This window comes from Parasteatoda tepidariorum, chromosome 2 (assembly GCF_043381705.1).
Source record: "Parasteatoda tepidariorum isolate YZ-2023 chromosome 2, CAS_Ptep_4.0, whole genome shotgun sequence".
NCBI lineage: Eukaryota > Metazoa > Arthropoda > Arachnida > Araneae > Theridiidae > Parasteatoda > Parasteatoda tepidariorum.
Genome location: NC_092205.1, coordinates 32,894,046 through 32,966,134, shown reverse-complemented (window position 1 = coordinate 32,966,134; position 72,089 = coordinate 32,894,046). Strand labels below are relative to the sequence as shown.

Genomic DNA, 72,089 nt, shown 5'->3' with positions numbered 1-72,089 from the left:
ATAATATGTCTGAGGATTTTACATGAAAATAAGAATCAGCATTCATAAGGACTTAGTATTTCCTACTCGTATTCAGTTCAAGTTCTCAAAAGTATTGTGATTTTCTAAAAATATTTTCTGAATGAAATAGTAATATCTGAGTTAAAGACAATAAAATGCGATAAGTAACCAAGAAAAAAATCAGATTAATTTATTTACAGCTAGATTTAATCCCAAACCTAATTTTCTTTCTTCATATTTTTAGCGCGATTCTATTTTATGTCAGACTTTAATAATTAGATTTCAATAGGAATTATAAATTTCAGAGTTGAATTAGTTTAATTTCTAAAATCTTAAAATACAAAACTAAAAAGCTAAAAATTGTGAATAATTTATATTTGATTTTGATGATTTTTACAACTGTTTAGTTTAAACAAAATATTTCATACTATATATTTATTGCAGAAATTTAAAAAACAAAACCTCCAATATGAGACAAAGTCTTTTAGTTCTTTTTTCTGTGGTGATGGTGGTGTGCGTACTTTCTAGTAGCATATGTTTAGCGATGCCAGGCCATGGTAATGGTGGAGGATTTGGTGGTGGTGGTGGCAAACATGGCGGAGGGAATGATATTATGGAAATGTTGGCTGCTGGTCTGATCGCCAAGCTTCTGTCTGAAATGAATAACAGATGAAAACTTTGGATTAACATTCAAAGAAGGGTACATACATTTATTTACTATTATATCATTTCATGTAAAGTGACTGAAAGTAATATAAAATGGTTGAATATTTTTAAAATTTTCTAAGGTTAAAGTGGTAAAGTTTAAGAAATTTATCAGAAAAAATGGTTAAATGACACTTTATTTAATTGATGTTGTATCACATTCAATCAAAACAGTAAACTATTCGTTAAAATGATAATATTTAAACTGATAACTGTGTGACAAATCGCTTATTGGCTGTTTTCACCTATTACGGTTAAACAAACAAAATTTTATCTGTGGTAACTGGACCCATCTTATGCAGCTACTTGCAGCTGGGTGCATAGCCGAAAAGGCTTCTTTATAGCCGTCATGTAACATTGATAAATAGTAACAATGATAAACATGAATTTAATATATTTTTCAGCTCGTGTCATTTTATCACATATGTTTTTTAAATTTAAAAATACACGAATTTACCCATTATTTTAAAAAATAATTGTGAAAAATTAACTCAATGTTTTTGAAATTTTTCTATTATTATTATTATTATTATTCGTTTCTAGATGTTTTTATCACTTAGTAAACACTAACTATTTTGTTCCTTTCTAGATATCTTCAAAATGAAAAATTTTCATAGTTTTGTCATTAAATCTTTACTTAACCTTTTAACGCAGAGTTTTTAACATATTTTTTCTCCTTTTTTTTAAAATCATTTTTCACTAATTTAGGAAAAAATAAGTGAAAAATATTTTATTTAGCAATTTAATGATTTATAGTTATGAAATACAGCATGAAATACCGGTGTCTTTTTCTGCATTAAAGGTAAAATCTTCCAAACATGACTCACTTTTAAGCAATAATTGTTCTAACTTTCATTTGTTTGCAGTTATTTAGTTGCTTAGCATCGAAATTTCTTTGATTTACAAATTCAATTGTGTTTGGAATTTTATATTTTAGTGCAAATATAATTACGATAATCTAACAGATTTTTTTATTAATTATTACTTTAATAATTAAAAAAATACCAAAATATATTTTTGCTTGCAATTCAACATCAGGGAAAAGGTATATAAAAAGACACCAATGATCCAGCTACGTCAAAGGGTTAAAGTAAAAAGCTTATGACAATGCAGTTTAATATATTTAGTAACACTGATATCAAAAGCTTATTGTTGAAATAAGTTTAATGACTCAGAGGAATAAGATCATAAAAACTTTTAATTTATTTTCGATAACGCTCTGTGAAAATAATATATTTTGTTACGTAAATCATCATTTCGAACTAAACTTTAATATATATTGATACTCTTTTATAATCTTCATGTTTTTCTTTACAATATCTTTCATGTTTTTTTCATTTTTAATCATTAAGAAAGTAGCAACTTTGACACGACTATAAATGATCAAGGTGAACGAAATTAGAATAAAAACACTAAAGTAATTTATTCAAAACTAATGTATGTTATTAAGAAGGTTTTGAAGGTTTTGAAAACGAATGACATAGACGAAAACAGAACAAACATATGAACGTGATTTTAAGAAGAACAGTCGTACGCAGGTTTTATAAGAAAATGGCAAAATATAAGCCTGTTTTCTATATAAATTAACCTGGAGAACGAAATTAGAATGCAAATACAAATGTAGTTTTATTAAAAACGAATGTATGCTATTAAAATGTTTTTAAAGTCCAACTTTTATCAGGATTAAAAACGAATCACGTAGACGAAAACAGAACAAACATATAAACGTAATTTTAAGAAAAACAGTCGCACGTAGTTTTCAAAAGAGAATGGCAAAAGATAAGTATGTTTTCTATATAAATTAACCAGGAGAATGAAATTAGAATGCAAATACAAATGTAGTTTTATTAAAAACTAATGTATGCTATTAAAATGTTTTTGAAGTTCAACTTTTATCAGGATTAAAAACGAATCACATAGACGAAAAAAGAACAAACATATAAACGTAATTTTGAGAAAATACAGTCATACGCTTTTTTCATAAGAGCATGGCAAAAGATGAAGATGTTTTCTACATAAATTAGATAGGAGAGCGAAATTAGAATAAAAATGCAAATGTAGCTTCATTAAGAACTAATGTGTGTTAGTAAGCACTTTTTAAAGTTCAACTTTAATCAGGATTCAAAACGAATCACATAGACGAAAATGGAATAAACATATAAACGTAATTTTACAGTAGTACGAATTTTTCATAAAGGACAAAAGATAAACACTAATGATGCACAAATTCAAAAACTTATATTTAAAATAAGATTGTTCATGTACCTTGATCGATTTGATACAAGACAAATCTTTTATACTCTCAATACTTCCCTTTATTATAAGAATAATGACAGATCTTAAATTAGATCATGTAAACCTATCTCAAATCCATTTTTATGGCATTTATTGTTCCGCTTATTTTAAACCTAATTTAATTCACTTTTTCTTTTTACTTGTATCTCTGAAATCTTTTGTGCAGCCACTGCCCCTAAGTGTATCTTTTTTAAAAGCACTCATGCGTAGTGAGATGGGTTCGTTAGTTTCCTTACTTTTCCTTCCCTTTTTTGAACGAAAATTTATTCGTCTTATATGGAATGCCATGTTCGTTGATTATAGTTCATTTAATATTTAGGTCATTTCTCAAAGCGTTTGTCTGCTTAACGTAATTTTAATATTATTTTTTAAAAAATTGAGTATTATGTTTAATTCGAATGAAATGTTAGTATATATCATTAAATAAGTATTCGAAATTAAAATTTGCAGCTATTACTAAAACAAAGTAAACTTTGTTATCAATCATAATACTTTCAATATGCATAATACTTGCTTAAAAAAAATCTTCGATCGCTTATAAAGGTAAAAAAAGCTTTTCGTAATGTAATTATGATTCAACATCTTCTTACAGACTCACTAAGTGTATTAAAAATGCTTTGATTAATATAGTACAAAAAAAAAAACGATTTTTCTACAGTAAAGCTTATTTAAAAGATTGCATCGATAATTTTAAAATTCACTTTGATAAACGTAAGAAAAAGTATAAAAGACAACATTTGGGAAAAATTTCAGAACATTACCACACCGGAGATTGGGAAAATTATGGTTTCATCATTTTCCGTTTTTAACTACCCCAAAAAGTGAAGTTCAATAAAAGGGTAAAATAAATAGAAAAAATGAAATTAAAAAAAAACAAACTAAGAAGACTTCAAATAGTTTTTTCAATTGGCAATTTTAATGACTTAATTTCTTTAATTTTAAATTTTTCAAATTTTTAAATTTTTTCTTGAAATGACAAGTATAAAAATATAAAATGAAAATTATAGGTAATTGAATTGAGTAAAAAATGAGTAAAAAACACTATGAGTAAAAAACACAATTCTGGTTAATAAAACCAAAATATAGGGTATTTAAACCATACATTTGGTAATTTTTCCTTTCAAAAGGCAACAGTTCATCGGTAATTTTGGTTTTCAAAATTATAATTCTTATTACCACACATTTAGGAAAAAACACAAAACTGAAAGGAAAATTCAACGCATTAAAGGCTGAGTTTTTTTATATGTTTTGAAGCAAAAAACACTCCTATTAAAAAAGTGGTCATTCGTTTTCGCTAAATGAATATTTTCTTCTATCACCTACGATTTGATTTTTGAAAAGAATAAAGAATATTTGCAAGCTGTGAAAACAGTCGTGTATCAGATACGAAAAATTCCCGTTAAGTATATGTTATGCTAGGTCAAAATGGGTAAACCAAATGAATGTTTTTAAACCAGGCTCTAAGGTATCATGATAAAAATCACTAAACTTTATCACTTATTATAAAACCATATTCTATTGTTAATTTCACTTTACTCAAGTCCTTCGTTACAGAGCTTTTTGGTGTCTCCATAGAGCCAGAACACAGTAAATATTACCATATTCTATCAGCTTTGACCATACTTTTTTCTTTTATCAATGAGGTTATGATGACACTTATATTTTAACACAAATTAATAGTTTTCTTGACTTAGTTTAAGGGCGTGGAAAGCCAGTGAATTTTACGATTTACTACTACGCTGCTTTTTATAACAATAACTTTCTAAAGCTGAGGATGCTTTTTATTAGCTATAGCAGATTGCAATAATTTGAACTATATCAGCCAGAAAATGGACAAATTCTTATGTTTCAAACTTATTGTCTTGTTATTCGAGCATGAGGTGGACAAAATTAAGGTTCAACATTTTTGCTGTAACAATGTAGCTGAAATTTAAAATTATTATTTTTCTTACTACTTTTCTAGGTCAAATACAGTAATTGGAGATGGTGAGCTGCCGAACTTTAATGTCTGTTTTAGTAATTTCTATAATTCTGTGCACTTTTACTCAAGCTTTACCTCAAGGAGGAGGGGGAGGAGGAGGAGGCTTTGGCGGTGGAAAGAAGCACCACTCTAGACTTGTAGAAATACTAGCAGCAGGATTGGTCGCCAAGATGCTGACCGAAAAGCATGGAGGTTGTCACCATCACGGATGAATATCTTTAGTTACTGTCACACTCTTCATCAAATTGCTTCATTTTCATTCTTTTGTATATAGCAACCCTTTTTTTTATCAAAATGTTAGAGATATCATCTTGTACTTGTTTGTTCTAGCCAAAATAAAGTAGTTTGTCTGTGTTAAATACATTGTTTGTCACTTTTTAGTAATTAATTTATTATAGAAGCAAGTGTTTTTTACAAAATGGCTCATTGAGTCAAGTTTCGTGTGTTGAAAATCTCATTGTTGATAACTTTAGAATATTTCCGCTCCCAAAGGACGAATATACGATATTTTTAAGTACAAAAATTGATTTTGTATAGACGCAAATGTTGGATACTTACAATTGAACATTTTGAAGTGTTCAGGGAAAATTCATTCTAACATTCATTGCTAAGCAAGAATAGGTATCAATGGAAAAAAGATAAAAAATTAATCAAACTTTTCTACATTGCTTAGAATTGGAGAAAATTTTTAAAAAAATCTCTAAACGCTGCAAAGTTTGCACTGTAAAAAATGGTTGCTCAAGACTAAGCAAAAATGTGTCACAATTGTTCAGAAAAAAATTACAGCAGACTTTTGAAAACCCCATGTTTTCAAAATTGAAGCAGATTAGATATATTTTTGAGCAAAACTCATAGTCTCAACAGTGGCGTGGAGGGAGGATTATTTGCGTTCGTTGACTGCCAGAAAGATTCGGACCTAGGACCTCTCTGTTCGTAGTAGGGTGCTCTAACCACCACAGTTGAACACCCCTGTTCAGGGAGAGTTAAGAAGCTTTATATAATGGCTGCTGCAATGACACATAGTGATATTTATTATTTTCTCTTATTTTTTTTTAAGATATAGCGAAATAAGAAAAAAAAGTTAAATTAAAATTAGCGATCTCTTGAATTGGGACCATATTTTCCATATGGTGTACCATTGAAATTGGAAATTATCATTTCATGATTGTCATTGCGGCGGCCACTATATATAGCTTCCTTACTCTTGATGAATGGAAATGTACAACTATGGTGGCTAAAGTATTCTACTCGATCTAGAATGTCCTCGTTTCAAATCCTGCTGGCAGCCAACTCCTCCCGCCACATCATTTTTTAGACTATGCATTTTGCTCAAAAATGAGTTTCAATTTTGAATATATGGGGCTAATATTTTCGACCATTATTTTTTCGGAGGTATAGTGAAGTATTTTCGCTCAATTTTAAGAAGCCCTTTTGCTATCTTGTTAATAACAATTAAAATGTTAGTTTAATGATTTTCAACACCTTCAAATTGAATAACCTCCTCCGCTGTTGCTAAATGAGAAGTGTTTCATATAGAGTAGAACAATACATTGTTAAGTAGTTTTGGTGGGCAGGATTTTTTTAAGCACTACAGAGTATTTGGTTGTTAATATTTCTAAAAATATTGATTTCGTAGCCGTCAATTTGCTTTTCCAGCAAAGGTTTTTCATTTTGTTTAGGTCGAAGTTTCTTAGAAATTGTAGGGCGTAAAGTTTGAGATAATATTTCTTGTTAGGGAAGATGTGCTTCTACTCATTATACTGAAAAACTAAATAATTTATATTCATAATTCATTAGTTTCATAAATTATATTTAATTAGATATCCTTTTTTTCTTAATTGTAAAAGGGATAACATATTTTGAAAAAAAAACTGATTAATTCAGAATTTTAAGTGTAATGGAGAAAATAATACTAATTAACCCTATATTTTAAGTGAAATTTAAATAATGCATTTCATAAATCAGATTTTCAAAAAGTTTGTAGAAGTTTGCACATTACAATAAAGGAAATATTTTTTGAATCCAAACATTTTAAAAAGACACGATTTATACTCTTAAGGATTAACTCTTTGAAAAAAAATCTAAAAATATTTGAGATTTATGTAGCTACAGACCTGTAGTTGTTTCGAAAGTCCTCTTTAAACCTTACAACGAATAATAAATAGAAAATACAATTTATTTAACACCAAACCCATATTAAATTAAAATTACACCAGCATAATTTTATAATACATGATATAATTTAAAATACATGATATAATTTAAAATGCCGGAGCAAAATAATTACTAAAAAGAGTACAAAAAATAATTAAAAAAAACTTTTAAATCACAAATAAAACGTTTTTTAAATTTCTTGAGAATTGAAATAAAAATTATCTAGAGCTACAAAATCAAGAACAAAGAAGAAGTTGCCGAAAAAAGTATCTAAAAAAAGTAACATTTATTTACTACAGTTAAAAAAAAACATTTCCTTAATTATATACATTATCAAGAGAAGGTTTGAATCACAATGGTAAAAGAAACCCCAGAAAATCAGGTTAACTTTACTAATGTGTAATAAATTGCTTTAAAAATGAGCTTCACAGACTGCGAAAAAAATATTAACAATAAATATAAATTTTGCATTGAGTTTTTATTTAAAAAGAATGTTAAGACTTTCATTTTTATATTTTTACAATAAAACATTTGAAGGGCCGGGATGGCTTGGTTGGTAGGGCATTGGGCCCATGTCCAAGAGGTCATGGGTTCGATCTCCACCGGCCGAAGATTGTGTAGTAAATGGTGACTGATGCACGTTAAATTTGTCGAGTCACAAAGTTCTACATGTTCCCATAACAAATCATACCTCTGGAGGTACTGACATAGGAGTTTCCTGGTTTGGTTCAAAATTTCAAGGCATTAGCAAACATAAACCCAAAATTGAGTTGGTTGTTCAACGACGGTTATAAAATAAAATAAAAAATTGGAGCCGTGGTGGTTCAAGGGGGTCAGGCGTGGTGGAGTCATCCAAGGTGGTGAACTGGGTTCGACTCCCGGCGAGGATTGGTCAATATGGATTCCGCATCCGGTTCGCACCGTCCACAGTGCAGACATAAAAATATCCTCAGTGGTAGGCGGATTATGGATTAGAGTCCCCTTGCCCTCAGACTAACCGTGGTTGGTTTTCGTGGTTTTTCCCTCCATGTAACGCAAATGGGGGTTAGTTCCATCAAAGCGAAGCAAATTTCTTCCAATACTTGATCCAGGAGTTTCCTTGTTTTGTGGGTCGGGTTCAGGATTGCAAGTCTGCGGAGTTGAACATTAATAGTCGTAAACCGAAAATTGGACTGGCTGTTCAACAATGGTTTTAAAATAAAATAAAATATTAAATTAATATAAATAATTAAGTCTATATTATATTATTTATAAATAGATTAGTTTCATTGTGAGAGACTAACTATACTTATTGCTGAAAATGAACAAATATCTTTATATAGTCAAACATCAATCCATCGTTCCCATATCGTTCGATTCTTCACATGTATCACTCTGTTTTAATGGTTCCCTTACAAAAACTAAACTATTCTTATAAAGTTAAGAGTAAAGTTAATAATACCCATTTATTGCTTGGAAATATTTTAACTGGCAATAATAAGATAAAAAAATCTCGATATTTTGAAACAAACATTTAGAGTTAAATAAAATTATTTAATTTTTTCATTAATAAGTAAATTGCATTTGATTTAACCAGTAGATTTTAAAGTCAAATTTGAGACATAAGAGCTTTTTTTAAGTAATTTTAATTACTTTAATAAAATAATTTATATAAAATAAAATAATAATAAAATAATAATAATAATAAAATAATAATAATAATAAAATAATAATAATAATAATAAAATAATAATAATAATAATAATAAAATAATAATTATAAAATAATAATAATAGTAAAATAATAATATTAAAGTAATAATAAAATAATGGTGAAATAAAATGCAATTTACTTATTAAATAATGAAAATAGTTAATAATTTTACTCTCTCTTTAAGCAAATAAGAAAATAATCTCTCTTTACGAATGGTTCTAATAAAAAAATACGAAATAAAAGTATAATCGAAGTTGACAACCTGTGAAAGACCATCTCCGTGAGCACCATTTTATTTCGGTTATTGTTCTAACTCATATTATTGAGTTTAATATGTTTAATATGTTCAAGCCTAATACGTATTTTGAACGAGTCAGATAATAATTGAGTAAGTCAGTTACGTTCGAGAAGAGTTACATAAAACGCAAAAAATGAAGGCCGTTTGCTTGATGCTGGATGAAGGCCGTTTGCTGTTATATTTTGTATTATAGAGATGTCCATCTCACCTTAAAAAAATGGATTAAATTTCTCCTTTAAGAGAACAAAAAAAAAAATGACATATATTGAAGATATGCATATTTTTAAAAAAAATTAAAGTCCCGCAGTGGACTGATCGTTAAGACACGGTTCCCAGCAGATCACCGAAGTCAAGCATCACTGGCTACGGTCAGTGTGCGGGTGGGTGACCACTTGGATCAGTCTGCGTAGGGACCGAGGGTGTGCGGTATTGGTCCTCGTTAAACTGTGCTACCGTAAAGTGCTCGACTTCGCGCGCAGGTCGTCGGGCTACCGAAGCGGGGGTGCCATCCCCTCCGCAGAGGATCAAAATTGTGATGGCATGTCTTCGGATCATCCTCCGGGATGTTTCCCAGACCGTCGCCAATAGCCCATTGTGTAGCTCTAGTGTGACGTAAATTAACAACAACAACAGCAACAAAAAATTAAAATTCCAGTTATTTACAAACACAATGCAAATCTCCCAATTACACTGTTAGAAATTTATCAGAAAAAATGGCTAAATGAAAATTTATTTGTTATTTTACAGTATTCAAACAAAACAGTCAAATAACCATAAATAAGCTGGTATTCAAGCTGCTAACTGTGACAAAAACCGTTTATTAACTGGTTTCACTAAATACGGTTAAACAACCAGAATTTTATCGCACAAACTAGACCCATCTAAAGAAGCCCTTTAGTTCCTTGCATATGGGTACATATTACAGCCGAGAGAGTTAATTTGTCAATATCATGAGAGAAAGAACGGTTCCCAGCGTTGACACTAGACTGTTTCATCCATTTCCTTCAACGCATGAAAAGTTTCCATTATATATTTTTTGCTACACTCCCCAATTTGTGACCCTGAGTTGTTGGAATACGATACTCTCATTTACCCAAAGATGGCAGCACTATAAAATTGCTAAATTACCTGCAAAGTCCGATTAAACTTCTTTTTTACGTTTCTGAAACCACGCTAGTTTTAAATGGTTAAAAAACCCACATAGTTTTGTATTCATGGTTTTTTTTTACCATACTACTTGTAAACGGTTTCAAAAGCGTAAAGGTAAAAAAATGTTCTTTACCGTAAACTTTACTGTTGATTGAAAGTACAGACTGCTGCCGGTTATTTCATCATGATTTTAGAATGAAAATTCTTACAGTGTTGTAATATTTTGTAAAACATTATTTTCAAAAATAATAACTAACATTGCAGAATACCTATCGTCTTGGGTGGCATAATTCTTTTTTCATGTACTGCAGTGATTACAAATGATGTTGTTTTAGAAGCGTTGGTAATAGTTGATTTAAATTTAATATAAAGTAGGGTTCATATGAAAAGAAATTAACAGTGCCCACATTACTGTTTTACAAACCCTAAAGAAACTTAACTAATCTAACGTTATTGTGAGCAGTCGTTCTACTATTGATTATTAAAGTGCTTTACCTATTTTTTATTTCAAGATTAAGTTTGAAGGCATTGAAAATAAAATAAAATATCTCACAAAAAATGAATGAAATAAGTAAATAAATAAAAAAAAATTGCAGCTCTCAATTAAGAATTTAACAACCGAAAACATTCTGAAATTTTTTTTCAAAGCACACAAGGGATTAAGTCTGCCAAGTTTCTGCAAACCCTATCGTTGGATGCTTAAATGGCTATTTTCTAATGAATATTAAAAATATAAGGAAAGAGTTATTAACTGTTATTAAAGGAGTAATATTTTTGGATAAAAATAAGCTGCAACGAAACTTTAAAGCCTTTTTGTAGATAGTATCTGTAATATTTAGATACATTAATGATGTAAAGGTGTTTTTCAAAGCTCTGTCGAAAAGGCAAATAAAAAGGTCATAGTTTAAGTGCCTTACACTGGAAGTAATGCGATGATTTTAAACAATAATTATCCGTGCTTTAGAAGAGATATTTAACTTAAATATTTTAATAGTTATTAAACTTTCTTAAAAATTGCCTATTTGGCGACATTTTCCCACCTAGATGAAAATTATCCGAACCACTGCTTTATTCTCAGTTTTTGTAAATGTTTATGAGACCAGGTTATGCAGCATTGGAGTAAGTTCTTAAAGATTAAAAAATTAGACCACAAATGCTTTTCATTTTCACAAAACTGTGGCTTTTCCCCATTTTGATGTTTTGCGCCATTTTCAAAATAAGCGTAGTCAGTGCTGACTTTAGATAGGCTAAACTTGACACATCTGTCATGAGTAATAGTTGCAAATTCACAGCAGTTATACAAATAGTATATTATTCTCAAAAAAGCATCTTTTCATATTACGACGGAGACTTTGAAAAGCAGCATTAAAAGCCATTTTCAGAATTTAATAATAATAGAAAAATTTTTAAGATTGTTAGCTGTATTGAATTATAGTTTGGTAGTTAGCATTTTGCTTAATAAACATGGTAAAAAAAATAATAAAAAAGCGTATGAGGTCCCAAAATCTAAATGTGTAGCAAAAATTGTTCTGAATCATAGATCACTAAAGCTTGAAAACTGTTTATAAATTTAAAAATGATTATGCATGTAACTTGATAAACATAATATTATTGTAGTCATACTCTAAATATCAGGATAGAGAATCCTTTACTGAACTTGAATTCACCAAAATGTTGGAAAATACGGAAACTAAATAAAAAATATATATAAAAAAGAAAGTAGTATCTTTCTAACTGAAAATACGCTTCTTAAGCTTCGAATTCCGTATATTTGAATAACAAATACAAATGCAAAATTTTTTTTCTTTGCGAAGGGATTAATGTTGCAAATTACAATTTGATTTGAAGTACTTAACATCATAATTAAAATAAGCACAATAAACGTATATTTTTAAATGTAATTGAACTTTTTAGGAATTGATTATTACAGATAAAAAAGTTATGATGCGAATTAAATATAGAATTTTAGTAATATTAAATAAAAAAACCCCGATTTTTATTCTAGATAATTGATTGTGTAAATTATTTGGGAAGAGTTTCCTCTGTTTACGTAAAACAAATGATTTTTTTGGTCAGGAATGTTGATTTCGTGTTGATATCAAGTTGATGAGTTTTAATTGGATACCTGCAAATGACGTCATCGTAGGTGAATTATGGCATAAATTCAGAATAAACACGCCTGTGACCAGGTATTCAATTAAATCTGATTAAATCACTTGGTTAGGCATAACTTATTTAACTTCTTCTCAAGTAGCAAATACCCAACTGTTAGTAAATGAAAAAAATAATGTTTGAAATATTGTAAAGTTTTTCCTTTTTTTAAAATTTAAAAGCTAAATTATTCCTTTAAAATTTTAATAAATAGGAGAATTTATTACTCTTTGTCAAAAAGGTTTTGAATTCAACAAATCTTTTTCGAAAACTATACTTTAAAATATGAAAATAATACAGTTTATAAAGCAAATGATTCTATGAATGGTTAAGATTTTTTAACTTATATTTTTAAACTTTTATTTTAAAGTAACATAAGACGTAGCAATTGTTCGGACAGAAAATGATTAGAAAAAGAGAAATATCATGAAGAAAAGTCAATAAATAATTTTCATTTTAATGCAAGAATATGTAAAAAAAAAAAGAAAAAAAACTCGACGAGATTTTATTTCGAATCGCGGAGAAATAGCAATAACACTTTCCATGCTAACTGGTTAGAGCCCTGGTCACGTAGGCAGAAATGAGCTTAACTAATAATGGGACGACAAGATTATCGTTTTATTTTATTATTTTCATTTGAGTTTATGTTTATGAAGCTCTCTTCAATAGTTTCATTATTTGTTTTATTACAATTCCATAAAATGCTTGAACTTCTTTTTAATTAATGTAGGTTGTAAATAAACACGAAGTATGTACAATGCTTCAAAATAAATAAATAAATAAAATAAAAAAAGCAAATAAATAAATTAATTAAAATGGACTACCTGAATAACTTTTATTTTTATAATCGGATCTTCACGTTCTAGGACTCCTTCTCAATGGTTCGAGGGAGTGACCTCGAATTAGTACAGACGATATTTTAAAATACAAAATCAGATACAAAAATTTACTTTCTCTGAATAAACATACTGTTTTCCCCAGCGGATTAAAATTTCTGACCTCCAAAATATAGGGGGTAGTCAAAATTTGGAACATAGGATCCTAATAGTGTGATCAGGAGAACGATCCAAGGTTTGGATCCCCTAATGTTAATTTTACTTTTTGCGTTTTGCACCATATTTGAGAACATTTTAAGCAAGTTTAAAAATTTTTGCACACAATTATAAAATTGGTTTATCAAAGATAATTCCATGCAAAAAATAAATTTTAGTAAATATTTATTGTTTTTTATTATTTTATTAAGCATTAATTGAAGCATTTTTATATTGTAAGGTATAAAATTTTTTACATGATTTTAAAGTAGAGAAATCGAGTTTTAAATATACGAATTTTTAAAAATTCAATTTCTCAGTTGGGAGGAAGGCTGCTGCTCCAAGATTTGAAATGAGGACCTCCGTATTCACAGAAGAATGCTCTAACCACCATAGTTTTACACCTCCGTTCAGGTAGAATTAGAAAGCTTTATAAGTGGTAGCCAACAATGACGCATCATGAAACACATATCATTCTTCTGAAGTGTTTTAAGATATAGTCAAATAAGCAAAAAGTGGAAAGAAGCGAAAAGTTATTGAGACCATATTTTGCAAATTCATACTCTTTTTACCATTGAAATTGGAAATTAGTATGTCATGATTGCGGAGGCTACTTTATAAAGTTTCCTGACTCTCCCTGGACTGGGGTTAGAGTTCTGGGATGGTTGTTAGAGTTCTTACTGCGAACACGAAGGTTAATGGTTCGAATCTTGCCGCAGTCAAAGAACATCTCTCTTATACATTACCTACTTTTGAGGCTAAGCATTTTTCTCAAAAACGAGTATATGCTACATTAATTTATGCACACGCAGTTTCAAATTCGACTATTTTTTGTTTCGAAGCTATTTGAGCATGTTTTGAGAATTCCTTTTTTATAGTGAGTAAAATAATCTTAAAGCGTAGCATAAGAATAATACAATGGTAAATTTTTTTTTTACTGCCACAAAGGGAGAAAACTATCAGTAGATGGTAAAATTTACTGTGTTTCTGGCTCTATGGGAACGCCAAAACGCTCGGTAATTTTTACCGAAGAGCTTTGGTAATGAGTTTGGTAAAATTGACAATAAAATATCGTTTTATAAGATGCGATGCAAATTTGGAAATTGTGGCAAAATTCATCAATTTTATCATGGTAACTTAAAACATGGTATAAAAAACATTTATTCGATTAAACTTACTTTCCTATTTCGTATTTTTTACCAAACATGCATTATCAAGAACAATAATTTTGAAAACCAGAATTTACGGTAAATCGTTAACATATAAGCGAAAAAATTAACAAATGAATGTTTCAAATATTTTGGTTTGATTAACCCGAATTATGTTATTTTTTAACCAGAAATATCATTACCATACAAGTACGGTAATTTTACCAGACTTTTTTTTACAGTGTTCCCAAAATTATTTTTATATTTCTTCATAAGAATGAATTTGTGATAGGAATTTTCACCCTTTATAAGGAATTGTAACAGCTATATCATGTGATATTTGTCTGATGGAAATGTTTCTTTGAATTTTTAAATTGTCTAATCTACTTACTAAATAAATTCATCTTATGTGGCCTAATGGTGGAATTTATTAAATCTTATCGAAAAGAAAATTTTTGATAACTTTTAAATCAAATGCATACAAAATATGCCTGCATTTTAAACAAGTATTACTCGAAACAAAAGCTTAAGGATATTAAATTGTTGAACCCAGCAGGAAACAAACATTACCTTCCTATTTCTATTTTAAAATTTTCTTATCAAAAAAAGGGAATTTAAACGTTCCTTTAATCAGATATCAGTTTTCACGGTAATTAATGTCATCACAAAGTGTAAAGAATAAGAATAGACATAAATAAACAATGTTTTAAACAAAGTCTTACAGAATTGTTCAAGCATGCCTAGGAGCAAACAAAGAGGGGAGGGGCATTTTTTTTGTTTGGTTACTGAAGCATGTATAATTCTTCCGTGGTTCGTCCAGTCACGTGTTATAGGAAGAGGTTAATTTTTTCATTAAAAAGGGTATTCATTTCATTTGATTACAGCATTCATTCTTTGTTCTCTGTGAACTGAGCAGTTTATATTCTTGAAGAATTTTGAAAGTAAGTAAATTATGCAAGCTGTAAAGTTACGTAATTTAAAAAATGCATGATTTTGTTTGGTAATTTTTTTGTAATTTAAGAACATAATAAATTAAGATATTAATTACTTACAGGGCAAATAACCATTGTATCTGTCACTAATTTAGCTGAAATTTTTTTGCGTAAATTGATGGAAAGATTGAAAATTAGAATGTGGGATACTTTGTATATTTCTCTTCGGTTACTGAAATATAATTTTGTTTTTGAATATTTTTAGTTTTGACATAGAAAACTGTTTTAAAATGTTTTAAATTAATCAACGCATTTCGATAACATATTGATTTTTAAAATAAATTTTTTTCTGGATATTTTTTAATTTTGACAAAGAAAACTATTTTTAAATGTTTTAAATTATATAATCAACGCAATGGAATTATTTATTTCATTTTAACGGAATAGGGGATGTTCCATACATTGAACTGGCATTATTTCAAATAAATATTTCACTGAATAATATTTTCAAGAAAACGTTCGTTTTTTTCCCATTGGTTTGAAGAAAAAAAACTAAGATTTTTTTGCTAAAAGAAGTGTAGAAAACTATAGCAAAAATGTGTTTTATCAACTAACCAACGCCTTATGCAAAAATGCATTTAATGCCTTTGTTGTTAAGAGAAAATTGTAAATTTAAATAAAACGAAGTTAACTCAGAAATGTATTCAAATTTGAACGATAAAGTAAAATGTTGGATTCAAAATTAGGTCATTTGTTTTATCTTTTGCTCATAATTCTTAGCTGGCTGAGGATGCTTGATGGCGTTATCAGCATTATCAATGACTTTCTCAACTTTATGCGCCAAAAGTTCCATCATTTCAATTTCACTCAGCTTCAGTTTTTCAGTGTTCCCATTTTCTTTGATGTGTTGTTTACTTTTTCTAACAGCGTTATCAATCCCACTTGCAGTGTAATAAGATTTGTCCCATTCTTCACCACTAAGCAAAAGATCAATTGGCTTGCAGTCTCCAGGTATCCCGATTTTTGATTTTAAACTCTCATTGCTTGCTGGAGAAGTTGACGCAATATCGAAGGACGCTTTACGAACAACTGCCTTTAGATCTGTTATATCTGGATGGGCGAATTTTTTACGTTTTGGTTTCTCAACTTTTGTTTTAGCAGAGTGAAATGTTGTTTTCATTGCTTTTATCATTCTTTCACCAGTACTCTCAGAGCTATCATCAGAGTGTCTTTCTGGCGTGAGCAACTGCTTCATTTTGGCACGAATTCCGAGTTTAGGCCTTAGCGGTGCTTTGGAAGGTGTTTTTTCTGACTCAGCTTCCGAATCAGTTTCTGATTCATCTGATTCTGGAAGAACGGAAAATTTGTTTTTGTGAAGTTTATCTTGCCTCGTTTGCTTTTTATCAAATTCGGCCGTGGAAACAAGGTCTGTGTCAGGACGCTTTCCATCTTTTGAAGGTTCTTTTGCTGTTGGTCTCTTAGAGAACATTCTTTTGAAGAATCGTATAAAGCCACACTGGTTTTGATGAGCAGGAGTTCTACGGTTCTCTGTTTCTTCGATATCAGATTCAGGCTTTGATCTTTTTATTTTGCTTCGTTGGATACTTCTAGAAGATTTTTTGGGGAATTTGTTTTTCCTCGAAGCTTTTGTTTCACTGCTATTGCTTCCTTCGTCTGAACTCGACAGTTGACTTCGTTGAAATGATGCCATTTGACTTCGACTATCTTTTAGAATAACTGGTTGAGAAACTTTCTCCCCTCTTTTGCCTTTTTTTTCATCTTTACCACTAGCACCTTTTCTAAAGAGAGGAATACGAAAATCGAATTTTTTCCTAGATTTTTTTCCCTCGCCAATTGATTCGATAGTACTATTTCCTTTATTGTAATCTTTGGAATCATCAAGTTTGCTATACTTGATGTATTGAGATCGTTGCCCAGCTTTATATATAACGTAAATGAAAAGTACAAAAATAAAAAGAATTATAATTATAATAACAACTGCCGCCACGGTATGCTTTCTGAAAATGTTAAGTATCAACGTCTTGCAGTTATAAGGATAAACTTTAAGCTTAGGAAGTCCAGAACTGTCTGTTCCATAGATAATATCGCTCTCTAATTCAGAGTCATCATTTAAATTTTTATTGCTAATCTCTACATATTTAGATTTTTCTGAATTTTGACGTAAATCCCATTTTACTCTCCCTTTTGAGTCTTTACTCAATTGCCACAAAGGAAAGGCCATATTGGAAACATCATTTGAATCCGACAACATGGAAGCATTTAGATTTAAGCTATTATTGATGTTATCTAGTTTGTAAATATCTCTTTCGAATTGTACATTTTTATTTGCTATTGTTTTTTCTGAGACATCTTTCTTCTCTACGTTTTTAAGTTCACTTCCGGTATCGCTGTTGATTTCTCCGTTATGTCTTTCGATTCTAAAGGTGAGATTTGTATTCGAATTCGGACGAATCCCCATTTGGAGTTTGTGTGGAGACGTATCATTGCTGATCTTGATGCGGATAGGTCCAGCTTTTACATAGCCGTCGTAGGGATTCTCTGTGCTGATTTCAACTTCGGTTGAATTAGAGAACGGTATCTCTTCTGTTAAATATTCCGATGATTCATTGCCGTTCGTTAATGGTACCAAAATGTATTTTGTTGAATATATATCCGGCGTGAAAGGGTATTGGCTAGTTTGATACTGATCCGATGAATGGGCATATAACTGCGTTAATAACTCCATTGGAGTTTGTTCAGTATCTGCTTCATTTGCGGATTCATTTTCTTCCGTAACTAGATTATTTTCTGACACTTTTTCAAAGATTTGTGGAGTGCTTAAAGGTTTTTCTTTTGAAACAACCATATTGTTTTGAAAATCTGTGTTTGAGGGATTCATGTCAATCATCGATTGCTTAGAGTTATATTCACTTTTTTGGATACCATGAAGTTGTTTTGGAGGACCATATAGTTTCCTGTGGTATTTCTTAAATGCTTGTCTTCTGTGCTTAAAAACTTCCCTCGGTTTTGAAGAGTGAAAACTAGAATCAAATTCGGTTCTTAAGCTTAAAGGATCAGTTTTTTCAATTGCTACAATTGAATTGCTTTCATCCTCATTTCCGAATGATCGCCCTCTGTTTTGATTTGTTTGCACAGATCTTCGTTTATTATTTAACACATTTAACATTGTGTATGGGGAATCAGCTTTGGTTGCAGTTTCAGTAATGTTTTTAATCTGTTTGAGGCTATCTATTTTTTTCTCATCAAATTCTAATACGTCATAATTAGGATATTTGACATTCAAATCTTTACTTTCTACATTCGGTCCGATGTGCTGAGCCATTATATGGTACATTTTGGTATTTTCTTTTTCAATATCCCTTTTATTTTCAGTTTGTCCATTTGCCTCTTTAAGCTAAAACATCAAAATTTTTAGTTTTAGTTTACCGACATTTAGGAAAACAGATTAGATTCACGTCGACAGGTTTATTTATTTAAACTTTTATGTTATGCAGTTGAGATAAGAAGTACGATGCCTTACTTATTGGGGAAAAAATCGAAATTCTTTTTAATGGTCACCGTATTATCGCAATCCTCTCAGATACATTTATCTTTACTGAAACCGTGTCTAATTATCGGAATAATCGTATTCATAGGGGGAAGTCATATATATAAGTGGTAAATAGTCATTTTATAGGTAGTAGTCATATATATAGGTGGAATAATCATATATATAGGTGGCAGAATTGAAGGAGTAGCTATCCATAGTAATGGAATTGTTTTCCGAAATGCTCACCATCAATTGGTGAAAGAGTGGGATTGGGAGTTCTACTTCCAATTGTAAAAACCACTCCTACTTTTGTTTAAATCGTTTTTGCTAAATTATTTGTGAAAATCAATCTTAGAAACTGAGACTGTTTGAATGAATTGAAGTCAAGTATGTATCAGAAACTTTTATGGGTACATTTTGCAAGTTCAGTACCCCTTCTTAAGACCAAAATTCAGTAAGAATACCCCGCAGAAAAAACGGAGCCACTTTTTTCAGTTAATTCTCAATGAAACTTATTTGCCATGTAAAAATATATGGACAAAAAATTTACAAGCGATTAATTTAAGTGATAGGTCTTATAAACCAGTGATTTCATTAGTAACTGTCAGCGTGTTATTCTAAAATACAAAAATTATAAGTTTCTAAGAACATTTAACATTTCTTCAGGGCTGAAAAAAATATGTGTCAAAACCTATTTCGATCGATTTTAAAACAATATTTTTGGCTCTGTATCACTTAAAATGGTAAAATAAAAGGAATTTCATTTAGATTTTGAATTTTCTGTTCTTTCTGGGACGTAGTGTAAATTAGCACTTTTTTCCGGTTGGCGAGAGACACTTCGGGTGACTTTCCTTGGAAGTAGATAAACTCAAAGATTGAATAATGTCAGCTAGAAATTGGGAGATATTTCCACATCATGATCTGGTACACCAACTACAATCGCCAAGACGCCAAATTGATTTTTAATGCGAAAAATTTAAAAAAAAGTGATAGTAATGTAGTAATGTAGATTTTTACCCGGCGGTGGCTGCGAGATATACCCTTCTAGATGGTAAGGCGTGTTTTTTAGTTTCTCGCTGGTCGGTGCAGCCTCCGAAGTTGCCAAGACTTGGCAATTATTCTGCAACAGATCACGATATGGAAATCAGACTCCCCAGAAATTGTAAATCATAGCATACAAATATTAATTTCACACAAAAAATTTGCTTTTGCTGGGAAAAATATATACTTCTGATTGAAATAACGTGACTGAATTTACTAAAAAAATTATCAAAAAGAAACATGTTATTGAAAAAGATATGAATTTTTCCCTTCAATTTTCCAGATAAATGATAAATTTTAAATATTGTTAAAGATAAAGTTACGCTCTTACTGTTTGTGATTTTAGTATTCCGGCTTCCACAAAATACAAACTATATTTGCCATCAAATAAAGATATCATTAGACGTAAAACTAAAAAGATTTTTAAAAATATAATCATGGCTTATTTTTTGTTATTGATTCAATCTTATATTTTATATTAGTCATCTTAAAAAATATTACAAGCAATTGAACTAAATTGAGACTTAATTATGTTGTTTATTTATTTAATAATATCAGCAAGTATGTAACTTGGGTTTGCTTGAAACTCAGCTTTAATTTTTTCAGTTTTTTGAGAAATTTAATGAGAAATGTGAAATTTGTCAATAATTCTAAATATTTATAGAAAAAAGTCATATTTTAATTGTTTTCGTTAGATATTTATGATATTTATAATTGCGTTCTTACAATTGGGTATACTATAGCCTACGTCACAGATCGTGTTATTCCTGCTAAATTTAACTAGTAAACAGCATTTTCTGCGAACCTGATTTCTAGCAACAAGTAAAAGCATCAAACGAAGTGTCTTGTTATAAGTCGCTACTCGCCAGGTTGGAATTGTATTAAGTCTAGTTCCTTTGGAAATAATTTATATTGTTGTTTTACCGAAGTTTATGAATTTAGTAAGCATATTTAAAACTCAGTTTATTAATTGAACTAAAAGGTCAATGTTATTCCTAGCAAGTGGAAGTAGTTGTGCTTTTTTCACATTATACCCAATCGAAGACGAAGTGAAGTGATTATGCCTAACCATGTGATTTAAATTAGATTCAAAATGGACACCCTTAAGCGATGTTACGCGTGTGTGTCGAAACTGATTGGCTTCGACAGATGCCACGATTTTCCTACGATGACGACGATTGCAGAAATCCAAATTAGCATTAGAATTTTATGATGAACTTTTTACTTTCATAACAACATTACTCGATATTTTTTTAAACGGAAATGGTTAATTTGAACCTGCTTCGTGCCGTTTGTGTTTGCATACATCAGGGTTTTATCTAGATTTCATTTCCAGAATTGTTTGATTTATTATTCAAATAAAATATATAAAAACTAATTTATTTAATAGCTATGGGATGTCGCCTGTTGCACTACACTTTATATATAGCGTTATTAAGGTCTTGTAAAGTAAACAAATGCTTAAAAATCAAAGGATAAACATCAAAAGCATTTTGATTACCTTAAGGAACTTAGAGGTTGATCATAATAATTGCCTTTCGATTCCATTCTGTTTCTTCCGTCAATGAAACAAGTTTGATTTTTTTCCGTCTCACCTTCTTCACTAGCGATTCGTTTGACCTACACAAAGCTATTTTTCTTCTTCACTTAAATATTGATTTCTGACACTCAGTGTGTATACATTTTTTCCAATTAAAACCTTTTCGACAAGGTTTCTAAAAATGTGTGTTTAGGGTAGTGATTAAGGAACAGCATGTATATAATAGTTAATATGAACATCCAAAAAAAAAAAGAACAGCAATAAGTAATTTCATATCAAAAATTATCAAGAAATAGAGAAGCGTAAGATATCCTGTACTATAAGCGTTCAATTTATTAAGAATGATTTTTTTTTTTGGAATTTTCATATTAATTACATGTAAAGAATTATATTCTTGTGTAAGTGCAGTAAAACTTTGAATTTCATTTTATAGGTCCTTATTACTTAGTTAAAGATGAATTCTAGTAAATTGTTCGTTATTATGACTTTGGTGGTTTTGCTTCTCGGAGTTGTCATCCTTCCAGAAATCGAAGCCAAACATCATCAACGTGGACAGCAAGGCCTATCAGCTCTATTGGCTGCTGGACTCCTTGCAAAAGTGTTGGAACATCATCACCATGGATGTCATCATCATGGATAACCATATCTCAAAGCACATAGCAATGTTTTTTTTTTTGTAATAATGTAAATATTTGATATTATTTTTGAGTATAATTTTTCACTGTGAATAAACATGCATTTGTCATAAGTTTTAGGCCTGATTTCTAAATTTTTATTTCTTTCAGTGAAATATCGTTTGTATATAATATGCTTTTACTGAAATCTCCATAAAAGTTAATTAAGCACTGAAAAACCAATATTAAAATAAATTTTATTTAGATTTAAAAAATATTTGAGTAATTTTAAATTGTGTACATTTTAATAACAATAAGATAGTAAAATAGCAATTAAATTTAACGAAAATATCACAAATTAGTTTTCGTTTAATTTGCCTTAACAAATTCAAAAATATAAAGCAATTAAATTATTGAATCTTGAACTATTGAGCAGTTAATCTATTGAACTTAAAATAACTTAACTAAAAATGTCGTATTCTCATTGTTTTTTCTTTTCAAAATGGTTCATATTGAGCTTTTTAAGGGCAATTCTAAAATTTTTCATTCACATTAAATCATTATGAGCTCAGAAATAACAGTAAAAGACACTTTTCGACCAGATCAAACTTCATCGCTTAGATCAAGTTCAACTTTTATAATCACAAAAAATGTTGTAAGAGCAGTAAAAAAGCAGGCTAACATAAGTATTAAAAAAAAAAACAGCGCAACAAGATGAAATAAGGAGAAAAAAACAAACCAGACGATAATTTCAGAATTTTAGTTGATTGTTTTTCCTTTTTTTTCTTTCAATTTTCATCTGACATTTAAATGTTCTGGCTTCTATCTAGAACAAAAATATCCTTAAAAATTGAAATTATTCACTATCTTTTTTTTTTAGTTTGTGACACTTTGTTATTGAGCAAACAACTAAATATGCGAAAATATGTAAATAAGTGGCTGCTCTAACAGTCTTCAGAATAAAATTTAATATTATATACAATAAGATATAAAAGTTAAATAAAGTTTTCTCCATTGAATAGCTTAATTATAAGTACTGTTACATATAAGTACTCTTAATTATAAGTGCTGTTATTCGTCCATACACATGTGATAAATTCTTACATTAGGTAAGTTGAAAAATACGATACTATAATGCAAAACATTTTAATACTTGTTATAAATTTTACTAGTAAACTTAACTATTTGAGAATAAAAATTACAAATGTTCTCATGATTTGGTTCAATCATATTTACTTTCTAAGTTTTCTTGTAATTCCGAATAAAATTGCTATAATGATGCATAACACATATACACATATATGAAAGAAGAAAAAATGGAAGAGTAATTTAAATTATTTAATACTTTTTTCCCAAATACTTATTGTTTAAAATTGCGGATACTCTTTCTTTCTACAGATATTCTTTATCTTTAGTAAAATAACTCCAGGGAGATAACAGCAGAATAATTCCACAGTATAATATAGTGGATTAACCTTTAGAAAAATGTTTCTAACTGTTTCTAAATGTTCTAGACTAGAAAGTTTCGAATCGTGTTTTCGTAATTCGAGACATGATTGAAGCGATGCTTAATTGCATCGATGATTTAGAGGAGCTAGAATTTCCAAAAAAGTAAAATATTTTTGCTTAAACTATTCTTGGAATTTTCAAAATAATAAAATATTTTATGTAATTAGAAGAAAATTTCAATACGACGTGCGGTATTTGCCTCTTTTGAACTAGAAATTTTTATTGAAAATTTAAGTGAGTTTTTCTGTAAAACTTGTTTTTTAAACAAGGCGAAATGTAACTTCACTAAAAGTTAATTTCGTCACTGAATAACAGAACTTCCAATGTGAGAGTTTTGTGTGCTTAAGAACAATTGACAAAGAATTTCATTTTCTTAATTAATTGGTTAATATTATCAAATTTAAAGTAATATAAAATCATGCAAAGTTATGAACAAAAAAATTTAATATTTCGAAGACTCATCGAATTTTCTAAATTCTTTCCAGAACTGTATAATAATCAATAAACTTTTCAAGTTCTTTAAAATTAAAAATAAATAATCTGAAAATTACGTATTGCTTGTAACTATAACTGATGAGTTTGAATTAGTTAACAGCCAGATAATAATAAATAATTCAGCTTGAATAACTATTTACCAATGATAAATTAAAAATAAATAACTTTTCACTTAACTAATCAAAAGGTGTAGAAGAATATGTTCAATACCTATTTAAATTAATTAGTGCTCTCCAAAACATAAACGCAAAAGTTATAAACTTTGCTATCTTATCTTTTAACCGGGTTGGTTTATGGAATTCATAACAAAACTTCAATAGTTTTAATTAATGTTTCTTGCAAATAACAAAACAAGATAAAGAAGGATTTTAGAATTAGCCTTACAATTTATTAGAAATAAATTTGGAAGGAAATCTTCCTTCCTCGCTACTTTTACGGAAGCTGAACTATCATCTTAAGGAAATATCCAGTAGCGTCACAAAGAATGAGTTCACCAGATAAATAAGGAAGTTACAAAAGCAGATAATGAGAAAACGGAAAAAAAAAGTTTTAAATCCCTTGATACGAGGGACTCAATCTTTCCAAGTTTCTTACTTACACTGCAAAAGGGCTTAGATGTTAATAACTAACTTCAAATAAAAGTGATAATGCTCCGCTGTTTTTTCTCACATAAAGTAGCATTTTCATTGCATCGATTTTTTTCTGTACACAATAGAGCTTTTCTTTCTTTTTCTTGAGGCTATTTATTAACCAACTTTTGCGCCTGCGAAGTTGGAATCTTAAATCGGAATTTCGAACACCTTAGACTAGCTCTAGGAGGGCTGAAATCTTTTCTGGAGTTCCGTGGCAGATGAGAATGCAAATTCCAATCGTTATTTGACGTGACATGGCCAAGATAACCTGGTTGGTAGGGCTTTGGACACGTGACAAAAGAGGCCGTGAGTTCGATCCCCGACGATAGATTTAACGTGACGCGTGCACATTAAATCTGTCGGATCACAAAGTCCTCCATGTTCCTATAACGAATTATACAACTGAGGGTACTGAATTGGAGATTGATCGTACTCTGGTTCAGGTCAAAATTACGATCTGTTGATGAATGGATGCATGAATGGGTCGGCCCTTTAAGTGGGCTGTGACGAGAGTGAGGCTCAAGTCCTATTTTTAGCCAGAGATGGCGCCACCGAAGCACAAGAATCTCCCCCTCTGCCCTAAATTCGCTTGGTTTCCACAAGTAAGCTTGCTGATATTGGCACGAAGCATTAGAGACAACCACAACAGGTAGAAGTTATCGCCACATTACCCCCACAGAGAATTTGGTGTTAATTAAAATTTCGACTAGAATTCTGAAATTACCGCTTGGACAACTATGTCTGATGACAATGCAAGTTTCAGTCATTTCCTGACACTTACAAGTAGAATTTATCACCATGTTAACGCGAAAAGAAATCGTCAGTTAAAATTTCAATTACTTTTCGACTATCTACAGTGCTTAAATTTTAACTGGACTACGTACATGATGGCAAAATAAGTTACTATCGTTACCCAAAAGGTGAAAGCAAAGTTTATTACAGTTTCATAAGAATCAAAATATTTAGCAACGTTCTGACTTAAACAGACGCAAAACTAAAAGAAAGAATATAATAAAAGAAAGTAAATATATTATCCAAACTTTTTTTCATCAAGAAGAAGTAGATTAAAAAAAGAGAAAATTCTATTTCTGTTTGACCTAAGAAAAAAAAATAGGGCTCATCAATTTTGTATTACTCTTTTAACACCATCGAAAATACTATCTTACGCCTTTTGAATGTGATGAGAAATTGTTCTTCTGTTTTAGGTAAGAAAAAATTAAAACTATTTTCTCCTTTGTATCTTAATAAAAAGCCATAGTTCTTAAAATTCTAATATTATTTTATTATTGCTACAGGCAGGAAAAATGATTGTCTCCTTTTTTGTATATACAGGGTATTCCATAAAACTAATTGATGTGCAGTTTTTGAATCCTTACCGAAAAGGAAAAATAAAAAGTACACGCATCGAGGATCGTAAATTAATATTTACGAAAAAAGAAAAACTCTATCTCATATGGCAAATCACGATATAGCAAGATACCTGCATAGTGAACAATAAGTCAGGTTTGATTGCGGGCGTTAACAAAGAGTTGGAAAACTATTATTATAAACATCTTCAGGTTTTAACTTTTAATTAAACTGCTTTGATGTTTATCCATGCGCCTTCCTCAACTGTAATTTGTTAGATTTCAATAGTGTTTTCGTATTTTCCTCGCTTAAATACTTTATTGCGACCCTCAATGTTTGTGCTTTTTGTTCTCATTTTTGATGAAGATTCTGAAAATAAATATTAAGGGTGGTTTCTACAGAACACCTTATATGCACATGGGATGAACTGAATAGTGTAAAGAATGGCAAGTCAATTTCATAATATTTTCTCTTCGGGCAGCAATCATATGAAATTTTATACGTCAAAAATTGTAGCGTGTGTTGAAAGACCATAACAAAGCGTTCAACCTCAAAAACCAACTGAAGATTATCGGAATGCAGATTGAGTCAATTTTTGAGTTGTACTTTATACATAAACGACGGAGTTTTAATAATGACTTCTTTCGTTTTGACATTTTTATTTTTTAGTGTCAATAATCATCTTTATTGATCTATAGTCATACTGTGTTTGCTTTATTTGCATATTTATTCGCAATTCTTAGGAATTAACTTTTATAATTAACTTTTATAGAAATCCAATATATATGTAATTTCTGCCTGAAAAATAACTTTGATTACTGTAGTTTATGTAATTGTTTTTTAGATACATCTGACACTTATTAAAAGTTCTGATCATTCTAAATTGAGCAACTGAATTGAAAGAAAATACTGTTTTTTTATTATTATCATTTTTTAAAAAAAAATAATATAATAGTGTTCACACCTTATTTTTGTAGTAGCATCCAGTTAGATATAGATCATGGGCAAAAGTTTAAAGTTATGATAATTTTAAAAAAAAATTATTTTTTCTTATTTATTTTCATAAATATTTAACGGAATTTTCCCTTTTCGATATTTTTACGTTTATGAAAACCATAGCAAATAACTAATGATTAGTCACATAAATTTCCAGAAAAGATTCGTTTGAAAAAAAAATTTGCAAGGAAACGCAAAAAAAATTCATGTGGGAAGCAATTTTGTGAAAAAAATTCAGGCATCAAAACTATCATAAATATTAATCATTTTTAGAAGCTTATTTCTATGTTGTTTAAACAATGCAACCGCAGCTTCAATGGTGCGTATTATTATTTTTTTTTCATTTTAAAAATTTCCCAATGTCAGCTGATTCAAATTAATGCGGAAGTTTTGATATAATTTCAATGTTGAATTGCAATTTTTTTTAGATATATCAACAAAAAAAAACTCAATGTAAAATATTAGAGAATGAGATTATAATAAATTTTAAAAATAAAATTTCAATAATCATTTAAGTAGTTATTAAGGAACACAGGCACTTATATTTCGATAATGTTTTCAGCAATTCCATTTAATTTTTTTTAAAACTTCGAATTTTAAAAAATCGTTTCTGAAAGGAGGGAAAATATTGCAAAAATTCGATTTAAGTTAAAAAATAATATTTGATTTATGAATTTACAAATAAAAGTTTTTTGAGAAGTTCTAGATAGAAATGGCATTTGTTCTGAAAAGAAGGAACGGTTTTACAATTGTAGTGTTGATCTTATTCGAAGCACAATTTAACTGATAGGCATTGGGCACACCCCATGAAACATAAAATCATCTATAGAATTTGATACGGATTAAATTATTTCCAGCTCACTCTATTTTTTTTCCTTATAGAGTTCATAAATAAAAACAAACCGGGAGGATAATTCGATGAAATTACCATCTACCCAATCATTATTCCAAAGTTGTGTAAATACAAATAGCCTTGGTATAACGAATATCTTTTTACGCGATCCATATGCTATTTATCAAAACCAATGCTTCTTTTTCCGAACTCGGTATCATTTGATTGAAAAAAAATTTGTTTGCACCTTATTGTGTTACGGTTTCTAATTTATTTTTGTTCCTAAAATTTAAATTCCTCACATCAAATATATATGAGTTAAAATTTTAATTTCATTAAATTACAATAGAATTTTGAAAACAAGTTTTGAAATCGCAAAAATGAGATAAATTCTCAATAATTGTTAAAAAATACAAATCTTTCAATTAGTAAATTAAATTAAGAATCTATTATTTAGCTCTGTAAAAAAGTATTAAAATAATACAACAAATAAAATTGATAAAATTACTCAAATTTAAGTTGTTGTATATGCCGTGATTCTTTAAAATCTTTACAAACTTTATCTTTTAGAATTGTCTTTGAAATTCCGGACCTTTTATGTCTATTAAATTAAAGTGACCACACGTCCCGATTTTGGCGGGACAGTCCCGCTTTTTGGTGGACTGTCCCGCGTCCCGCCGATTTTTAAAAATGTCCCGCTTTTTAGAAAATATCTGCATTTCTTATTTTAAATGTACCGTAAAAATATATTCCTATTATTTATTAAGTATTATGGTGAATATAAAGAAATAAAAAATACATAAAAAACACATAAAATGCGTGCAGAGTAAACTAAATTAGGCAATGTACCAAGTTAGATTTACTCGGTGGTGTGCTATCATTGTCTTTACGTCTCGACTTAATTCAGATAAGTGCGGACTGCCGTTAGACAGTGCGGTTTGTTGTTTTCAATTTGACGTTCGGTTTGACTCATTATTTGATTGACAAAGGTTGAGCAATAGTCGCCACAAAGTAACGGTCAATAAGGTAAAATTTAATACTCTTTTTTAGCCTTTGTAATAATTTTTTTATTTATTTCTAGTATTTACCCACAAAATAAAAGATGAGTAAAAAAAGAGGATGCAAATTTAATGAAGAGCTAAGCAGAGAATTTCCATTTATTAAAAGTACCAAAATAGACTATATGGTACGGTGTGATAAACGCAATGCTGAATTTTCGGTCTCACATGGTGGAAAAAACGATATTACTAAACATCTAGCGACAAAGAGGCACAAAAGATTTTTTAATAATGCCGCTTCCTCATCTAAAATGGAACAGTTTTTTCGCAGTGCTAGCTTTAGCAACACGGAAAAACAGCTAGCATTAGCGGAAGGGCTATTTGCTTTCCGCACCATAAACCACAATCAAAGTTTCAGATCAATGGATTGTACGTCGCAAGTGATCAAAACATTATACGACAAAAAATATGCATGTGCAAGGACAAAAACCGAAGCAATTATTTGTAATGTTTTTTCACCATATTCGTTTTCACAATTGCAGAAAGAATTAGAAAAATGCGCATTTATATCCATATATTCTGATGCTTCCAACCACAAAGATTTAAAATTATTTCCCACAGGTGTTAGATTTTTTGATCCAGAAACAGGAATTAAAATTAGAATATTAGATTTTGTTTCATTGCCTGATGAAACTTCACAAATAATTTTTGATTTATTAAGTACTATTTTAAAAAAGAATAATTTAAACAATAAAATTATTGCCCATTGTGCTGATAACACTAACGTAAATTTTGGTGGAAAAGCTAGAAGAGGCATCAATAACGTTTTTACGAAACTTAACGAACATTTGAAGCAAAAAAATATTGGAGTAGGTTGTGCAACGCACATTCTATACCTATACTATTCAAACAGCATCTGACTTACTTCCAGTTGATGTTGAAAATATTTTTGCAAACATTTATTCGTATTTTTATATATATATTGTGCGTGTTGAAAGTTTGACTAAATTGTAATTCTCATTTCATCCTATTTGTCCCGCTTTGTCTCAATAAAAATGTGGTCACTTTATATTAAATAGATAATTTTTGTCTTCACGTATTTGATCTTAAAATATTCTGAGGGAATCATAAAGTTTAATTTTTTTCTTTTCTTTCTATCTTTTTTTAAATTCTTTTAGCAGTTTTAGACTGAGAAAGAAGCAGTGAGGATCAAAAAATAGTTAAAATGTAGAATCTCAAAAATGCATTTAAAGCATTAAACATTGCAGTCCGGGGATAAGACCTTTTATGTTGTTGTTTGATTTATTCATATTTAACAGTAGTTAAAGTGATTTTCCTTAATAAAAAATAAAATAAATCTTGATTTACAAAAATTTGAAACAAGTTTCTTCAATATGGGTAAAGGACCTGGTGGCGACTTGAAGCCTTCCCAGCTTCAGATCAATGGACACATTCCTGTCTGGAAATAAAAGGCGGTCGGTGCGCAATGTTGACCTCATTGCAACCGGCATTTTATTGATCCCAAAAATTGGGGAGACTGAGTCAGTATGATTCTGTAGACTACAACAAGCTGTTGTGAGCATGCTCTACTCTAATAACAGAAGGCACATGCCTCATTTCGAGTATTCAGTTCCATCAAAAAGTTCTAAAAGAAGGCAAATTTCTTCCAAAACTCTATCAAGAAGTTCTCTTTTTTTCTGGATTGGGTTCAAAATTACAAGGCTAAGGAGTTGAACATTTGTAGTCTGAACTCGGAAAATTGGATCGGCTGTTCAAAGATGATTGTGAAATAAAATAAAATAATAAAACAATGTCAATTGACGTAATAAAGAAACCTAGAATTTTCAAATTTTACTCTGAAGCTCCATTTTTATAGTTTTAACAGAAGTACAAAAATGCATCTAGCAGGCAAACATGAAAATCATCATAACATTTATAGCAAAAATCACTTCCGTATCAAATCAATGAAGAAGAAAAAAATGACGTTTTGTGTAATTATTGTACTTCCCAAGTTCCTTAAATCTTGTTTTAAGTATTATTTATTTGTCGTGCGATATTTAAATTTTTTTTCATTTTGTATGAAAGTGAAAAAGCCTTGAACTAAATAATCACAAAAAAAAAAAAAAAAAAGGGANTTAAAAAAAAAAAAAAAAAAAAAAAAAGTGAGAAAAAGTATAAGTGATAATTTTATTTAAAAAAAGGCACTGATGTAAAAATGATGGTGAACTTTATTATCCTTTTAACATATTTTCTGCTTCAATCTTTTATAGTTTCCTGATTATACTACTTAATTTTGCCCAAGGAGAAAAAATTCTTTTGGATGGACTAACTGGAAAATTTGAATAATTCTCATGCTTTTATGAATCTGGATCTGGAATGCAAAATAAACCCAAAGTTAATGACCTGTTAAATTTCAAAAATAGTTTTTAATCACCAAAAAATATTTTAGCATGCATAATTAGATTATGCTTTTCTGCTTTTGGCAATAAACGTTCCTCTTTATAACGTAATAAAAATTCTTTTATTTGGGCAGTCGAATCACTATCAAATCTTCCATTATATTTACGATTGAACCTCGAAATTTCACGCAATATCTTAAATGTTTGAGTAGCTATGAGCGATATAAATTAACGACTAAAATAAAAATAGTGATGTAATAAATATGCTATCTTCATTTTAACTGGAGTTTTCCTATTAAGTAAAGATAGAATGCTCTATAATTTTTTTTTATTTGTGGACTCCAGTTTAAAAATCATATCGATCAATTTTCTTAAATTTTTCGCAAGAGATCAAAAGTACATAAATAAACAAAAAGTACTCAATCAATTACTTTTAATTTTATGTAGATTCTATATTTATTTAGATGATAATTTAAACTTAATATTTAAATGTTTGAGTTTTTGTTTCAATCTCAAATTCATTTTCGATATTTTTTTTCTTTGCATTAGTCAAAAAATAGGCTTAAGAATTTCAAAAAGTTGAAAAAAGTTAATTTTGAAAAAAAAATATTGTGTTGGTTTTAACACATAAATTTCTGTTCAACAGCAATATTGGGTATTACCTGATTAAAAACTTCATTCACTTCAGAAATAAACGAATAAGAAAAAACAGCCAAGATGTTTCAAGAGCATTCAAAATAGGCGCCCAATTTCAAGACTTGAATGTAAAGAAATAAAAAGGATTTGAAATGAAAACGTAAAGTAGAAAATGAAAAATGGGAAAATAAAGGTGAGAAACAAATCACGAAAAATCACAGAAACCGAGATAGGAAAAAAAAAGAAAAAAAAAACAGAACAAGAATAATCACAGTGGCTGAGAGGCAAATCACGGTAAAATGCATCGTTATGGAGAGTGGGGAGGAATTAATGTCGTAAACAAGGGAACCAGCATTCAAATGAGTGAAAATAGATTCCAGGGCATCAAAATAAGCTGATGTAACCGGCGCGGAAATAATTTTAACATTGTCAGAATTGAATTTACGCCCAAGATTCCAACAATGTGAAGCAATTGAATATATGTAACATTCAAGTCTCATATCTGGCAACATTCACGTCATTCATTTATTTGCATTCACTTCAGGCAAGTCTTGAAACAGGGTGCCTATTTTTGATGCGCTTGAAATAAGTTGACTGTTATTTCTTATTTGTTTATTTCTGAAGTTGAAGTTTTCAATCGGGTAATATCATACCGCTTCAGTTTCTAGGAATTATTTATTTCACAATATCGGGTGTTTCGTAGATAATACCCTTGATATATAGTTTCAGAACCTTTAAAACATGCTAAGATAAAATGCTGGGCTTATTAGTGGACACAAATTTTCATATTTTTATTATCAGAGCAGAAAGCTAATTCAGGAGGCATTTTTATCCTAATCTTTTATTCCTACGTGATGATACTTTACATCATAGTCTTAGTAAAACAATAGAACTATATGCATTACTTTAAAATTTATAATAATAATAAAACAATAATTTTTAAATCTAGTGATTTGAGCAGTACAGTCATTTCTGGCTCTAGTGCCAATAAACTTCGATCAACCAGCAAGCTCTATTTCTTTACTCACGTAGCTCTGTCCAACCATCTTGTTGTATGGTCAACTTTTTACTCTTGTTTCATTTATATTTGAAAATGATAACTATCTTCACATCGGAAGTCATAGTCCACACCATACTTACTTAAAAAAATATACTTGTACATAGATACTTGGTTGTATGTACAGTTCGAGAATTTTTTTTTTTTACCCTGAATGACTTTTGATCTAATTATCGGATCTTCACGTACTACGATTTTAATGGTTCGAGGGCGAGACTCTGATGACTTCAAACATGCTAATTAATTAGAGCAGGCTATATTTTAAGTTACGATATCAACTACAAAAACATACTTTCTTTGAATGAACATACCTTTTTTTCGACGGATTCGAATTTCTGACTCCCAAAATATAGGAGACGCAGGTCCTCATAGTTTGATCAGGAGAACGGATCAAAGCTAAGATGCTTTGATGTCAAATTTACTTTTTGCTTACTTCATTATACCTCAAAAGCTCTAAGCGAATTAAAAAATTTTTGCACACAATAATAAAGTTCATTTAGATAATTTCGTGTAAAAATTAACTTTTAGTGAATATTTATTATTATTTTTTTAAAAATATTATTTGAGCAATTTTTGAATAATAAGGTACATAATTTTTATTCAATTTTTTTCAGATCATTTTTTGGTAATTTTACATAGGAGAATGCAAAATTTGAGCGAAGTCGGCTGAATAGTTCTTGAGAAATTAAATTTTAAAAATACAATTTTTTGTTTTAAAATTTGATTTCTTTGGAAAATATTTGTTAATAAAAGTTATAAAAAAAGTTTTAATGATATTTAGGACAAAATAATTTATGTCATATTTAACGGAGTTTTTGTTTTGCTCTATTATAATTACGGATATATAAATATAATACACACTTATTACATACTATAATTATTTTAATTTGTTTTTAACTATTATACTGTTAATATTTTATTTATTTTCTCATTTTAACTAATTTTGTCTGATTTTTATTACAATAGAAAGTAACAATTGATGACAATGTCATCAAAAGTAACAACGTTATTCAAAATTTAAAGACTTAAAACTGAAAGTGAAACTTCTTATGTACTATGTGTTAATAAAATGAAGCATTTCAGCATCTTTCAATTAAAATAATTTCTATATTGATTTATAGTCAAAAAATTAATGCAATGGGGAGAATGAAATTAATGAAATATTGTGAATGATTCAAAGCAATGGTGTGAAAATCTCAACCGACAGCGAGCAAGGGACGAACACTCTATAATGTTTTAGAGCCATAAGAAACCTGACGATTTCTCTTTTCGCTCAAAACTATTTTCTAGTACATATTTTAGACAAAAGAAAGACTTCCTCTTTCTTTCACGAAAATTATCTTACCAGCACTTAAGTATCATTATCTTTCTGTTGTCACGAAATTAACTCTAATAGTCAAATTTACTTAATTGAAACTACTGAGTTCACCAAAATAGTATACTCTATAACAAATCTTTTTATAACAAATAAACCAGAGATTTTGTTTTGATAAAAGTATACTTTTTGTTATCTAACCTGATAATACCATAGATATGAATCATAATGAATTATATTACTGAGAAAACTCATAAAATTCTTTAAGGAAAATCGATCTTAAATTTAGGAATTAAGCATACTTTTGGTTTGCCTAATCTTATTCGTTTCATTAATATCTTGTTAAAGCTTATTATTTACTTTTATTTACCCTTCCCTTTATCAAAAATAGATATTTTACCGATACAATCCGTACTTACTTCAGTAGATAGGATTTAGACTTAATAAGTAACCATCAACAGGCTTTACATTGATTCTTGTTTTTGTTCACAGACTCTGAATTCTCCCGAAGGGTTTTTGTTTACTTTTTCCTTTAAATTACATTTAAGAAGCATAACCGATGAAGTCAAAGAATAATAAGACAATAGGCATAAAAGCAATAAGTAAGGATTATTTTTTTCTTCAAAACTAATTGTTTTAATAAAATTTTTCATGTTCGGTTCTTAACTGTTCAGTTGTTTTGATAGTATCTTTTTGTTGGGATCGGATATACGACTACGCATTGTAGAAACAAGAGGTATTGGTAGGTAATGTACATTAGTTTACAAGCTTTATCTTTATTTATTTGCTTGTTTCTTTTATATAAATATTTTCAAAATTTATTATTTAGTTTTAATAGTCTTAGTTTTAATAATTATTTAGTTTTAATATATTATGATCATGTAATGGTATAAGAAAAATTATTTACTCGGTTTTAATATTAAATTAATTAGTGTTTTCTTTTAGTTAATTCAAGGTACGAAATTTTCAGTTCTGCTTTGAAAGTTTATTTAACAGAAATAATATAAAATACTCCCACATTTTAAATTATGTTAAATAGCTATTCTCTCTTTTAATTATTTTTATTCTTATTTTTAAATTTCTTTAAAATGTATTTTCTAATTTTGTAGATGTGCAAAAACTTCGTATTATTTTAAAAATGAAAATGCTTTCAATTATTGAAATTTTTCAAGGGATAAATCATAGGTTTATTTTGAAACAATAACAAGCCATTTTAAATTAAGAAATTATTTTATCAGCAATAATGAGAGAAGTAACTTTTTTAATAACGTTAAATGACGAATTCAAGAAAGAAGTTAAGATATTTTTGTAATATTTGTGTTAAATTGGCCTGCGACAAGAATAAAAATAAAAGAAAAAAACATAATAAAATAATAAGATACTAGAACTAAAACTGCATATTTAAATTTGCAGACTCTTTCTTAAATCTGTATATCAAAATACATATCTGTTCCTTTCTTTCTTCTTCCTTTTAGATTTAAAAAAAAAAAGAATTTTTTACACGTAAAAATTTTTCTTGTTTTCATAATAAAGGGTTTATTGCAAAACAAGCTACAAATTTTCAAATTAGTTTGGAAATTGATTCAATAGAAATAATGCATAACGAAACTTATTATTATATATTTATATATTGCTTTAAAATGAAAGTATATTAAATTTTTGAGCATTATTTTCAATTCTAGTTTAATATTCTCTAATAATCAACATAAAAGCGATTCTTTAGATGTTGTGTTATTCACGAGCTGTAAAATATGATTAAGAAACATTCATTTTTAAATACCATTTTTCTATAAAATTTATACCCTAAACACAGGGTTGATAATTAGGAAATAGATTTCAGTGCGAACTTTAAATGATGAAGCCATTTATTATGAGTTAATTAAAATAGCACTATTGAATTTTTTAAACTCTTTGTTGGATAAATTCCTCCAAAATAAATTTATGCATAGTAAAAACATTCAGCAGAAAGGAACAGTAGACAGAAATAAATTAAGGGACAGATTTTTTCTAATAAAACGTTAAAATATAAATAGTTTAATGAAAAATGAGATATACATTCTTAGTAGTTTTCACATTAGGCAACACATATATTTAATTTAAATATCATATAGTAGTTAAAAATTTATTTAAAATGTCTGAGAAATGTTAGAGATGTAATGTTGAGATTGTTGATTTTAGAGATAGGGTTAGAGACAGGGGCTGAAAGGGAAATTTTGCGAATTCAACTTGAGGTATGTCAGTCATAATAATTATTAGTCAGATATAATAATTAATTTATCAATTTTAAAATATATAATTGTAATGCTTGAAAAGTTTCAAACGAAAAATTCACTGTGAGGGAAAAAAAAAGGCAAAAGATACTAATACCACACTTTCTGAAGAATGACCCATACACTATAATCCTACTAAGTACATTTATGATTCGAATACTGAATACGAGTTATTATAAAATATAGTAGAAGGGTTCAATGTTAGACTGATACATAAAATTTCATAATTTTTCGTAATTCGTCTAAATTTTTCAATGTGAACTGTAAAATTTGGATAAAAGTCATAATTTTTTCAGTTCACTCTGAAAAAAAAAGTATGGTCAAGGCTGACAGAATATTATTATATTTATCTTGCCACTGGCTCTATGGAAACACCCAAAAATTCGGTATTTTTTTGCCGAAGTGAAAAAAACGCAAGGCTAATGATTTTAGTGAAATTAACAATAAAACATGGTGGTAAAATTTGGTAATTTTATCATACCTAAGAGCATGGGATAAAAATACGTCACTCGATTAAATTTACTATTTAGCTCTGTATTTTTTTAAGCTAAATTTGTGTTTATAAGAACTATAATATTAAAAACCAGAATTTCTGATAAACAGTTACCATATGAACGGAAAAATTACCAAATGAATGGTTTAAATACCGTATATTTTGGTTTCATTAACCAAGAATATGTTTTTTTTTTATTATTTTTTTTATTATTATAAATATCAATGTTATATCACTGTAATTTTACCGGGATTTTTTTCTCCATGCTTTTTGGAAAAATATTAGTGCATACATTAACTTAATGAGCATGGTTTTGCATTAGAAGTTTTAGTGTTTAACCATGACAAGCTGCAAATTTTCTGTTCATATAGGAAAAACTCTGAGGATACGTGGAAAAATGTTGAGATTTTTTAAAAACAGAAATGTATTAATTTCTTTTTTTAATTCATTTTATCTAATTTCTTTTGTTGAAAATTTTCGTATTAGCTCTTTTTAATTTCAGATTACCATTTTTAAACATTTTGAAAAATGTCTAAAAAAATTCTTCGAAATTTAATTTATTAATTTCTTTTTAATTAATATCCTAAAAATTTAAGTATTATTGAAAATTTGTTATTATAATATTCGGTCAAGTCCTTGCGCATTCTCAGAAAAATCGGCACATTATTAATATTAGCTTATTGATCCATAATTCTGAAACCTTATTAAGAAATTAAATTGAATCATATGTTTTCTTTCAAGTTGAACCGTAGTATCGTGTAGTCAAGTTCAAGAAGTGCAATAATATTATTCAATTTTGCACCTTATTACACTGTTAGAATTTTCATTCTAAAATCACTGTATAATAACCTGCAACAGTCTGTCCATTTAATTAACCGTAAAGGTTAAAATTTTCTACCTTTACCATTTTGAAATCGTTTTTTAGAGATATGATTTAAAACTGGTATCGTCAAAAAACTATGTTTTTATAGCCATAAATAAATAAAAATTATAAAAATTTTTATAACAATTTAAAGCTAGCACGATCACGATATCTAAACTTTAAAATGAGATTTAACTGGACATTGCTGCACTTTTTAAACTTATTTATTCTTCTTAACCGTATGTTAGACTATTTTATAGGCAACGGACTTTGGAGTTAGATTAGGCTTTTCGTTTGGTAATAAGCATTGGAATTAGGTTTTGGTTGAGTTGTGCTTTGTCACATAAACCGTGGAATGTGGCTTAATCAATTTATTTGGTGGCGCCATCAATCGTGAGACGTGGAAAACGATAGATTTTTTTCTGTATTAAGCAGCTGTCTGATGTTGCCATTTATGCGTGAAAGAGAATTCTGTATTCCAATGGCCAGGGTCAACGATTGGAAAATGCAGAATAACAAAAACTCTTCATATGTTGAAAGAACAGAAAAAATGTTGTGTCAACGCGGGAATTCGATCTCCCGTTCAGCTAGCCAAGAAATTGACAGGTTAGCTCTCTCGGCTGTGGCATGCACCGAGCTGCAAGGAGCTAAATAGTTTAATAAGGTGAGTCAAAATGGTACGGATAAAATTCCGGTTATTTAACCATATTAGAAAAAATAAGTCCAGTCAAGATAGCCTGGTTGGTATGGCGTTAGACTCCCGTTCGTGAGAACGGGAGTTCGAATCCAGCCGGCCGAAGACTTCTCGTGTAGTAAATGGTGACTGATGCACTGTAAGTCTATTGGGTCACAAAGTCCTCCATGTACCCATAACAAATCAATACATCTGGGGGTACTGAATTGGAGATCGTTCTCTGGTTCAGGTCAAAATTACGATCTGTGGATGAATGAATAGATGCATGAATGGGTCAGCGTTATGAACAGGTGTGACGTATAGGTGTGGCAGAAGTTGAATTTCGGGCCATAGATGGAGCCACTTGAAAACAAGAACAATCGCACACCTTGCCTTAATGACCTACGACAGCAACAACAACTGATAAAAACAGTCAATAACCGATTTTTCTCACAGTTAACAGTTTAAAAACCATTTTTTTAAACGATTATTTTTCTTCATTATTGTAAAATAAAAATGAAATAAATAGTCATTTAGCCATTTTTACCGAAATTTTTCTAACAGTGTATGGTTGCATTAAATTCGAACGATATTATGGTTCCAAGCGTTGCAACAGTGTGTAAACACCATCTGTAAATGCAGTTTTCAGTTGCCGACATTATCAAATTCACTTGAACAGATTTTTCAACAGATGAGTTAGACGAGCAGACAGGCTCTTAATGTAGGAATTCTGATATTCAGTAACACTGAGAATATTTTAATAATCCTCAATTCATCTTAAAATAAAAAGGGACTTTTCAATATCTTTAATTACTTGCTTGTATGTTTCGCATTTTTAAATCTCTGACAAATATATTCTCCGTCTCTCAATTTTTGTTAAACGTTTTAGATGCCTTTTCTATGACAAATTGGTCAGGTGCTAACAAACTAAACTTCAATGTTACAGCTAATGTTAAATTAAGGGAATAAGGGGAGCTTACAAATCTTGAGAATTTGCAAGTGTCTGTTTGCTTGAAGGCTCTTATCACGGATTTTTCTGCTCACTTGATAAGAGGATTTACTGTAGTTTTGGATTTAGAAGACGTTTCGACTAGGAAAATCAAAAATTTCAAGCAAAGCTTTTAATTTTAAACAATGCAAAGAACTTAAATATTACTGTCACGAACTACAAAACCCAAGTGAGATTTCTTTGAGGGGATGGTAAATATAAGGCACAAGTCACTATGAGGTGACCTACCCTTGAGATGAATTTGGGGGTGAATTCGTATGATGCATGCTATGCTGCTATATATTTTTTTTTTTTATCTCTTGCATACCCTTTTGAAAATTGTAGAGCATGTTCAACTATATTAGAAAGATTTTGCGAAGCGTTTCTTATGTTAACTGTAACGCCAATTGTAATTTGCCGGGAAATTTTCGCGTATACGCTGTAAAATTTAAATAGCGTTAGAGTTAAGAGAACTCGTACTGCTTAGCAAAATCTCCCTAATGTGGTTTGTGTTTTTGTAAAATTAATATGGTGCTATGTTAGACAATAATACCATTCTTAAACTGTGAAACACAACATTATGGTTCAATTTGAACCTACAGGTGGCTCAATTTGACACCTTATTATGGTTGCAGCAGTTTAATTATGATTCAAAGTAATGATATTATGGTTCCTCATTGAGCCAATTTTTCGGATGCATATGCATTGTGTATATCAAAAATTGTATTTCGTTTTGACCTATTTTAGGCGAAATGACAATCTAAATGTCAACTATTCGCATGACGAAGGTGATTGTGAAAGCGTTGAAGAATTGGTTGGTTATGAGTGCAATTGTCTTTCAGTTTATCTGTTTCATCATAAAAAGATAAATGATTTGGCGTTGCATTTATTTTAAAGTAGTCATTTCAGATATGAATTACCTTTCATCATAAAATTAAAAATATCATAAGCTTTAATTACGAACTTTGTTATTATTATTGTATGACACATACATGTTCATGAAAGTACCTTTCTCATTTCAGCTACAATGTGGCACAACAAAATTCGCCGTTTAATCTCTGCAACTTGTGTGGCAGTTCTTTTAATATCTAACAATGCTGATGCATCGCCATTTGGAGGCCTACGTGCTGGAAATATAGGTGACTTACTCACACCTATTGTAATTGGTGCGATCTTAGGTGGAGCTCGTCACAGATTAAAGGCGCAGAAAGAACAAGATGGAGCAAATCAACAGCCATTGCCAAGCGCCCAACATCATCACCCATATTACACGCCCTTGCCTTGGTATCCAAATCCATTTCAACAGCACCCTTTATTGCAAGCGCAAGCATCATTCATGTTGCCAGCCATCCACCATGAGGAAATGATTCATCCTCAAGCTCCCTTTTACCCTGACATGTCATCCTTACTTCTGCAATTAAATCGGGAGCAAGCTTACCCCCCTATGGCTTCCCATATGGCACCAACAAGTAAGATTTAATGAAATAAAACGGTGTTTAAAATAAATATTAGATAGGATGTAAATATTAAAAAAAAGAAATTGTTTTGTATTAAAAAAGGTTCCTTTTCAAAGCGTGATAGCCTGAAATATTCAGTAGCGATAGCAGCGCCGCCTTTTCTAATCTTCAAATTAATCTGAGAAGAGTGCACCACATATTACGCATAACTAACAAGTTCATTGAAAGCTTTATGAATGAATGTTAAGTAATGTCTAGATGAAAGTGCCCAGAACAGAACAATGCGAGCAGATTGATTTATAGCAACAAAAGGTGCACGCAACGCTAACATTTATCACTAAATGCTTACTGTTATATGGAGAACAGTTTCTAGAATAATTTATGTAGGGTGTGAACAACTGGGCTAAAAGTTTTCGTGAAGAGGATATTAGATAAGCAAACGTCACGATCTCCCATGAATCCATTGCAGATCTATACTTTGTTTGGCGAGAATTGAGAGCGAAGATAAACAAAAAAAAACCATCAAATGTGTCATTACTTTCAGCTGATTGGTGCAAAGGTAATGGCAAACAGTGCTAATCTAACTAGTGGCCAATACGAATATAATCGCTAACTCAGCGAGGAATCAGATACTGTTGACAACAAACAGCAAACCATTATGTTTACTTCTGCAGCACTTAGTTTGGAACGAGTAAAGGAATTGGGGAATTTTCTGCCACCAAAAAATTTTATGACTTCGCTTTGTTTTGTTCCGAGCGTATTCCTCTTAGCTCAACTTTACATTCTCTTTAAATGATTTCCTGCGATCTGGTTAATTAGTACAGTAGTACTTAGTCATTGGTTTAGTTATCCTCCTTAACCCTGATTGGCAGCCTGCTATTGTTATTGAATTTCTAGTGTTATCACACTTGTTCATCAGAAGTGAATTTAATATTTTTTCGGACGATTTCGTTTATGTATAACCTTACTTGATTACAGTTTCAAAACACACGATAGAGTTACAAAGAATTCCGTAATGATTGCTCTCTCGTAATATTCTAGTATCTTAATCGAAAAGGAAGCAAAAGGCTAAAGCACCTTAGTCGCATATTAATTTTCAAGTGAGGAATAAACATAAACTCTATTGAAATCCACTGGATTACTAGAGAGTAGGATGGGGTGAAAAAACACCTGAATCAGATTGATTTCCAGATGGAAATTGTGATTGTAATGGTAGATTTTCAACTTCTCTCTGCTTACTCCGTCAATGAAATAGGATTTAATATTCCGTAGCTCACCTTCCTCAATAGTGATTTAACAGTCTTTTAATATCACACATAAATATCAATTTGAAGTGTTTAAAAAGCATCAATTTTGTTTTTTACCACTTATGTAATTAATGAGAATAAGTAAATTGAGAGTCATCGCGGACGTTATTTGAGAAGCAGACATAGAATAGAAGTTACGTAACGATAAAAAAATTTCCTGTTGCTTTGAAACAATTTTTAAGTAGAGTTCAATAGCATTGTAAAGGAACTAAGTTCATAGTTCATGTGATTTAGTTTCGAAGTTTCTCTAAAGATAGAAATTCATTATCTGTTCTAAAAATACAGAAAGCAATCCCTACAGGATGTCTTGCTGTCCTCTTCTGACGTCATAGCAGAACCTGACTATTTCTTTCCCCCCCCCAGTCTTATACTTATACTTATGTAATACATTATACTTACATAATACATTATACTTATGTTCCCCCCCCCAGTCTTATACTTATACTTATGTAATACATTACTCTATGGAATTCGGCGTGATAGGTCTTAAAGAAATTTAAGCATCTTAAATTCAGATAAGAAATTAGTGCTTCATATTTTCTCTTCTTATTGTTGTAGTTGTGTAAAAATCCCGATTCCTTTTGTATTTTTTTTTCAAATTTTTTCGTTTATCTTCATAGTTTTTGATCGCAACGCATTGCAAGGACTTAATGGAATGGATTTTCCAGCTCTAGAGAGTTTACAGTCTTGGCAAAGGGGGCCGAACGTGAACTTGCCAAATAACCCTATGGATTTGGCTGATTTGTTAGATAGTATAGATAATATTGGAAATCAACAATGAAATGGAATGCTCAACAGAGGAATATCAAGCCATGTAAATATTTTTAGTACAAATGTAAACAAAATGTGATATTATGATTATATTAATAAATATTCAAAAGTAAATTTTCCAGTATTTAATTTGGTTTAGAATGGATAATTATAAAAATAAACACTTTGAGTTTATACATTTTGCTTTTACTGCAGAAAAAATTATTTCGGTAAGAAAAATGGATACATAAGAATATATTTTAAGAGGCTCTTGTAACATTAAAAAGAACTAAATACATAAATGTAAAGTGTCTGTAAAAATGCAAGAAATATATATATTCACAGGTAAATCAGTGGTTTTTCAGAAATAAAGTAAGTTTCACAAAATATAGGTTCTTGGACATTAAGTCTCTTCCAGCTCTTTAATCTGCTAGAAATATTCCATTAGAGTGGATCCGAACTATTGAAACATGATAGGAGAAAGTGCAATCCGATCAGGCTTCCAATTTTCAGGGCGAGGAATCGTTGACTACCATACTGACTGGGTGGCTGTTTACTTATTAAATATATTACAATGCATTGAAATATCAGACAGAAAGTTCTTCCAGGGTAATGAACAGAAAAGAAAAGGCATTTTCGGTTGCTCTGTTGATGAGAAACTCGTATTCAGTACTGCAGTCACGAAGTTAGAGTGGAGGTAGAACACATCACAAGGCTTCAGAACTGCGCAACGTGCCGTGTCCCAAAATTTCATTATAAGTCATTAGGGCGCCTCCCTCTTATGAAATAGTTGCTCATGAGCATTTGAAACAGTACTTTTATTTTTATGAATCATCTAGATTTTTTATTGATTTGACGTTTTCTAGAAACTATTATTAACATTCCATTTAAATGGTCCCAGATATAGCAATTTTACGTTAAGCAATGACTTGGCAGGTGCCATCTCAATTTCGCCAAGTTGATTATTAAGGAGACGCACCTGCCAGGATACGATGGAATTTTCAGGTATGATGTAACATGCAATTCTCCTCGCTCCTCATGATGTGCCAACCTTCTCATTAAGTTTGTAACTGTTGTACTAAACTACTATTAATATGTATTGGAACAAGAACTGACGTAATTTAAGAGAGATTCTTGCATTTCTCTTTGTTTTTACAGAATTATATTACACGAAGTTAGCTTCATTTTAAAAGAACATTATTGCCTGTTAAGGGTGATCTACTTTATGAACTTGTTTCTTTAATCGGAATTTTTATTCTCGTTTTTAAAGGGGAAAATTTAAACAACGTTTTGAAATATGAGATTTAAAAAGAAAAGATTCAATTTACTTTCTCTGAAATTTGTATTTTAAATAACATATGTCCTCTCAAAAAATCCTAAATAAACAAAACATTTTGTATACATTATTATCTAACAATAAAAATAATAATCATAATTGCATAAAAAATCAATTTAATTTACAACGGGATACTCGTAAGGAATATCTTGCTTTCAACAGATATAAAAAAAAATCACAAATTTTTATTTTCGTTTTAAAGGAAAAAATTTAAAGAATGTCTTAAATATTAGATTAAATAAAGAGATTCAATTTCCTTTTTCATAAACTGGCATTTTCAATAACTTATGTCAGTAGAAAAAAAACCGAAATGAAATTTTTTTAAATATATTATTTCTTAACAAAAAAATAATCATAATTACACAGAAAAAAATTCATTTCGTTTGCAACGATCTCGTAAGGAATATCTTGCGTTCAATTAAGGTAAAAAAATTTCCAATATTTAAAAAAAATTTTTTTTTTCATTACTTTTTTAAAGTAATAAAATCCTCAAAATTTTAAGATTATTGGGTACTCTGTTAAGACATGTTCCCCCTAATGTGTTGTATGTTATCATCTTGTATTTATTATGTCAATTTTAAACAATAGTATTTGTGAAAATTAGGTATTCTAACAGTGTTTCTTTAAATCGATCTATAGCAACACCATTGTTCAATTAGTTTTAATCTTACATCGTTCAAAAAATTTAGAGAAAACAACTAATTGTTGCCACGCAACAAACTATGACGTACATTGTTTCGCAGTGGAACTCATAACTTCTGAAGTTTAAGTGCTATCTGTAGGTGATTATTTTGCAGTTGCTTAAACTATTTGCTAGAAAAATGGCTAATGTGGTGAGATTTTTGCGAAAAAAGCTGTATGTATCATATATTAGTAATACTATCTTACAGTAACATTAATTTAACTATTTTTTCCATAAAAATACATTTTACCTCGAATTGAAAAGCTTCGCTAGCTCCAACTTCAATTTTAAACTGAACCGTAAATAGTAATCCAATAAAATAGCTTAGTGTACTTTAATCAATCGTAATATTTCTTAATTTATAGTTCCTTATTTAACTNTATATATATATATATAGTTAGCTGACTACCACTACTCAACTTCATAGCCTTGTAATTTTGAACCCAATTCAGAAGTCAAGAAAACTCCTGGATCAAATAATATTAGGGATATTAGTGGAGAACTTTTTAATGAAGCTAACCCACATTTGCGTTACACGCAAAAGGAAACCACGAAACCCTCCCAGTTAGACTTACGGCAAAGGAACTCTAACCCATGATCTGTTTGCCAATTGCCGAAATTCAAAACCGGCTCAGCTCATTGGAAGGTGAACACTCTGTCCCCTGAGCCATCACGGCGCATCTCTAGAATTTATATAAAATCATTTGTTAGTCAAAGGTAAATGTTGTGGTAAATACAGTGTTTTCATTTTTAGTGCAAAAGTTTTTAGGAAGGGTGAGAATTCTGATGAGAATTATTTTGAAATAAGAGATTGGAACGAAGTTCTGAGGGAACAAATGGCAAGTGAGTTGGAAATTGCAGAGTTTAAAAATGCTCGAAATGATGAGAAAGAGTCAACCAAGATTTATGATGAAAAGTTTGATTTAAGAGATTGGAATGATATTCTCAAAGAGCAAATGATGGCTGGATTGATGGAGTCTAAGATTACTCCTAAGGATGATACTCCTGATGATGCACTTGTTGCTTATAATAAGGAGGTAAAGAATGCTCATATGCATGGGGCAATTGATGAGCTTGATAACATTGATACTCTGGAAGAGTTGTTACACTGGCTGATACGCTGGTAAAGACTCGAAAAGGACTTTATAGACTTTCAAAGATCAGTGGATGAGCGGAAGACAATAGAAACGCTCGTAAAAATTCGAAAAAAGTCTTTCAAAGAACAGTTGATGAGCTGGATATAATTGACACGCTAGAAAAAATTCGAAAAAGACTTTCTAAGGACAGTTAATTAGTCACTCGATGGCGCATAGTTATGTCACTTTTGATATATGTGTCAAACAAAACGCCTAAAGATGATTAAGATAACATTTAAATTGCTTCTGTTATATATGTTATAGAAATAGCTCATATATCTGTTTAAATAAATAATTTATTAAGCCTTATTTCTCATATCCTTTTTCTCTAACATATTACAGATTTTAAATATAAGTGTGATTATTGGCTGTTCTTCGAAGGCTCTGATGTTCTAAGAAATAAAATTTTTTTAGACAATAAATAGCTAATTGTAAAACTGTAGTCTTAGGTAAGATTTATTCAATGTCGTGTTAAGTTTTGTTCCTCTTTAACCTGCGTCCTTATTGAAATGCCGCAAATACCAACATCTAGTAAAGCCTAAAATTTTTTAAAAAGAAAAATTCGAAAAATTAATGTTTGTTTACTTTGTTCTTATTCTCAAGCCCGTCAATTCTTTTCTGCAACATCATATACATATACGGATGTTTCAACCCCAAGGAGATAAATTTTAAAACCTAATAAAAGAAAAAAAAGGGGGGGGGAAAGAAACTTAAATTAATTAAATAATTGTAAAATACTATATAATTAAAGTAATTGATAAAAAAAAATTATTAACACACAAATTAAAAAGAAATTAATCACCTTCAATTCTACGATGCAATAATTTTGACTGATGTTTTTTGAATCACCCTATATATCAATGTGGCTTTTAAGTAGAAACGCCAGTTAAGTTAAAACGTCAGTGATCACCTTTTTCATATTTTTATGCTTTAGTGTTACATGGTGAGACAACCACAAAAATCTCATTGGGGCAGAACAATGACAAGGAGATTCTAAACCCATGATCCACTATCACTGCGGATAATTTGCATTACTACTATGATATGTGCGAGTCGGGGGCAGAATTCGAATCTTCCAGTCGTGATTGATATTCGATCGCACTTCAGTTGCATTATTAGAAAGTGAGAGCCTTCTCTCTCTTCTCACAAAATGAAATGGTTTTGGATTATTTTTAAGATATTCTTCACCCTTATTGAGATCTCGAAAATGATTTGACTGAGTTTAAAAATATTTGTGTTTTTCATTCGAATATAATGCGTTTTTTATTTTTTATCTACTGTCAACAATGATGTATAGTGTCTGAAATTTTACCTCCATTCCTCAGGTCTATCTCGACAGCGACAAAGATTAATTGCATTATTATAATTATGCGTCGATTATTCTCGGATGCCTTTTTTCTACACCTGAAGAAATAGCTGGCTCCCACTATTTTTCACAGAGTTAGCAAATAAACAAAAGCTGTAATCTATGCAAGAGTGAGCTACTATACTATTTTGCCTCATTCTATGGTTTGCCTTGATAAGGCATTACATATCATCTTGGACCACAGCCTCATGATTTGAATACTGCTCTGAAATTGTGACCCACTCACTGCCACACGGCCTCTCAATCTCTTGAAACGTTTATGACTGACAACGAATTCTCATTCATTGGAGGGAAAGAGTGAGTGGGCCACAACATAAAGCTTCCTAACTCACCTTAGACTGGGATGCACACCCCTTTCTATAGTGGTTAGAGGATCTTCTTGCGGCCCTAGAGGCCCTTGGTTTGAATCCTACCGGAAGCCATCAAAAACATTTCTCCTTCCACAAATTCTTTTTTTCTTACTTCCTTTCAATATTTTTTGTTTCAAAAATATTTCGTTTAATAAAATAAGACTGACGAAATAAAGAAGAAATAGGTAAATAGATCAGAAGGTAGAAATAGATTAAAATATCATTACTGTTAGGCTAATAGTGTGAAAATAAAAATAAAAGCTCTTCGTTATTTGAAATTTACAAATAGAATAGTTTGTTCTTAGAGGATGATAAAAAAATGTACTTTTTGATTCACTTGCCCATTGAGAATGATCGTACACGGACTGGTTATCATTTTTGTCTGACATTTATATGTATAGATTTAAATAAGAGCTCGAGTCCTAGAATATTTGAAATTTAAATGTGACGTGATACATAATGATTTAAACTTTAGAAGGAATTCAAAAACATATTGATAATTGATGGACAATCTACTTGGTTAATTTAATACTAATTAATATTAAAAATAACACTAAACTGATAAATAAGTAAGAATGACGATCAAAATGGGCAACAGGCAGCGTAGAGCAGAAATCTCAACCTATGGCAACTCTTCGCATGCTTTTAACATTAGCGTGTGGAGAGTCCCAGGAGAAAGAAGTACATTAGTTTCTGTCTTGCTTTTCAAATAGATTAAAAACATTTAAGTTAGGAAAATATAAAGTATTTAAAACTACATTGAACATAGTTCTAAAAGGAAGCGTCGTGGAAATGTTAAAATTTATTTTTGACGAATAAATACGAAAAATATTAAGTTGTTGTTGTTAATTTACGTCTCAATGGGCTGCACAATGGGCTATTGGCGACGGTCTGGGAAACATCCCGGAGGATGATCTGAAAATATGCCATCACAATTTTGATCTTCTGCAGAAGGAATGGCACCCCCTCTTTGGTAGCCCGACGACCTGCACGCGAAGTCGAGCACTTTACGGTTAGCCGAATTTTNCCTCGGTCTCTACGCAGATTGATCCAAGTGGTCACCCACTCGCACACTGACAGCAGCCAGTGATGCTTGACTTCGATGATCTGCTGGGAGCCGTGTCTTAACGATCAGTCCAATGCGGGACGAAAATATTAAGAAAGGAGAAAATATCATGGTACATTCCTATACAACTGAGAAGAGGAGGAGCGGGAAAGGGGGAGGGGTGAAACTTTGAACTGGTGATCTCTCCAGAAAAAAATGCGCGAAAAAAGTTTTTTGTTACATGAGAAACAGATGTTTTAAACAACTGAATAAGCAAATATCCTTTCATAGGTTTAAATTATCAAAATATTCATAGGCTTTCAAAATGGGCTACAGATGGCGCAGAGCGAACTTTTTACCTATGGCAATACTTCGCATGCTTTCACCATTGGCGTGTGGAGAGTCATAAAAAAAGGAAGTTAGTCATTTTCGCTCTTGATTTTTAAATAAATCAAAAACTTTTAAGTTAAAAAGCAATATGGGACTCAAAACTGCATTGAAAATAGTTCTGAAAGAAGACATCAGATAAATTTTAAAAAAATATTTGTGACAATTAAATGCAAAAAAAACATTAAGAAAGGGGAACAACTCATGGAACCGGTCTTTCCCCCAGATGGCGTATTTCAGACTTACGATCACGGATAGGAGAAGGAAACACGTTCGTTTCTGTCTTGATTTTTAATGGATAAATTTTTTTTTAGTTAGAATACTGTAAAGAACTGAAAACTGCATTACATAATTTTAAAAGAAAGCATCGTGGAAATATTAGAAAATATTTTTGACAATTAAATGCGAAAAATATTATGGAAGGAAATTTTTTTTAGTACATTTGCATACAACTGAGCAGAGGAAAAGGGAGCAGAGAAAAGTCAAGAAATAGAACCGTTCTTCCCCACTCAGATGGAGTATAGCTGGTTGACTGAATGTAAACAATAACAAGCTTCCTAAAACCGAAGAAATTTTGAAAACCTCAAGTTTATTCCTCCGCTTATGTTATGCCTACGAGGCGATACGAGAACAGGCTTAATATTCTAGGATGTTTTATTATTGTAATTTGTGATTAAATTTAAGCATAATTTTAACATTCATAAGAGTTACCAGTATTTTACAAATTTTAACTAGCTGTAAGCCTAAAACAAATTTAAAATCAATATCAAACCATAAATGAAGTGTAAGGTTAGCCGTGTTTTCAGTGTTATCCTTTATTTGGCTGTAATTGCAAAAAATAGTGCCGTTTGTTTTATTTTTGGTCAGCATCACAGCAAGCTTGCGGAGTCTTCCGAATTCATTTGTGTTTGTTTCGTCAAAATTTAAATCGAAAGAATACGTTATATTGCAAACCCTTTTGGTATAATAATATTGGATGGCGTGATTTTTCAAATTTAGGCGTGAAAATCAATCAGAAGTAGTTGACCGGAAGTCTTGCGACGAATTTTAACCTCTAGCGCCATCTCCGCTTAGCTTTACACGGTCAACCATCCATTCCAGCGTTGCGATCTCGAACAAATCCTAAACTAAGTAAAATCGAAACCTCTTTCATTTAAATTATAAGAGATGTTTAACTGAGGTCACTTTATTTACTTTCCCAATGAAAATGGGGTATAATATGAAAAAAAACACAACTACTTTTACTTACTAGGAATAACATTTACCTTTTAGTTTAATTAATAAGCTGAGTTCTAAATATGTTTACTAAATTCATATTTCAAAAGGAACTAGACTAATACAATTCCAACCTGCCGAGTAGCGACTTATAACAACACACTTCATGTAATGTTTATTTGTTACTAAAAATCAGGTTCGCAGAAAAAGCTGTTTTTTAGTTAAATTTAGTAGGAATAACACATCCTCCGACGTAGGCTATAGTATACCCAATTCATCAATGATCCATGAGTTGCTAGTAGCAATCAATAGGAAAATGGCCACATAGGATATCAATCTCAAAATTTTATCAATTGATTGGTATGCAGATATTTCATTTACGTCACGTTAGAGCTGCACAATTAGCAATCGGCGACGGTCTGGGAAACATTTCTGAGGATGATCCGAAGACATGTCATCACAATTTTGTTCCTCGTCAGAGGGGATGGCTCCCCCGCTTTGGTAGCCCAACGACCTGCACGCGAAGTCTAGCCCTTTACGGTAGAACAGTTTAACGAGGACCGGTACCTTTCACCCTTGGTCCAAAAGCAGGCTGATCAAAGCTGTTACACACCCTCTTACTGACCGCAGACAGTGATGCTTGACTTTGTTCTACTGGGAACCACGTCCTTACGATAAGGGAAGGCAATTGATTGATTTAACACTAATCAAGAGCTAATCTGAATAATCTCTGGGCTTTCAGAAATCGCCAGCGTTGCGATTACCAATTTGGAGATCGCAACGCTCGAATACGCCATCTAAGGAGAGATCGGTTTCATGCCTTTGGCCCTTCTCAATTCCCTCTTCTCCTCATTTCAGTTGTATAGGAATGTACTACGATATTCTCCCTTTTCTTAATATTTTTCCTCTTTATTTTATAAAAATATGTTTTAAAATTTCCGTGATGTTTTTCTTTAGAACTATGTTTAATGTAGTTTTCAGTTCCATACAGTTTTCCAACTATGTGGGGAAAACATGCGAAGTGTTGCCATAGGTAGAGAGTTCTGCTCTACGCCACCTTCAGCCCATTTCGATCGCCAATAACTATTCGACTGCGCAGGCGCTGCTTTCTGTGACAGAAATTATCCTGATGAAACATGTTTACTGTCTCAACAGCAACTGCCACTTCCACTATATCTGTAGAATTTTTTTTAAAGTTTCATTCATTCCGTTGTAGTTCGTAAAATGCAATCATATTATTCTTTGTAGCAAGGAAAAGGAAACAGATGGAAAATATTGAGTGCGGAAAGTGGAAAAGATTGAGCAGCACTCATCATATTTCTTTTTTGAAAACACATAGTGGAAAAAGTTCGCGCTTAAAATTTTATTTATATTAACTTTCCTTTTCGTCCGTATTCTTCTTTATTTCCTTTGTGTTATCGAGTTTTAATGAGCCATATGTATGCGGCCAATAAAAGAATTCATTTTATTTATAATTATAGTTTTTTAACTGACTTAAATTCTTTTAAAAAAATTCTTTTTTGCACAATTGAAAATGTTGGTCAATGATGAGGAACAAGCCAATGTTAATAATTTCTACAGTCCTTTGTGCAAAACTAAACCGTATTTAACCCCTGAACAAAGGAAAAAATTACGAGAAAAAAGGAAGATTGATATATCTCCTGTAACTGAAGATATTGATAAGTCAAGTCAGAATAAAAAAGTCAAGCGACTTTTTTCTCAGAAGCCGAAATCAAAGACAACTGGTCAAAAAGCATCTCAGAAAAAAGTGACTAAGGTTAGTCTGCCAGAAGTTTGCTGTACTGCTGCTACATGGGTACCCCAAAACAAGAAAACTTCCGGAAATAAGAAGTTTTTCAAATCTAGATCTCCTGGGCATTTGAAGAAAGCTAAATTCGTTTTAGAGTATAAAAAGTCACGCTTAGAATTTGGTGTTAGCTCTTCGAATATTTCTTCACCAAAATCTGTGCATAATGCCATGACTGAATCTGTTGAAAAAGAATTGAATGTGAGTGAAAAAGTGACTGAAAATCCACATATAGTGACAGTGGCTTCAATTGAGAACGAATTTAAGCAGTCAATTCGAGAAGAGACTGCTAAAGAGTTAGTTTTAGAGTCACCTCCTAAAGTTGTGTGTAATGAGAAAACTGTCTATGAAGTATTTCAATCTCCAGAAGCAGTTAAAACTGGAACTCTTGCATCTGATTCAGTATCCACTTCTCCTGTCAAGCAGGAAATTCAATCAACTACAAGTAATTTATCATTTAATATTTTATATGAAGTGTATAATTTTGGGGGAGATTTTTGTACCTCGATCTGTGGCAGAATAATTGCCATATCTCGGCAACTTGCAGGAAGTGGCCCACGAGAAACTATACAAGCATCACAGAAAGAGACCGCTTGAAAGGTATAACTTTTAGCCACCCCTGGCCAAACATCTACAGGTTTTTTTAAAAATGGCTTGGCGATTGTAGTTGGCACAACAGATCACGATATGGAAATATCCCCATATTTTGTATTACTTATTTGTTATTAGAGCCGCAGGTAAAATTTTTTGTATAATGGAAGTCAAAATAATTGCAGTTGCCCACAAAAAACTTTTTTTTTTAAAAGAAAAAAAGGATTCAAGGATCTAATCGTTCTGCAAGAACTCTGTAACATTCTGTGACAATGTCACCGGGCCACGGTGATTCTGCCACGGAATCAAAGACTATCAGTTTTTAAATATGTTTGATTTGTTTATAGCAAAATTTTTGTCGATAAGGCACAGTAGGTATAATTAACATTTTACAAAAAAAATTATGTTATGAAATTTTTTTAATTTAATTTGAATTTTATGCAATTATATTTATTAAAAGAGAAGATTTCCGTATTGGTAACTATGCCAAAGAGACCACCAAGGTTCAACAATAAATATTGAATATAACAATACTGTATTCATTTAAAACTTTACATTGAATAAGATAACATCATATTTATTATCGATAAAATGATGTGTCTAAATTTTAATATTGCAAATAGTAAAGTGATCATAATTACAAAGTATGATATTACTGTCTGCGTTGATAAATTTTATTTGGGTAACGTTTTGATTAATTTGAAAAAAACAACAACATACATTTGTTATATTGAAAAATTATTGTGATATTTGTAATTATTTATATATATATTGAGGTTTCTGTTGTATGGTTATGTCTCTTTTGACAAGTAATTAAATAGATGATCATGATCTAACATCACGTATAGACACATTTTAGTAACAACCTGACAAGATACAAAAACCAAAAACACAAGCACAAGTTACAGTTAACATAGCTGACGCCACACATATTTTTCAGTATTGGTGTCAAAGCTCATGCTGAGAACAACTTGAAAAGCAATTTCCAGCACTTGTTCCTTATAATCGACTGAAAATTAGTTAGAGAGTTAGAAACTACTTTTAGCTACTGAAGATACTTNAATTGAATTTGTGAAACTACCGTTTTTCCTAAAGTTGAATTTGTGAAGGTACCGCTAAACGGTAGTAAATTCGGCCTGGACAGACCCCTGCTTATAATCGACTGAAAATTAGTTAGAGAGTTTGAAACTACTTTTAGCTACTGAAGATACTTTTTAGCTTACATATCTATAGATTAGCAAACAAATTTCATTAAGGAACTGAAACTGATGGTAATTAAGTGATTTTAGAAATTAAAAATGACATTGTTTCTCCACTCAGGAATTTTTAAACCTTTTTAAGAAATTAAAAAAAAAAAATCTAATATTTTAAATAATTTGCAGTTACTATGATAATCAGTAATGCTGCAAGGTTTCTTCTACTAGCAATGCATGCGTAAATGATATTTTTAATGTGATTTAAATTTATATGCTATTTACTGTTGTAGTAATAGTAATTTGGGAAAACTTGTTTCTGAAGTTTTCTATTATCACAGTATCAAGATCAGTTATTTTATTCAAAAAATGCTGTGATGTAACTGAAAGTTAACAATATTTCTTATTGTTTCAGGTAAACCTAAGAATTATCCAATCTTTGATAAGGAAAATATAAAAAAGATAAAATGGGATACTTCTCCATATGAAAAGTAAGAATTTTTGTTAAAGCCAAATTTACTTGTTTATTTTAGAAATGAAGTTAACATAAATAAAGCATGATATTTCAGTAAATTTGTGCTTCTAATGCACAATTCTGCGGTAAAAATAAACAAAGGAAAAAAAGCATTTTGGAAGACATAAGAAATGTGCGAGTCCTTCATTCCATATGATAAATCAGGCTCTGAAGATATCTATTAATATTGTAGTTTGTTTTGCATGTAGGTTGATTTTATTGTTTTTCTTTCACAAATTGGGGATATGTTGAATGAAAAATTAAGAAAATACAGGTATTCTAAAAGAACCAAAATCTATTAAAAGCATCTTTCTCTCTATTCTCATATTCTCTGGAATATTATCCAGTAGAAAATTACCGAGAATTTTACATCTCTAATGATTAATGAAATTATTTAATGTGTGCGTTTTGTTCAAGACTTATATAAAACTAATCTTAATTTATTATTCGATTAACACTGTAGCTGAAATTTTTTTGTACATAGCCTCAAGAAAAGAAAAAAGAATTTTTTTCTTTTTAGAAATAGAAAGTACGTACAAAACTTGTACAGATCCTATTTAAATTCAAAATTCTTAGTGAAAAATAATGACGTTAATTTATTCACAAGAAATATTATGTATTGCATTTCTAATATTGTTAATTCAATTAAAAATCGTCCCTCATTTTGAGTGAAAAATCTCGTGCAAAGAGGAGGCAAGGTTTTACAGAAGGCGAAAATAACGTCGAACCTATTTGACAGGTTTGTAGGAGTTGTAAGGCTCCTGGAGAGAAAAAACTCTTCACTCCCTCAATGTGCCCTTGCTAGTGGAAACAAACTTACCCCACCTTCTGTATTCCTCTCGCTTCCCGCTTGCCTTCTCAGTGTGCGGCTGACCTAAGAATTTTCAGCACCTTTCCCAAAAAGAACACTGATAATCATCTTTACTTTGAAAATAAGACTGTCGAAAGAACAGAGCTTAATGCAAATTCATATCTAGCTATCTAAATTGATGTTGATTTTGATTATCTTGTATTATTAGGACTTTAATGCATTTGGCGCTTTCATTTTGGATTAACTTTATAAGGCTTTTTTTTTATCAATATTGAACTTATGTTGTTTGTCTTATTAATTTAATAAAGCAATTATTTCTGTACAATGCATACTTTGACAGAATAACAATAATTTTTTTGTTGTTGTTGATATTAGTCTGGGCATCAAATTTAAGGTATAGATCCAAGTATTTAGGATAAAATAATTGGTCTCTATTTTAATACTTAGCAAAATTTTTTTTTACTCCTTACAGGCCATACAGTTTTATTCTACTTTCTTTTGTAATTTATTCATTGCATTAATGTGCATAATATGCTTAAATTTAAGTTTTGTAATTTTTGTTTTAAGATAAAGATATAAGTTCTAATTTAATGTATTTTTTAAGGTTTTTAAATGAATCTTTTCGCACAAAAGACAAATCGAAAGGTGGCGAGCAACTGATTATAGATGCTGGGCAAAGAAAGATTGGAGCTATCATGTGTGGAACTTGCAACATGGTGTATACAATTGGTCACGAAGAAGATGAGAAGCTTCATTCTGAGAATCATGATATATATCTTCAATTAAAATTTCCAGTAAGTCGACTTCTTCTATAATTTCTTGTTATGCATTGTTTATTTTGTAGTTCAGAGGTATTTTTCACAAAATTCGTGCACGCCAGGAATATCAGTAAAACTGAAATATCAGGGAGAATGAGGTTCGAAAAGAAAGTTAGGGAAAATTGTAATTTTACCCTAACACCTGGAGTAGTCTGTAAATTTTCAACCCCATCAAATCTCATAAAAAAATTTAGTATTTTACACTTTTGTTTATAATTGTACTTAATAATATTAAAAAATAAGAAAATTGATTCCCTTACAGACGATTAATCGGTATGACATAGAGGTTCTTTTATGATAATTAGAGACAAGCTTTTTCAAAATTCGATCATCACATTCTAAGAAAAAGGTTTTAAAAACAGCGGTTGACTGTGATGGATTACAGATATATCTACGATTGACTCGTTATTACTTATTGCACCTCCCGTTGTTCGGTATCCAGCCACAGGTCTCTTGACTTTCAGATTGTTGGAAGAAAAAGTTGCGCATTGCCTTTTTTTTTAACTCTAAAGAAAATCTTGTTTCTTTTTTTCGCTTTTTTCTGCGCTGACAGCACTCGCCCTTTATAGTCACATCACTGTTTTATTTGTAGATCCATGCTTGAACTTTGGGTTTGTTCATTAATAATCTTTTTTTTTTATTTGGGTTTAAGGTCAATAACAGAATCACATATTATCATCTCCTATTTTTGATTTAATAAGGACAAAATTGAATAAAATTTCTAAATTTCTGAAGTTTGGGGACTGTACCCTAATTTCATATAGTATTTAAGTTTCTTTTTCTTACTGGATTTCTGATTTTCAGAAATTTCAGCACTAAGTTATTTTATGAAAAAAATTCAATTATTTAATTGAGATTTTAAAAAAAATATGTATATAGGAGCTTTTCACTTATTTAATATTTTGAGCATATGAAGCAACAAATCTTATTTAATTTTTTTATAATTATTTGATTAAAAAAATATTGATCCCAATTACTAATTTTAATAAAATATTGAATTTTGAAATTGGCCAGATAATGTTCTGTAATTCACTTAATAAAATTCACTATGTGAAAATTTATCAGTATGTCATTAACTAATTTACATATGTAATATGATTTTCCTCATTTATTAAATGGTGACTGATGCACATTAAATCTGTCGGGGTCACAGAGCTCTCCAAGTTCCCATAGCAAATGAATACCTTTGTGGGAGCTGTGGTGGCTCAGGGTATAGAGCGTTCGCCTTCTAATGAGGTGAACGAACCATATTCGAAACCCAGCAATGGCTGGTCGACAGGAGTTCTGCACTCGGCACAGTCTTGATGTAAAATATCCTCTGTGGTAGATAGACCGTGGGTTAGAGTCTCCTTCCCATCAGGCTAACCGTGAAAGGTTTTTGTGGTTTTCTTCTTCATGTAACTCAAGTGCTTGTGAGTTTCATCTAAAAGTCCTCCACGAAGACAAATTTCTCCCAATACTTGATCGAGGAGTTCCATTGTCTTCTGGAAAGTGTTCAAAATTACAAGGCTACGAAGTTGAACATTAGCAGTTATAATCCTAAAATTGGGTCTGCTGTTCAACGATGGTTATAAAATAAGATGCCTCTGGGGGTACAGAATTGGAGATTGATTGTTCTCTGGTTCAGATCAAAATTATGCTCTGGGGATGAATGAATGGGTCTGTGTAAAATGGGCTGTGAGGTGTGTGTGGCTGAAATCCTATTCTTTTCCATAGATGACACCACAGAAAAACAAGAAATTCACCCTCTGTCTTAAATTCGCATGGTTTCCCAAGCAGGCTTGCTGGCATTGGCAAGTAGCATTAGAAACAACATCAGCAGTAAATAATGTAGTATTTTCTTTTTTATTGTTATAATTATTTTAAAGGTATCACTACTACTATCTAAAGCATAACAAATTATCTTAATCACTGATTTTACATTAATGAATAATTTTAACTTTATTATTTTATTTTTTAGCAAATCAGATTATTTATTTCTTTAGTTTTAATCTTTTAAGAAGTTTTGACATTCGCATGTTGAATTTACTACTTGGTTACTATTTACTTGGCATTTTATTTCTTAAAATTTTTTTCTCTCTAATCTTTAAAGGTAATTTAACTTATAAGGTGCATTATTAATATAACTTTTGCTCTAGATTATAATAACTATAATTTTTTTTACTGCCTGGAATTTTCTATAAGTTGACCTGGAATAGTCGGGAAAAAAATTTCTTCTCTTCGAGTATGAACCCTGTTTAAAACAATTTTAAATTGTTATCAACCAATTAAAATGTTTCTTTGTTGATGTTTAGGGCTGGAAAGATGAGAGAGTGATTGGTAACTATGATGATGGCAGAGTAATTAAGATACTGAAAGAGGATAAACATTTTAAATTGAAAAAAGTTCAAGATATTCTGCTTCTCATTAATAGGTATTGGATTTCTTTTTATGAGAATGTTTTCTTAAAGTATTTCTTGTACTTATTTATTTGATTTTTTATTTCTGATTGTGCAAATACTGATTCCCATTCTGGGAGCAAAATTTTAGTTTTACATTTCTTATCAATTGTTATATCAATTTCCTTGAATTTTCATGTTGAAATAAGTAAAATAGTCCATGTTTGACACATTCCCTTTAATTTAACTGGAATCTGAACTCAAAACTTAAAATTTAAATGCAGCATTTTCTATAGGTATCAAGTAATTGCATTAAGAAGAAAATTTAATCTTTTTCAATGGCTCTATTTAGATTTCAGCACTTTAAAGTTGAGATTATGAGATATTTCAATTAACCAATCATGTTAAAGTAATTTAAAACTTTTATGTATATAACCTTTATTAAATAATAGTTACATAAACTTTTTTTAAACTAATAATGGCTTGCAAATAGACCAAAGAAAATGTGTACGATTAGTAATATTTTTTCGTTCCTGGTTTAGCGTTTGGTCTTCAAGCCAGTGACTAAATTCTTTTAATTTCTATCCTTGTTATATCTGCAGCATGCTCTATGTTTTTTTCCAAACTATATTGATTAGCCTATTTCATTTATGCTCAACTGTTTTTCTATCCAAACCAAACTATTAACATAAGTATCAAATGTTTAATTAATGTACACTCTATAACAAAAAAATCGACGCACCAAGAAGCAGTCATCCGATTGCTCTGAAATTTCGTATGCATGAATGTTTTGAAGAGATATGGCTGGAATGATGCCGACTGGGGACGTATAGTCTTTAGCGACGAATCCCGCTTCCAACTGTGTCCTGACGATCATCGAAGACGTGTTTGGAGACGCACAGGGCAGAGGGGGGATCCTGCCTTCACTATTGCACGCCACACCGGCCCTCAACAAGGCATTATGGTCTGGGGTGCTATTTCCTTTGACAGCCAGACACCTTTGGTCGTCATTAGAGGTACACTTACTGCACAGCGGTACGTCGACGACATCCTAAGACCTGTTTTGCTACCGTTCCTTTTACAGCGCCTTGGGTTGGTTTTTCAGCAGGACAATGCCAGACCACATACGGCACGTGTTGCTATGAACTGTCTACAAGCTTGTCAAATTCTTCCTTGACCTGCCAGATCACCAGATCTCTCTCCCATCAAGCATGTCTGGGATATGATGGAAAGGCAATTGCATCTGGCATGGAATGTTGATGACCTCGTTCGACAATTGGATCGAATTTGGCAGGAAATACCGCAAGAGACCATCCGGGAGCTTTATCGGTCTATGCCATGCCGTGTGGCAGCTTGTATCCAGGCTAGAGGCAGGTCAACACCTTATCAAACTTGTTACTGTAACTCTGCAATAAATTATTCAATTGTTTTGAAATTTGAATCATTTACTATTCTGTACATTGTCTTCATATCCACCAATTTTCGTTTCAATCGGACAACTCCCTCTTGGTGCTTCGATTTTTTTGTTATAGAGTGTAGTTAATAAGAATATTTGAAGCAAACTACAAACATGCTTCAAATAAAAAAACACTATCTGTCTAAGTATTTGACATTACAAGTGCAAAATTAATGAATGTTCTTGTAGCTTTTCTGAAGTACGAGTTCATTCATAATTGCAAATTATACATAAAATCCCAGTAGAGTAATCTGTGAGCCAATTAGGTAACTGAAAATATTTCCTTTCATAAGCAACTAAGATTTCATTTATAACTTTAGAATGGCAACATTTTTACACTTTATTTAATTTCATGCTATATGGGCAAATTTATTCAATGAATAACCCCCAAGTACAGTTTCTCCTTCTAATGATTTGATAAAGAATAGGTTTTCTGTTCAGGTAAGTGATGAAAACAAACCTAAAACTGAGTTGAGGTTATCAGATTAGTTTTTCATTAAATCTTGAATAGCAACTTTGTTGCTGTTTAAAAATTTGCATGCAGAATAACTTCTATTTTATTTAAAAAAAAGTATAAAATATAAATAAATATATAAAATAAATAAATAAAATAATCTCTATAAGAAAAAACAATGTATATTTTACAGTTTATTTAAATTTTTTTAAACATAAGTTTTTTTTTGAGTATTGCATATACTTTAAGATTTAAAAGTATGTATTCAATATTAAAATGAAATGTGGCATTTAAGATGATTTTGAAATAAAATTTAATAAAATCTTCATTAAATTATTATTTGTTTTTAAAAAAAACCTATTTTCTGTAACTATTTCTTATAAAAATTGTACCTATTAAAACTTCTAAGACTAGTATTTTAGATTTTAGTGCTGGTAAATACACTAAATGCTTTAAAATTTTTTTTAACATAAACTTCATGTTTTTTTTATAGGGAGTTAGGTTTTCCTTCTGCAGTGTATAATGGGTACCTCCAAGGACAGAATATCATGATTATAATGTTCATTTCGAGTGATAAATTTGTTAAAGGTTGTTTAGTTGCTGAATCAATCACTTCGGTAAGTGACAGTATATTTTTAGTTAATTAAAATTTATATTGGTGTAGTGTTAAACTTACTAGGAATTACCACCAAGTGTTTCGTAAAATTTCGGTATGTAATAAAAGTTTTGGGATACCAAGTTCAAATATTTATATTTTGCAATCCATTTGATTTTTCCCGGTTTTTGCTTATTAATGTAAAGTAGGGGAGAGTTGGATAAAACGGGATACGTCGCCTAGGGACCAGACTATTGCAGCTATCTAGCGGACACCGACGGAAACTTGTTATTTGACTGTGATTATATCATTTTCAGTGCGTCCCGTCTCGAAATCACTAGTTGATAGAAAGTTGTAGATCTGAGAACTTTTTTACTCCATTTTTTTGCCACTTTCTACATTTACGTGCTTTGTTTTTCACATTGTACTACCTATATATATAGGATTACAATTCCGGTGAGTATTACATTTGATGAAGCATTTATTAACGAGTATTCTCATGTCTAGTCAATCTAATTTTTCTTTCATGTTTAGGCAGAAGCCATGTTTGTTTTGAAAAGTGTCTGAGTCTGACAAAACGGGATACTTACGAGTTGGATAAAACGGGATTGAGTTTTTTTAATATCCCGTTTTATCCACCTATTTATTTGTTGGCCTAATACTTTTACTATATTATTATTAGATACTATATCGAAAGAATGGTAAAAATGGCTCGAACAAATTCCTTGACCCCTGGACTGGCCGTAGTGAAAAAGTTGGACAGATAAGAGACAGTATTCAATGCTGAACAAGAAAAAACTCGTAAGCATGTATTGGTATTGGCTCTAGAAGAGAGATTATTTGGTATAACTCTAATGGACATACGAATGCTAGCACTTGAGTTAGCTGAGAGAAACAATATTAAGCATAATATTAACACAGGGAAAAAAATGGTTGGGAAGTGTTGGTTGTAATCATTTCTTGGCAGGCATGAAGAACTTAGCCTCCGAAATCCAGAACCCACGGGTATGGTGCGAGCAAAAAGGGTTTAATCACACTGCAGTTAAGCAGTTTTTTGAACTTTTGAATTCTCTATTAAGTAAACATAGGATTACTCCAAATGATATTTATAATGTTGATGAAACAGGAATTCTAACAGTGCCAAACAAGCCTTCAAAAGTGTTGAGTCTACGAGGTAAAAAGCAAGTGAGTAGCTTGTCTTCAGCCGAATGAGGAGTTTTGGTTACTGTTGAAACATGCATAAGTGCAGCAGGGGTATTCATCCCTCCTATGTTTGCATTTCCTCTAGTGAAGGAAAACCCAAGACTCACGGATGATGCATAAATACAATTTTTAGAAATTTTGTTCACAGTTTTCTGTCAATTAATTATGTTTTTAGTTAGTTACACACTAAAGATTAAACATTGTAAACCCTATCCCGTTTTGTCCGACCCAGGTATGCTAAAACGGGATATGTAAGAGTTTGGAAAATGATTTTTTTTCCTATTTCGCAGTCATTAAAATTAGTTAAAAATATGTTTTTTCTGTGCTTCAAAAAGTGATGTAGCTATAAAAAAATAATGTGTAGTTCTCTTTAACAGATTTTCCGTAGTAAATAAAAACAATAATGGTATCCCGTTTTGTCCAACTTTCCCCTACTAATAATAACCCATTGGATTTTGAACCTCTTAAATCTTTCAATTATAAAGGTCCCAAGTATGTAAAAGTTGAAAATTTTTTTTAAAATTTATTCTCGCAAATATAATTGGTGTTTGACACTTCATGCAATATTTTTTCTTTTGTTAATCTAAGTTGAACATTTAATTGGAAATAGTTTTAAAAAAAAGGCTGTAAAAAAGATTACATATTAGAAATACGCAGTTCGAAACCTTAAGAATTTTTTTTTTGTTTATCAAAATTTTACGTTACACTTAGTGCCATATTCTTTTTAATTAAGTGAATAGTGCTAATAATAATTCAAGAAGTACACATTCATTTTGTATTTAGTGTCACAATTGCAGCAGAAATGTAACTTTTTCTTGTGTTTAAGTGTAAGTGTAAGACTCAACTTAGTTAAAGTTTACTGAAAAACAATAGAAGTGTTTCATTATTCTTTGGCAATAAGAAGATTTTTGACTTAAAAAGGATTTCAATTGGCATGATTTTAAATAAAAACACCAAGAAAAATTTTAATAGCTTCAGAAGAGACAAGAAGAAATAAGAGCATTCATATTAATAGCTGAAAAATTTTTAAGACACATAATACACTCTGACCAAAATGCATTTCTGGATTTTCCTAAGTTTATTAACAATTTGATGTTACAAATAAATTGTGTAAAATCATTATTGTATTAGGTTTGTTTATAAAATAGTAACTGATGTGTTTTATTTCATTAATGTTTGTCTTTTATTGAACTAAAAAAATTATTGGTTATTACTATTGTCTATACATTATAAAATGTCACTTTTAAAATAAACTAAAACTTTTTGCTATGTGTGTAACAAGATCAAGATTTGTATAAATTAAATGAGTAATTAAATAAGTTTTATATATATATATATATATATTCGTCTTTCGGGTATGATCCGAAGGTCAGTTGTGTTCATCATTCTTTCAGGGTATATCATACTAGGTCTGTCAATGTTACCCTCATTGTAAGAATAGATAGTACCGAGAAAGAAAGCCTCTGACCGGTATTCAAACCCAGAACCTCTGTGAAAGGAGGTCAGCTCCCTTACCACCATGCTAGCTGGTTGGCATTATATAATGTAATTGGAACAGAATATCCTTAACCTTTTAACTCCTTTGAACTTTCAGTCTAGGGGTGCCTTCTAGCAAGACAATCAACAAATGAATATTTCTGACTAATAATCCATTTTCAAAATAATTAAATTTTCAATTTTTCAAATAAATTGCATAAACTTAATTGAAATATGTGAATACACTATGCTTTCTCTATTTGGGTTTTAGAATAAATTATTTAGGATGTTAGTAAAAAGAATTAATTTACCACCTTTTAATTTATTTATATTAGTAATAGTTTTTAGGTTTTCAGCATTTCTCTGAAATAAAAATTTGGTCTCATCACATTTATTTATCTCCTGGCAATATTGGCTATTCCATGATTGATTTTATTAAACAACTGTATGCACATTGGATGATGTTGACAAATTCGTAATTTTCTTTATGATTAAGTGTCACTTTATTAAATAATTATTGGATTCGGACAATTCATAGATTAAAGATGTTTAGGATGTTTTTTCTTTCTGATACCATTTTTACTCAGTATAGAAAGTTAGTTTTCTCATGCACTAAAATTTGTGAGTTGTAATCCCATTTCTGGTTGGCTGATATTCATTTTCACTGTTTTACCATATTATTTCAGCTTCCTTCCCTATAGTGTACTTGTTTTGAGAATCCTCTCATTTTTTTTCTTCTCATTTCAGAAGAGTTCATTTGAGAAGTTCCAGATCTAAGTTCTAATTTCTCTGTGTATTTGTGTTATGTTATTATTATAATTTTTTTTATCTTATCGGTTATTGTTATGATGATAATAGAACTAGCCTATATTGATTCTCCACTATTCTTTACTATGAATGTACGGGGCCTCAGCTCTAATTCTTATTCATTGGGTATAGATTAATTATTCTCGGGAGCATATTGATTCTGTATAAGTGAATTTAATAATTATTTCATATTTTCTTTTTTCTTTTAATGTCATCAATACATGGCAACCAATTTTTATGTTGCTTAGTGTTTGTAAGTGTTATTAAATTTATAAAATTGATATTATATTCTCCTTGAAATGGTTTGATTGTCTATGATTTTTTGAGAAAATCAAGTTTGTTTTCTTTTTCTTTTTTTTGTTTAAAAGTTACATATATTTTCAGTTTTTTCTTTTATGATTTCATTGATAAATGTTTTATTTCAATAAAGTTCCGTTAAAAAAAATTGACTTGTTTTGAATATTTTTAGGCTTCACCAGTTGTGTTACATGAGACAGGTACATCTAAAAGCTATTATGCCAGTTCAAAAACAGTCCGTGCAATTTGTGGCATAAACAGAATTTGGGTTGCAAGAAAGTGTCGGAAACAAAAAATTGCTTCTCGTATGGTAGATTGTTTAAGGTAGTTTTTCTGAAACACCTATTATTCTTATTTATTTTCATAAATTTTGCATAAATATTTTCTTTGTAACCTTTCTGGCTACTATGCTGAAATGCCCTAACTCATACTTATGGCGGTATATTGGTTGCTGGTGAGATTTTAAAGTACTTCTAAGATTCAATGCATGGAGAACTTATACAATATTGTGTATATCTCTTGAAATACTTAAAATTGAAATGAAAGTCCTTACATGCTACCAAAAACCGCCAGCAACAGCTAGCTAGTAACTCTCTGTAAACAGGCTAAAATGATGTAAATGAAGGATATTGAAGCTTTTTTTTTCATGAAAAAATAAATAAGTTATTTGTTCAGTGTATAGTTAGAAAATGTAGTTATTAAATTAGCTCATGAGTTTGAAGCATTATTTGAAATGAGTATTTTTTATTTAAAGTTTTAAATCTATAAAATCTCATTACCTCACTTGCAAATCTTGCCACCTGCAATTACAAAAAAACGTTATTTCTCACTGAAATATCGATATTTTTCTTTTTCAAACTTTATATTTTGAAATAAACGCTTGTAGTTTTGTTTCTATATATTAATTAATTTTGGGTTTTTTTAAATCGGTATTTTATCTTTAGTTTGAAACTCTCAATTCCCATCATTCTCTCATGGTTACTAGCTAAGAAAGATATTTTTGTTTCACTTTTATTTTTTGCTGGAAGTTAAAAACTGACCAATACTTATATTCTTCAAAATTATTATTTTAAACATGTTAATAACTAAATTTATTCCCATACCATGTTATCATTTCTTCTTATTAAAAACATAAATAGTTTTAATATTTTAAAAAAAGTATTAATTGTGAATGTTTTTAAAAAATTTTTTTTGTACCTTTTTCTGTATCTTATTACAACAAATTCTAAGTTTCTAACACTATTTTTGTTGTTGTTCTATTTTGAAAATACCTTATTAGTACTGTAATTGAGGTCCTACCTTTAATTTTATTAAAGATTATTTCAAATTGAATTAAAGAAAGTTATTAGTAGAAGGAAGCTATACTATAAATGGAATAAAATCGATATAATTTTCTAGTATCTTATTGAAACTTTTTATTTTGTAATGTACTGGAACTACTTTTTATTGTAAATTTTTATTTTGCATGATATACTTGAACACTTATAGTTTTCTAAATTATTTTAAAGTAGGGGTGCACAACCTTTTTCAGTGAAGGGCCACATGCACAGCAGATTGACCAATGAAGGGCCGCATGCCAAAGTGTTTAGACCGACATATTGAAAGCAATTGTTGGTGGTGATTGTTATATAAACATCATTGTTTATATAACACTAAATTCTTTTTGTCGGTTAACCTTGTAATCTCTTTGCAGAAAATACAATACTTTAAAACGTTTAAAATTAGAAAATGCAAAACTGATTACTTAAGAAGGAAAACAGAATTCGAAAATCAGAATCAATTTATNACTTATAGTTTTCTAAATTATTTTAAAGCTATAATTTTTTTAGCAGTATTAATTACATTTAAAAGATATTTCTAATGTTTCCTATACGAAATAAATGCATTGTTTATGTACAACTTTTGAATTGATATATGCCTATATATATATAAGAAAGTATATTTTTAGTTTATTTAATATAAACAATATTCTCTTACTAATGCAGATGCTCAACCAAACTTGGCCAGTAATTTACCTTTTAGAAGGCTCCTTTAAATCCTTTTGAGGCAGATATTCAACACTTTTATGTATTAATTTTTTATTTTCAATTTTTAAATGCAAAGTTTTTGTAAGAATTGAAAATGCATCACTATTATCTAATGAGATGAATAATTTAAAACTTAGTTCTCTTAGTTTTTTTGTTGTTGTTGGATCTATGTAATATTTAATAAGTGACTTATGTAAATAATACAATACATATTGTATTTTTTTTAATAATTTCCTTTGAATTGTTTAAATTTAAAATAAATATTGTATTTTTTTATTATTTCCTTGAAATTGCTTAAATTTAAAATAAATATTAATGTGATTCCTTGTTTCTATTTATTTATTTAACCATCATATCTCTTAATTTAAAACGACTAATAATGTTATATTTTTCAACTAATTAGTCCATCTTCTAGGCGAACAACTGTTTAGCTCGGAGGGTGCATGCTTTTCTGAGGTTTATTTATAATTTACTCATAGAATTCATTTCTATGTTTTCTTTTTTCTTTCATATAATTGTGTTACTATCTTTTATATTTGTATCTTTTTGTTCATATTGAGTTGTTTTTTAATAGATTTTTCTCAATATTTAATAATTTCTTTTAAAATTCGTTTTCAGAAGTAATTTCATCCTTGGTCTAGTGGTGAGTCTGGAAGAACTAGCATTTACGGATCCTACTGAAGATGGCATGCAATTTGCTTCTTCTTATACAGGAACTGATAACTTTCTTGTCTATAAATAAGTATTTTGTTTAGAATACTTTTATCTGTGATTTCAAAGACTTTAAGATTTATTTCTGTGTTTACTAAAAGTTTGTATATTGAGAACTCAAAAGATTCTATGTTTAGTTCAATATTTGAAATATTTTTTTATTTATCTGAAAGCATTTCAGTCTATTTTTTATTTTGTAAAAAAACGAAGAATATTATTTTTGTGTTTTCTTTTTAAAATGTGCTGTGTTTAAAAAATCTAATAGTTTTATATACTTTCATAGTTCGTGTATTGATTTTTCATGTTCCCAACATTGATTGTTAAATCAGTAGTTTCATTTTTATTATTAATAACATTGGTTTCATTGTTAAATTTTTCATCAGCAATTCATAAAGTTATGATTAATTTTATTTTTCTAGAATATTTGATGTTTAATACAAGTGTTTCAGGCAGTAATTCTCAAATTAGGTCTTATTATCCTCATAATTTGCTGCACAAATTTTAGTACCAATAATATTTTTGTGTAAAATTATACCTCTCCCCCAAATTTTATTAGTAGTATATTATTTGGTGCTTGATTTCATATTATTGTTTTACAAATAATTCGTAGCTTTTGAATTACTTTAATGTAGCTATATGAAATTAACTAAATTATAATAATATATTTAAAAATTGAATAAATGTAGAAATTAAGTATGTTATGAAAATAGTAAAAATTAATTTAATTTGTACTCAATTGTTTACTTTTAGCATATATTTTTAATGTAACCAATTTTTTCTGAACAATTTTTTTCCACGATTTTCCTTTAAATTTTTTTCTTCTTATTATTGCTTATATTTATATTAATGTTTTATTTTTAATCATGTTTATCTGAATTTCCAGCCTTTTTTCTTTCAAGTTAACTTATTAAAAAAGTATATTTGTTCTACATTTAAAACTTATTTAGTGAAAAGTACTTATCACCAGTTTTGTTTATCTTAATAGTGTTAAATTTGATTGATGGAAAATTGAAATTGCTAGTTTTAAAGTTTTCCAATGACAATAAAATGCTAAATAATTTTCCAATGTTCAAAAATGCGTATTAAATTTGTATTTATTTATTTTATGTTGATCTCAAAAAAAGTTGCTTCTAATGGAAGTGATGAAATTTTCCTTTGTTGAATGGTATTTTTCCTTAATTATTTTTAAATTACATTATTTGGTGGCAATAGTTTATTTTATAGCATTGCAAAAAATTGAAACTACCTAACTATAGCAACAAATAACCTTTTTTAATTGCTGTCATCATTAAAAAAATTTTTTTTTAAATTTTTTTTAACTTTGTATTTGTATTCTTTTTTAATTTAAAGTATATTTAGTTTTGTAAAAGTTAGTATAATAAATGAAACTGAATACTGTGCATAAAAGAGTTTCATTGCAGATTCTATAAAGCTTTGTAACTGATTAAAAGTTGTCTGTGCATTAGTTTCCACATTTTTCTGTTGTCCTTGTTAATTCAAGCTATAAAAGTTCATTATCTTATGCAGTTTGAATATAAACAATGCTTTAATTAACAAAGTAATGAAAGGTTGTTGCACTAGTCTTATAAAAAGGTGAAAAGTGCGTGCACAAAACCAGATTAAATCGATATTTGCTTGGATTAACCTGATAATAGCTTGACGAGTGAGGTAATCTCTCTCGCTACATTCCTATTTTTTTTTCTTATGGGATATTTAAGTTAAGTATGCTCCGTTCAAATATGTAGCTAAAGATAAGGGAGGGGTTTGCAGTTTGCTACATACGCTATTAAATTCTTTTTAGTTTTAAAAATACCTTATATATTATAAAACAATTAATACAAAAAATTAGATTTGCATGAACATAAGCACGATTACAGGGTGCGTAGTGTTTTTAAAAAGCGCTTATTTTCGATTTAATGAAAAGTGCTTAATTCGATTTCATTCAACCACAATCCGTTTTGGGGTACCATCGGTCTGTAGCGTATGAAAGTGTGAATCATTTCACATGTTTCATGAAACAGGTCCATGTGTGGACGAACTGAGTTTGTGGAAGGATTCTCGCTCTCTGATGAACAATTTTGCAAGAGATTCTCAACTTCATACTTCATTTTCCACCCTCTGAAATTGAACTGAAAAATCTCTTGAATTTTCACTGTTCGTGGAGACCAACAAAACATTGCAAATTTTTTTCCCTAATAGCAAAAGAAAGTTTTATTTCACTTGTTAATTTCATCGTTGGTGAAGCACCACCATTTTTGTTACTGTTTTGTACTTTTGTTGCACTCTTCTAGTTATAGAATAAGTACTATAATTCTTGAACTTGATTTGGGGATCATTCACTAATGGTGTATTTTCATGTGGGTCTAGTAATTTCTTTAAAAATATGTATGATTACTTATAGTAGAAATTTCTTCTGCATTTGCCTTTTAAAATTTAAATAAAAATTTCAGAGGTTTACAGTATTAAACTTTGTTTTAAATCTTTGTAGTTTGCATGCATTTAACTCTTATTTAAATATAAAAAAGTCAAAGTTTGCTTTCAGCTTTTCATAAAGATCATTCTTTTAATCAGCTTTATAGTATCATTTTTTAAAATTATTTACTGATAAAAAACCTTTTTAAAGTTCATGCCCACAAATTCAAAGATTTAAAATTTTTTTTTGATCTAAGAGAATTGATGGGGTTTCCAGTGATGAAATAAAATGCTTTGATGGATCAAATTTTTTTAAATATTTTCTGTAAAAATCACATATTATTATTAAATTATTTCCAAATAATTCTTTTCAGATGCAATATTTGTGTGTGTAATGAATATTGTAAGAAAACTAAGGTGAAAAATAAACTAGAAAATAAGAATTTTTTTTCTTCAATATTTAAATGAAGGAAAAAGAGCTCAAAACATGTCTACTTCTCTTTATTGCCTAGAAGGTAAGCAATAAAGAAGAATAGAAGGGTAGTTAACGAAAGAAAAAAAGGAAATCAGGACAACACATTTCCATGTGGAATGCTGGTAGGGCAGAACTGCCTGTTGTAGTCAGTAATGGAGCTTAAGGCTCCACACTTTCATAAGCAACGGGATGATAGTGGGCAGCATTGTGCACAGGCCAACTTTACTTCCCAGACAAGCTGGTACCCATTGATATAAAACTGAGTGGGCTTCAAGCTGCCATTGGGGTTGAAAAATTTGTGTGTCAAATCCTTTGCGTGCCAGGTATGAGTGCTCAGAATATATTGACCTTTCTTTTCAGTTCAACAATAAAGTATATGAAGTTCCTTAATTTCAGATTATCATTGTATATATTTAATTTTTTTAAATACTGACTTACAAGATAAAACGTTTTCTTTTTTTTCTTCTTTTTTTAAATGTCTTTTCTGTTTCGAAGAAAGAATTGTAATTTTGGCTATGCATGATTTCAAAGAATTTTGTACCCCCCAAAAAAGTGCTTTTTTTGTATTATCTAGTAGATGTAGATTGACTTTTCCAAATATTTTGAATGGTAGTAATTTTTTTACTCATGCATGATTACTGATAGTAGTAATTTCTTTTACGTTACTACTATGATGAGTAGACTATTGCTGTCATTGAAAGCAATATATATTTTCATAGAATTTAGTTAATAACTAATAATGGATGAATTTATATTTAAACCTAATTTTTGCCCATTATAATGGCTTAAAAATATTCCCCGAATTGGAAAAATGCTAATTTATTTAAGAATATTTACTTGTTTAAATAATTATGCAGTTTAATTTTTCCATAAAATTAACTTATAAAATTATCATTCACTCTATATATGATATATATTTATTGGTATAATTTGGATGTATCTATAAAAACTTTTTTGAATGTCAAAATTTCAAGTCTATTTAAAGTTGCCACTATGTTCATATATTTTCCAAAATTTCAAATTAAAAATATATAGATTTCCTAGATTAAGTCTAAAGTTTTATTTAGATCAGTTAATTTTTTTTAGATCATAAATTTTAGTTTTTAAGTGCAAAACTGTTGAGTTTAAAATGCAATATAAAATATAACATTTAGATTGTGAGGAATCTATATCAAAACCTTTATCTAACCTAAAATCTACTTAATGGCCTTTCCTAATGGTAGGCTTGAAAATATGTGTATTTGAGAATG

General features: G+C 29.9%; 3 protein-coding genes and 2 long non-coding RNA genes across 6 annotated transcripts in view; 4 read left to right on the top strand and 1 right to left on the bottom strand.

Moving 5' to 3' along the window:
* The window catches only part of LOC107436933 (uncharacterized), a 6,309-nt gene extending 982 nt beyond the window's left edge, over window positions 1–5,327 (top strand). Inside the window, exons 2-3 of the long non-coding RNA XR_001583179.4 lie at window positions 445–700; window positions 4,964–5,327. This is a non-coding gene — a long non-coding RNA (uncharacterized lncRNA). The remainder of the gene's footprint in view (window positions 1–444; window positions 701–4,963) is intronic.
* A 10,159-nt stretch (window positions 5,328–15,486) lies between these two features.
* LOC139425080 (uncharacterized) lies at window positions 15,487–22,415 on the top strand. The gene is made up of 2 exons (XR_011636280.1): window positions 15,487–15,545; window positions 22,101–22,415. It is a non-coding gene; the product is annotated as an uncharacterized lncRNA (long non-coding RNA).
* Window positions 16,168–20,597, bottom strand: LOC107436924 (uncharacterized). The gene is made up of 2 exons (XM_016048755.3): window positions 20,459–20,597; window positions 16,168–18,951 (listed from the first exon to the last, which is right to left on the bottom strand). Exons 1-2 carry the CDS (start codon window positions 20,564–20,566, stop codon window positions 16,279–16,281), a joined length of 2,781 nt encoding a protein of 926 aa, XP_015904241.2. The 5' UTR covers window positions 20,567–20,597; the 3' UTR covers window positions 16,168–16,278.
* A 12,556-nt stretch (window positions 22,416–34,971) lies between the features above and the next one.
* LOC107436934 (uncharacterized) lies at window positions 34,972–43,433 on the top strand. Of its 2 annotated transcripts, none has more exons than XM_016048764.4 (3): window positions 34,972–35,099; window positions 40,806–41,252; window positions 43,168–43,433. In XM_016048764.4, exons 1-3 carry the CDS (start codon window positions 35,057–35,059, stop codon window positions 43,326–43,328), a joined length of 651 nt encoding a protein of 216 aa, XP_015904250.1. In that variant the 5' UTR covers window positions 34,972–35,056; the 3' UTR covers window positions 43,329–43,433. The 2 variants fall into 2 exon arrangements, with proteins under 2 accessions (XP_015904250.1, XP_015904252.1); XM_016048766.3 differs by lacking the exon at window positions 34,972–35,099 and adding an exon at window positions 35,107–35,243.
* An 8,523-nt stretch (window positions 43,434–51,956) lies between these two features.
* On the top strand, window positions 51,957–69,417 carry LOC107436925 (Establishment of cohesion). Its single transcript, XM_043049814.2, has 7 exons — window positions 51,957–53,066; window positions 54,821–54,896; window positions 56,335–56,524; window positions 58,843–58,961; window positions 61,330–61,453; window positions 65,387–65,538; window positions 67,860–69,417. Exons 1-7 carry the CDS (start codon window positions 52,349–52,351, stop codon window positions 67,981–67,983), a joined length of 1,503 nt encoding a protein of 500 aa, XP_042905748.1. The 5' UTR covers window positions 51,957–52,348; the 3' UTR covers window positions 67,984–69,417.
* Window positions 69,418–72,089: the final 2,672 nt, after the last annotated feature.

Coding starts and splice junctions, on each gene's coding strand:
- LOC107436924 (XM_016048755.3), bottom strand. CDS start 20,566: ATGATTATATTTTTAAAAATCTTTTTAGTTTTACGTCTAATGATATCT. Junction 18,952..20,458: donor GAATACTAAAATCACAAACA/GTAAGAGCGTAA, acceptor TTGATGTTTTAG/CTTAAAGAGGCAAATGGACA.
- LOC107436925 (XM_043049814.2), top strand. CDS start 52,349: ATGTTGGTCAATGATGAGGAACAAGCCAATGTTAATAATTTCTACAGT. Junction 53,067..54,820: donor GGAAATTCAATCAACTACAA/GTAATTTATCAT, acceptor TTATTGTTTCAG/GTAAACCTAAGAATTATCCA. Junction 61,454..65,386: donor TTGCTGAATCAATCACTTCG/GTAAGTGACAGT, acceptor GAATATTTTTAG/GCTTCACCAGTTGTGTTACA.
- LOC107436934 (XM_016048764.4), top strand. CDS start 35,057: ATGAAGTCAAAGAATAATAAGACAATAGGCATAAAAGCAATAA. Junction 35,100..40,805: donor AATAGGCATAAAAGCAATAA/GTAAGGATTATT, acceptor TTCTCATTTCAG/CTACAATGTGGCACAACAAA. Junction 41,253..43,167: donor TTCCCATATGGCACCAACAA/GTAAGATTTAAT, acceptor TTATCTTCATAG/TTTTTGATCGCAACGCATTG.